Raw genomic sequence first — 72,089 nt, forward strand, 5'->3', positions numbered from 1 at the left:
TTATATGAAAATAATTATTGATGGAATGGTAAGACCTTTATTGATTTGATAACAGTCGTGCAAGCTAGCCAAACCCTTTCTTCCTTGGTTCCCACTCCTTACATCATAGGTTGAGACACATTATTAATAAATTGACAAGTACTTCAAATTCTTAAAAAAAATATATTAGGGTAAAGTATACAAATGGTCCCCCGATTATAGGTATTATTTTATTAAGTTCTTCAATTATTAAAAGTTAGAAAATGATCATCCGACTATAAAGTGTTGCTTTGTTGAGTCCCCTAACTATTAAAAGTTAAAAAAAAAAAAACGGTCACATGACTATTCATATGTTCAAAACTCGTTAGTTTTCGTTTAAAAATGGATGATATTTTGAGCTAAACGTTAAACTATTGATTGTGATATGAGAATATCTAATCCTATAATATCAAATGACTATTATATCTTAGTCATCATGTTGATGCCTAGCTTAAACAACCGTCGATTTTTTAATGAAAAATGACGAGTTTAGAACATAATAAATACTTGAGTGGTCATTTGATAACTTTTAATAGTCAAGAGACTTAACAAGCAACATTCTATAGTCAAATGACTATTTGTAACTTTTAAATAGTCAAATGACTTGATAAAGTAACATCCTATAGTTAGGGGACCATTTGTGTACTTTACCCATATAATTATCACACTTTTATATAAATTTACATTTCTACTTTTTACATTATGAGTTTTATGATTCAAATCTTTAACTTAAAAAAATTCATCATTAAATTAAACAATAAATTTCATTAATACATATAAAATTATACATTATTAATATAGATATAGATCTTATTATTTCCATGTTTTAAATTCAAGAAATATAAATAAGATAGATGCACAATTTTATGTTAAGAGATCAATTTATAAAATTTTTAAATGAAAAATAAATTAACAACAAAAATATAATAAAATTTTGGAATTTTTCAAAAAGATTATTTCATCCATATTTTCTTGGATTCATTGTTGTATATGGGATATACCTGGTTTGGCGATTCTAAATGCTTTGAAGCATCTCCTTGCTCAAAGGGTAACACTCTAAATATTGGGTTTTATTATTATAAATATATGCATGGACCATGCTTACCAACGCTATACAATAAATGATGCGTGAAAGGGGAATATATATATATATATATCGTGTATGCACCAATTATGATCGTGACATGCACTATTGTAATTTGTCGATTTTAGAAATAAAAGATGAAGATAAAATTGATATAAATAATTATAATAGGTAAATTATTTATTTAAAATAAAAGAGATATAAATGGAAGCGTGTTGGGTTGGAGCCTTTGGATTTTTTTTTCCTCACATGGGCGATACACTTAAAAATTATAATATAGAAATAGTAGAAATAAACATGATTAATATAATATACATGTTGTTTTTAAAGATTTTTACACAAAAATTTATAGAGTAAAATACATTATTAATAACCACCTATTTTTTTTTATCATTATAATTATTAATATTATAACTTATTTTAATTACCTACATTACAACCGAAGAGATTCCTAAACATGCATGGCAACCATCCAAACCATTACCAATCTTGTGACTCAATCTTCTAACCATTTTTCGACATCTAAAATAGGTATCGAGTTATCCCCATTTTACTTGAGCCAACAAATGAGTTTGTACAATTTCTTTCTCTAAAAAGTAAAATATGATATTATCTTTTAATTGTATCATAATATTAAAAAGACTTGATATAAAGTTGTCTAAATTATACATCTCTTTTTATTTGATGCCTAAATTTTTTTTAGTTCAATTTAGATGTCTAACATTACCAACTTTAGGTACCTCGTCGCTCACCGTCGTTAGAAAAAACCTATTAGTTACATGCGTTACGTTTATAAAATTTTAAAATTTTTATTTGAAATAAAATACTTTTAAATCTTATTTTTTTAAAGCTTAAAACCCTAAGACTTGAAAACATTAATTTCAAACTCCTTTATTCGGGTCGGATGTCGGCCACCGCCCTTTCCCATTGATGTCATCGCGAAGTCACCGACCGAACCTCCAATGTTGTTGTCACCAACTTTTATCGTCGCCTCAATCCCTTAAACCCTTAAAACCCTAACCCTTAGACCACCCTGATCATTGCTGCTTGATTGTAACCATCAAAGTTCACGTTGCATCTGCCATTTTGCTGTGGAATATGTTGCACTCTATGGATATTAAAAGGATTTTCGCAGGGTTCAGGGGATTGATATTTTTTATTGATTCCTTTTTAAAATTTTTAAAATTTTTTATTAAGTCACAGAATTTTTGAAAATTTTAATTTAGACTTATATATATTTTTTAAAAAAATTAGGTTCCTTCAAAATATTTTGCAATATCTACAATTGGTTTTAAGTATCAAGATTGAAAAAATGTACAATTTGGGGAGCCGATTTATCATTTAGATTAGAGAAAATAACCTCAGTGACCAAAAATGCCTTATAATATACGATTTTAACCAACTTTTTTTGGATTTGCCAAAATGACCAACTAAATCGCAATGCGATCGATAATTCGCAACGCGATCTCCGGTATCGCAAATCAGATTCCAGATTCGCAACGTGATTCTGACTATCGCATTGCGATTTCCCAAATTCGCGTTGCGATTTTCCTAAATCGCAACGCGATTACGTAAATCGCAACGAGATTCTGACTATCGCAATACTGAATTTCAAATTCGCAACTCGATTTCTGAATTCGCAACAGGTTTTAATTTCGCAACACAAATGTTTTGGGTATATAACTACGCAGCAGCAACAACTCATAACCTAAATCCCTAAATCACAACTCATTCCATCCATCTATCACTCTCTCCGACGACATCCGTTCCTATATCCAACGTCATCCTTCCCCATTCGGCAACAGGTTTTAGTTTCGCAGCTCGTTTGTTTAGTAAATTAATTTACAATAATGAAATCATCTAATGTTGATCATGTTTGGATAGATTTGTGTTTTGGAGGGTCATGAGAGAATGTTCATGGTGTTTTACAATATATGCCTTTACCCATGAATCTTCAACTAAAACTGTCATTAAAAAAGTTAACTTATGAAACTCTAATGTTACGTGTTGCAAATAAATTGAATTTAGAGCCCCTAAGTGGATTTAGGCTATCTTATCAGAGAAATGGTAAAGTTTATTTGTTAACCGACAATGAAGATGTTGAACGATTCATTGCTTACATTAGTGTTTCAAGTGATGATGTTACATTGTATGTTGTTAAACCTAGAAGTAGTGAAGTTGGGTCAGTAGCGGGTAGTAATCAACTAAGTTTTTCAACCCCAGTTTATGGTGCTCAAAATTTAATGGTTCCACCACAATTTCATCACCAAGCAAATATTGTTTCACCACATTTCCAATACCAAACACAATCTCAAAACCCACAACCTTTCCCTAATCCAAATCCCAATCAACTTTCAGCACCAAATTCCGGTTTTCGTGTTGACCAGTTAGACGATGATGAGCCAACAGAAAAAATTGTGAGTACTAGTCAGTATTCAAAATTTGATCTTGGTCAATACCCGGACTTTGATTTTGGTCAATACTCGGATTTTGATGATTTTTCAGAAGAAGAAACAGACCCTGCGTGTAATGATTTTGATATTGGTCAATACCCGAATTTTGATGATGAAACAGCCGTTGCCGAGGAATATGTTGTTGATGATAATGAGGAGGAAGTTATGACTGTAAATGAACATGTTGAACATCCATTCTGTAATTCATATAACACTGAAAAAGAAGAATAAGAAATCCCCAAAGAAAAGTCCCCGAAGAAAATGCCACGGGAGTATAACTGGAATATGCCAAAGAAGAGTTGGTAAAGATAGCAGTTGATTGTTATACAAAAATTATTCGTATCAAGAAAGATGATTGTTTTGATACAAAGGAAGACTTGAAGATAGCTTTGTATACGAAATGTGTGGAAGATGGCTATCAACTAAAAGGTAACAAATCAAGCAAAGATCGTTTCGAAACAAGATGTATGATTGACAAAAACTGTATGTGGCGTATGATTGCAAAGAGGATAAAAGATTGCAAAATATTTCAAGTTAGGACTTTTATTGATAAATATACATGTTCAAGAACCCAAGTTTTTCCTCACCATAGACAGGCAAACAAAAAGGTGTTGGGTGGTTTTCTGGCTGAGTTAATGTTTTTGAATGGTAGGGTATATCGGGGACATGAAATTATGACTGACATGAATGCTCGGTTCAAGATTAGTATCTCGTATTCTCAAGCTTGGAGAGCCAAATGTTATGCCTTGGAATTGTTGAGGGGGTCGCCAGAAGCATCGTTTGCCCAACTGCCGGCTTATTGTCACAATTTAAAGCTGAAAAATCCTGGGTCGGTAACTCATATCAAAACAGATAGAGATGGACGCTTTGAGTTGATGTTTATCGCCATTGGTGTTGCGGTTAGTAAATCAATATAATTTTGTTGACTCATTTTTGTTAGTTACATGCATTTCACATTTAAATGATTATATTTCTTGTGTATATGATTTTGTAGATTCGTTCGTTTATTAATTGCATGCGCCCAGTTATTATAGTTGACGGAACACATTTAAAAGGTCGATACCTTGGAGTAAACTTATTAGCAGTAGCCATGGATGCTAACAATGGGATACTGCCAATAGCTTACGGGGTTGGCAAATCTGAAACCTTTGATTCATAGACATGGTTTATGAGGCATCTTAGGGATTGCATAGGTCCTATTAGCAATCTGACAATCATATCTGATAGGGCAAACTCAATTGACAACGCTGTTAGAAGGTGTTTCCCAGATGTTTTTCATGGACTTTGTGGTGTTCATTTGTATAGAAATCTAAAATCATGGTCTGCTGGTATAAAAAAACACAAATGAACATATTGGAAGGCTGTAAAAGCTTATCGGGAAGTGGATTTTAATAAGCATATAAACTGTTTAAGACGTGTTTTGCCTCAGTGTGCTCAAACACTAGAAGATGTCGGGTTTGAAAGATGGTCAAGAGTACATCAACTTGGAGCAAGATATGATTTCATGACGTCTAATAGTGCAGAATCAATCAACGCTCTAAGTCGTCATTCCCGGAAATTACCCATTACTATGTTAATGGAGTTTTTTCGAGCCTCTATTCAATAGTGGTACTACAAGAAAAGAAACCATGCAGGTATTATTTCTTTAAATTCGTAACTTATCATATATTTTACCAAGTATTATTTATTTAAATTTACAGGAACATTGGAACATCGTGTTACACCATGGACAGAAAAAAAGATAACGAAACGTGTTGTGAAGTCAACGTCATGGAGAGTTGAACCATGTTCAAACACTTTGTTTGAAGTACTGGATAATAACTTAAATGTGCTTGTCGATCTAAATGCAAAGACGTGTAGTTGTATGAAATGGAAAACATCTGGTTATCCGTGTGGCCATGTTATAAAAGTTTCTCTTCATCTAAACCAAGATGATTCAAGCGCATACGCTATAGATTGCTACACTACAGAAGTATATCGAAAGACTTATGGCGAGATTGTCTACCCTATTCCACATCTTTCTGAGTGGGACATACCAGATGACTTACAAACAGTTTTGCCACCAGCCATGGACAGAAGGCTACCTGGCCGACCAAAAAGTCACGATCGTATACCGTCTAAGGGTGAAGAGAAGAAGAGATCGACATGTAGTCGGTGCAAGGAAAGTGGTCATACAAGGTTGACATGTGGATCACCAGTGCCATCACAATCATCTTTTCCTCTACCAAAATATGGATCCTCATCAAAATCCAAAGCTCATATGGTGTCAAGCAAAAGGCAATCAAAATCGCAATCATCTTTAAAATCCCAATCACAACCGGCTTCACCTTTTGGGGCTGTTAACTTAGGTGATTTTTAAATGCAAACGTTGTATTATGTGGATTTTATGTGTGAACTTTTAACATTTTCAGTTAGGCATGTATTAGTAACTTTAGTTTGAAAATTGCTATGATCTGTTCAGTTGTTATCACTTATTAGGCATTCATTTGACTATCGCAACACGGAAATGACGTTTGCAATCATCTTAATGTCTATCGCAACGCGGAAATTACTATCGCAACGAGAGAATCGCAGTGCGAAATGAAAATCGCAACGTGAAAATCGCAACGCGAATATGAAAATCGCAACAAGAGAATCGCAAAGCGAAATGAAAATCGCAACGCGAATTTAGTTTCGCATTGCGATTTTGTCGTTGCGATTTTCATTTCGTATTGCGATTCTCTCATTGCGATTTTCATTTCGTATTGCGATAGTCATTTTTGCCTTCAACATAATGCAGATTGAAATCAACAAAATCAACCATTACATTTCAATCAATTAAACAAGCACAAATAAGAATTATGTTCACATCAATTAAACAAATCAACTTTTACAAATCATCTTTTACAAATCAATTAAACAATAAAAAAATAAGCAATAATTCTTATTTCCTCATCTACTATGAATCAACTTTTACAGCCATACATCATTTTCACGCAGTTCACTTCTGAGATTAACCTGCAGAAACCAAACATTTGCTCAAACAACACTTTCTACACATCTAAAACCTACAAACAGCAAATTATTGAATTCTAAGTACTTAACCAAACATTTTCAAACCAAAAGCCTATAAACTTACCAATTGTTTATGGACATTTTTATAATGCAGATGCAGGTAGGCAGCGTCTCGTATATCGCCTACTGCAGCTCTATCTCTATCGGTGGGAGGTAGATACTTTATACTTCCTGTGATCAAACGCTCCAACGCCAAGCATACGAGAGGACACAATCCCTCTGGCTCCTTTCGTTGTTGTGGTGCGGTCTCATCTATGCTAACTGTAATATTGAGCTTCTTCTTGTTTCCAGAACAAGTCCAATAATTTATCGCATCCAAGAATTTAGGCAAATGAGAGCTCCATCCCTTAATAATATCTTTAAATCAGCCAATGATATGTAATTTATCATGCTGTCATATACTATTGCCTTAAGGGATGGGAGCTGAAGCTCGACGAGAAGCCAATGTTTACGTTCCAAAACAGGGAAACACCTACAATCATAAGTAATAATTCATTCATTTGCGCACTTATTTATGAATACATTTAAACTCAATCTAAAAGAAATACTAACCTATCAACCTCCCACCATGCAGGATAAAGTTTAGTTGTCCATTGCGCAAATGATTCATCTCGTTGATTCTTCAGTGAACGGCGTTAAAAGACGTCGGCATAATTGTATATCGTGTATTTTTTTATTTTTCTTAAGTTTCCTAATTATTAGAAGACGTGACACCACGCATCGATATGCTGTTTTATAAAAAAGAATATATTAGCGACTTACATAAATTTAAAAAAAAATAATCAAATTGAAATATAAGAAAAATATAAGACTTACCCCTCCATCGAAATAGCCATTATCTTCGACCCCTAATAATACGCCCCACCAAGACCGATCAAGAAACAAATAGATATCATCATTGAGCTTGTATATATCAGTGAAACACCCTGGCTCCGCTCATGTAGATAAAATCAACTGCGTCTTAGCCCAAAGGGTGTTATCCAGAATTGTGTCCGGTAGTGTCTCTCTCCACTTCAGATACCGGAATGGTACTGGCTGGTATCTCATACGAGAGCCAACTCTCATCCATGTCCGGCACGTCAGAGGGTTTCTCAAGATCTTACATATGACCCCATGTGAATCGAGCTCTTGAATGGTGGAGGGACCTATTCAACGATGACAGTGGCCTCTTGAACGGTGGGAGGGGACTCTCGAGGAATGATAGGGGTCTCTTCAACGATAGGAGTGGACTCTTGAGTGATGACAGGCGAGTCGGGCTTCTTCTTGTGGTGTCTTCGCACTATTGGGTGTACGGAAACTAATGCACGCCGTCTGATGCGTGAACTCCGTCGTGCAAAAAAACCCGACGTAAGCATCCACCTTATCGGCCGCTAATAATTAAATACAAAAATCAGTAAAAACAAACATGATATTTAAACAGTGAAAACAAAGACAAATATGTTTCAAACTTGCATTGTATTCACCCAAGTCATTATCTATCATAGTTCACAAAATGCATCAGATAACAAAGACAAATATTTCAAACTTGCAACACTGTCAAGTTAGTATTTGTCTTTGTCTATTGGTTGAAGTAATGTAATTCATTCAAGTTTCAATTTACAGAAGAAGAATAGTTTCTGGAACTTAAAATCGCAACATGAATACACAGTTTAGCAGAATTGGTAGCAACCGAACAAATTTACTTTCAACCAAAAGACAAAACAAAGACAAATACTAACTTCACAGTGTTAAAGATACACAGTTTAGCAGAATTGGCAGCAACCAAACAAATTTACTTTCAACCAAAAGACAAAACAAAAGACAAATACTAACTTCACAGTGTTAAAGAATAAACAGTTTAGCAGTATTGGCAGCAACCGAATAAATTTACTAAGCAATCTAAGTGAAATGATTAATCTAAGTGAAATTACGAGTAAATTTATCATCAAGTTAAATATGGAAAATCTTAAACTTACCTTGTTGCGTAGAGTATGAACCTCATTCTGCAACGATACTACCATCTCACATAGAGCGACAACCTCACCACGTAAAGTAGACACCTCCACACGCCATGCACCATCGTTATCTCGTAGAGTACCGATCTCCTCACGCAAGGCATTGACCTCATCACGTAACTCCCTTGACTCATCCCGTGGAGGTGGAGGTGGAGGTGGAGAACAGGGAGATAGAAGTCGTGGCATCTTTGTCGGTCGCCTATCATGAGGTGATGGTGGAGAAGAGGCTCGATGATGTGACGGGATAGGTGATGGCTCTCGTTGTAGAGGTGTATAGTCAAGTCGATCAGGTGATGGCTCTCGAAGTGGAGGAAGTGGAGGCTGCTCATCATTCGTGCCATCAAAAAAATGCTGACTAGCTTGCCACCAATCAGTGGCAAGCTCAGCCTCCGTGGGTGTCGGTCTCTGTAATAGAGTGTTGGCCTCCTAAAAATATAAAAACTCAAACAAAGTTAAACGTCTACTATTAATAACTTGTTTATATGATAGTATTTGTCTAACTTACATTATTTATTGTCGCATATGGTATTAAGTCTTCCCAATCCAACATATGTTTTCTCTTCCAGGAAATAGCCCTAGGAATATCATTTGAAGTTTTTAATGCATATGTCCGCATGCTGGGGAAAGCCTCGAATATACAAATCTACAAACATATAATAACAAACATAGTAATTGTTAAATAATTATTACTTTTGAAAACATTATATAGAAATTCTTACCTTAAAGGCCAAACAAAGCCTGACAAAGTATATTTCGACCCATCGCCACGCAAACTTTTGCGGTCATCAAAGGAAGACGACAACTTAGTCCAGGTAGCTTTCCATATATGAACCCCACGGAAACAGATTCCATGCATTTAGGTCCTCTACCAATAATATTAGCTCATGAGGAATAGGTGTCTGGCCTCTCTGCCTAAAAGCCGGCATACAAAAGTACTAGAAGGCATACTCAGACAACATCGACGTCATTCATCCGAGTAAAACCATCTGATTAAACAATTTTTCAGGTCGTCGACGTGTAACTTCGGCTTCTCTATTGACTCATCAGGAAAACCCGGGATAACCATGATGGGCGGGTGATATGATGAGTGTACCGGCCTACATCATCGTGTCCGAATCATAGACCAGTGATTAAGCAGAACTCCTTCCGCCCAAAACAAGTATAGCCGGTGGAAAATGAAACCATATCTCTTCCCCACGTTGTTACTGTCGGGTAGATCGCTAGTCATGGTCTGAAGCCACAAATGGGTCAAATTAGCATCTCCACCCAGATGTTGTACTCTCAGCCATGACCCGAAGCAGTTTCCTCAAACAATTTGTGCAGGTGAAAGCTTCGAAGCAATTGTAGTGGCTAGGCTAACTTTATTCCTAATGTCAATGAAGCGAAAAAAATTTCTACAAAAACAATAAACAAGTTAGATATACAAAAACTACACTGTGAAGATATACCAAAAACAATAAACATAAGAGTAGTAGTTTATTCTTGAAACTAAATTTGCAAACTGTTTTATCTTTTGGTTGAAATGAAAATCGCAATGAGAGAATGACTATCGCAACGCGGAAATGACTATCGCAACGAGAGAATCGCAACGCGAAATGAAAATCGCAATGCGATTTTGGTTTCGCGTTGCGATTCTCTCGTTGCGATAGTCATTTCGTGTTGCGATAGTCATTTTCGTGTTGCGATTTCATTTCATGTTGCGATTTTAAGTTTAGAAACTATTCTTCTTCTGCAAATTGAAACTTTAATGGATGTATTACTTCAACCAAAAGACAAACACAGACAAATACTAACTTCACAGGGTTAAAGACTAAACAATTTAGCAGTATTGGCAGCAATCGAATGAATTTAATAAGAAATCTAAGTGAATTGGTTAATCTATTTGAAATTACCAGTAACTTATCATCATTTCAATATGAAAAACCTAAAATAATGCAAAATTTCAAAAAAAAAAATTAAAAAATAACCCTCGGAGGTTGATTTTCCATTTCTGAATGATTGTGAGGGATTTCTGACCGTGAATGGTTGTGAGGGATTTCGCCGGAGATGGGGACGGATTTCGCCGTAGAGAGTGAGAGATGGAGTTGGGACTGAGTTGTGATTTTTTTTAGGTTTTAGGTTATGAGTTGCGATTACGGGATATACTGTGGACGGTTCAGTGTTCCGATAATTAATATTCGTGTTTGGAATTTGAAAATAAAATACGCGTAGCGATTATAATGGCGCTTTAAAAATCGCGTTGCGATTTACGGATACGCGTTGCGATTTTACGTATTGTCGTTGCGATTTACGGATACGCATTGCGATTTATGTATTCTCGTTGCGATTTACGTATTCTCATTGCGATTTACAGATACGCGTTGCGATTTTACGTATTATCGTTGCGATTTACGGATACGCGTTGCGATTTTACGGATACTCGTTGCGATAGTCAGAATCGCGTTGCGATTTATATGTTCGCGTTCCGATTTTCATATTTGCGTTGCGATTCTGGGAACTGATTTGCGATTCTGGAGATCGCGTTGCAATTTTTATTTCGCATTGCAATTTTGTTAGTCATTTTGGCAAATCCAAAAAACGTTGGTTAAAATCGTATATTATAAGGCATTTTTGGTCACTGAAGCGATTTTCTCTTTAGATTAACCTATAAGATTAGTCACGAATATACGTTGATACAATTTTTATATTAAAAATATTTAATGAGAACTAGCCTATTTGACCTAAATTTATTAATAATAGATGTTCAATGACATAATCTGATGAAATTAAAGATTTTTAACTTATACAAATTATTTTTAAGTTCAAGACTTAGAATTTAAATTAGCCATTAGTAAATTTTGTTTAAGTCTAACTTTTTGTCATTATTTGCGCTCCTAGTATGTTATGTTTAATCCTTATTTTTTTATTGATGATTTCAAGAGTATTTATATTTATATTACTTAATAGTATTCATTCTACATATACCATATTAAAATGATCTAAAATATCTTAAAATTATATATAATTTTGATTTATGTATAAATGATGTATAAACATTGATTTACTATAACTGTTTATTTGAAATTTAATTTTCATTCACTTTACAAATATCTTCATAGAACATTTTGTAATTATTGCATACAATAATATATTTAAACTATATAAAAATTGTAACACCCCAACCCGTACCCAACCCGGATACGAGTCCGAGGTGTCACATTGACTTTTCAAACTTTGACTCATGACAAAACTCGAGAAAATTTAAAATTAAAGTCACACGGTTTTTAACTCAATCAATTAGTACATGCCAACTATATTCAATATACAGAATACATCTATTCAAAACATCATTTCTGATCTGATCTTCGGTAAGAAGTAACAGACCGGTCTTGTCCTCTTCACTTTCTTCTAGCTTTCGGAACCTACGTGTGAAACACTCACATGCTAAGCGATGACTTAGTGAGGCATAAAATATATGACCACTACTAATGAATTCATAATCTATACTTATTATATCATACAAAATCATACATTCGTCATACAACCACTATCCACTTGTACACACATCATTCATATTTTATAACAGGTTTCATAGCACAAAACATGTAAATATATGTAAGGTATTTATTATTATCTCTTATTAGTCTTATTTTCGTTCTTTATCTTTTTTTCATATGTCTTGCTCAAGTCCTCTTAACCAGCTATATACACTCATCATATCACATATATCACTTCACACCATAAAAACAAACCAATCACATATCATGCAAGGTTCTTTTATATTATTTCTTATTAGCCCATGTACACATGTGAGAACCATAGAATGTGAGTCTATAGAGGTTGTGCACTAATGTTGTCACCACAGCTCGTATAATTGCACCGAAGTGCACGTATAATTGCACCAGAGTGCCACGTAGAATTGCACAGGAGTGCCCTAGAATTGCACCGTATTGCCATATAATGTCCATAAAGACACTATCATTCCTTAAGAATCAATATATACTAGGATCAAGTATGTGTCTCACAAGACTTCACACAGTTCCAAGAATATATATATCCCGAAGGCCGCGTAGACCTCGCCTCTTGGCATCCACTATACCCCAAAGCTCTCAGACACATAACATGGGCATAATATTTATGTTAAATACATTCACATACATAGTCATAGTTCTTTCACATAGCATTGTCATATAATCACATATCACATATACATATAGACACATGATTCCTTACGCGTAGAACATTTTCATATGATTACATATCACAAAGCTTATCACTACAATTGTATTCTTCCATATAATCACATATCATATAATATTTCATATGACATATACTTTCTCTTCATATCTCATGTCAAGTATCATATCTTGTAATCAGTAATCTTGTTACTATCACATAACTTCTACTCATACGGTTCAACATCATTAACTTAGTTCACTTTTTCATATTATCATACATTTATATAACCTATAGTCCTATCAATAACCTATAAACTTACTCATATACTCATATATATTTTGCATAGCAATGCTCTATAATTGTATCATATAATGAGTTTACCTAAGTCTTCCTTTATAAAGTTTATACTACAAGTTCAAATAGTCTCATTCTATCCTATACATAGTTTCTACTACATCTCACTTCCCCTTTCACTCACATAAATCATCTATACTAGTTTTATCTATTTATTTAATTCAATTTCCCATGACTTCTATAATACTCTTTCATAAAGTTTTGTAATTCTTCACTTTTAATTCATAAACTGTAGTTTCCTTTAAGTATATAAATCTCCCTATAAAACTTATGTATCATTACTTATGTTTATGCCTCAAATTTATACTATCCTCATAGAGTCTCTAACCTTTCTCATGTAATCACTTATACCATAATATGACTTATACTTGGTTATCTTATATTCATATATATATATATATATATATATATATATATATCAAGATTTAACTTGTAGTTTTTCACATATTCATTTCAGTCCTTATGTCTTTATCATACAACTTATTTCTTGTTATTCTATATTATAATAGCGTTTTACACAAATCATATAATATATATAAAGCATATCAATATCTTTAGTCATGCATACATACAATTAATGTAATCCATAATAACAAAACATAATCATGTTCATGACTTCATGCATATTACTCTAGGAAATGGATCATCGCAAGTCTATTTCCATAAACTACATGTTACTAGTATGCACTCACCTGGCTCACTAGTCAATACAAATCTCTTATCTTTCCCTTTTATCGATCTTACTGATGATTCCGGAACTCGTTCAGGCTCTGAATCTACATAATTATACATTTCCAAGACAATTATTATACCTACATCTTGTAATTCGATACAAACAACTTAAACGAACTTAATAAACCAATATTCTTTTCTTCATTTAAGGGGAATCGTTCCCTCCTGTGGGGGTATCGGTTCCCCCATGCATTCTGTAAATTCTGGTTCGTTTGAGGGGGTATCGGTTCCCTTGAATGGGTACCGATTCCTCTAGCCCAGAAATCACATGTTGAGCTTGAAAATCACTTCATTTTCAGCTCAACACTTCATATTTCACTACCTTTAATATTCCTAACTTTCATATACATACTTAAACTAATTAATTTTCATTCAATACCTCTTTAACTTAAAAATTCACTCCTCCACATAGCATTCAAGAATCATACCAAATTTTCTATATATTCTAAATCCAATTCTATCACTCCAAATCTCTTAATTTAACCATTGACAAGTCAAATTCAACTTCACAATAATAACCCTCTATTTCAAAATTCACTTAAAAACTCTTCACATTTATCCTTCATAACTATTCATTTTGGAGATTCAATGCTTTAATCTCTAAATAATCTTTCTTATCACCCCAAGAATCAAAATTAAGTTTAAAACTCAAGAATTAACCAGTTGAAATTAAACTTACCTTTGCCATGGAGCTTATGGGAAGAGAAGAAGAAGAAGGTAGAACCCAAGTCTCCAGTCTTTTCCATTTTTCATCCCTTTCCACGTGCCATCTCCTATATAAAGGAGAAATAAAAATCTTTCTTATGAAATTACCATTATACCCTTTAAACTTTCCAAAAATTACCATTTAATCTAACATTTAAATTTTTCTATTTAAATCCTTGAACTTTTAACTTGTTTCGAAACCGAGCATATAGTTTTCAAAATTTGCAATTTAGTCACTGGCCCTGATTTGGGATGTTACAAATCTCCCCTCCTTTTAAGAAAATTCGTCCTCGAATTTTCTTAAACGAATTTTCACTGCATACCTTATAATATCATGCCTTCTAATATTCATGTTTCTTCCCTTCTTAATCTTCTGTTACCGCTAGCAAACTTACCAATTTCCCCAAACTCAAATCTCATATACATCCACATTTTATAAGTCCAATAATATTATTCATTATATAGACATCAACCCCAAATCCTTAATCCTCACTATTATAGATCAATTGATCTTTTCCATCATTCTCTATGTGCTTTGCACATAAATCAAGCTTTTACTTATTTCTTAATCCTTGTATGTATTACTATACATACAATCTTTTCATATAACCCTTATGTATTTGTTCAAAGAATAATCACCCATTCTCGTTCTTTTAATAATTGAAAATTGTATCATTTCAATATCAAACTTATAACTTATATCTCAAAATACCTCTTGTCATACGGATCTTTTAAACTCCATCTTTGTCTTTCCTAGCCCCTTTATTCTTTCATTCCATCAAATCAAAATCTCCTTATAACATAGATCACATCTTTTCTTCAGGCTCTCATACTCTTTTCATATCGTTTATACTTATCTCTGATTACTGATCTTCATCGCATCTTCATAACTTTGATAATCGACTTTACTTATACAGAACCTCATTCTTACCATCTCTTGTACTTGTATTTCTTCCTCAAAGCTCATTTTAAACATACAAATACTTTTCCTTGCCTACATCATCTATATGATCAAAACCATATCCAATCCACATCATACATGATTAACTTAACTTTATCCTTTCTTCAATCTTATAACTCTTTATCCATACTATTACAATTAATCAATAACAATGCTTCAATTTAGGGCATAAGCCCTAATCAAACTACTCATATTCATCTTCTCAGTTGAAATCCAACCAGTGCAATTTACTTACTTATCAAATCCATATTATTCATACACCATACAATTTATGTTGTTCCAACACAACCTTCTAATTCCTTTATCTTATAAACTGATCACTGATGACACATTCTTAAACTCTTCTTATCAATCCTTATCTTTACTCAAACATATGAATCCTCACTTCTTCACTATCACATATTATGATCAAAATACAACTGTATCCAGATCCACTTTATATTTGGTTATCTTATCCTGACAATATCTCAAAATATTATAATTACAATATATTTTCCATCACTTCATCTAGTTAGCCAATGCTAACCCTTTCCATCTAGAATACAAGCCCTTATAATAGCCACACTCTTATACACGGTACTATCTTGTTTCAACCTCATAAGCTCTGACTCTATATGTCTTATACGCTTGTCACTGATGCACTTATTCTTGAATTCTCTAACTAATAACCACATCCATGAATCTTTATCATTCTTATGTTAACATCTGTTCACTATACTTCAACTTCTCCACATAGTAACTAAACTACTTCTTCTAACTTCTTCACTTCAAAACAGTGGAAACTCTTTAGCGTTCTTATGGTGACACTTGTTCACCATATTCTATCTTATCCACGAAATAACAAAACTACTTCATATCGTGTTTTTGATTCAAAACAATGAAAACTTTCTATCATTATTCAGATATGATTTCAGCTTTCTGAAATCAACTTTTGATCTTACTAGGCAATTTCTGAGGTGTCCGTTCTTCATCCTGTCTGGCCAGGGCAGATAAATAGCTATAACAATCAGGAATATCACCTTCCCTTTATTTCAGAATTATCACGATCAGATTTATACTATATTAAATTAATCTTATTCTATTAGTAAGACAACACACTCCTTACACTATCAGATCAGAAATTTTCACTCTATGTTGGCATGTACACATCTTTAAAACTCCTTTGACTTCGGTTTAAGCCTAGAATCGGCTAAACCTTAGCTCTGATACCAAATGTAACCCCAACCGTACCCGACCCAGATACGAGTCCGAGGTGTCACATTGACTTTTCAAACTTTGACTCTTGACAAAACTCGAGAAAATTTAAAACTTTCATAAAGTCACAGCGGTTTGTTAACTCAATCAATTAGTACATGCCAATATTCAATATACAGAATACTCTAATTCAAAGCATCTTTTCTGATCTGATCTTCGGTAAGAAGTAACTGACCGGTCTTGCTCCTCTTCACTTTTCTTCTAGCTTTCCGGAACCTACGTGTGAAACTCACACGCTAAATCGATGACTTAGTGAGGCATAAAAAATATGACCACACTAATGCATTCATAATTTATACTTATTATATCATACAAAATCATACATTCTGTCATACAACCACTATCCACTTGTACACACATTCACATCTTATAACAGGTTTCATAGCACAAACATGTAAATCATATGTAGTATTTATTTTTATCTCTTTATTAGTCTTATTTTCGTTCTTTATCTTTTTTTCATATGTTCTTGCACAATTCCTCTTAACCAAGCTATATACATCATCATACAATATACTCACACCATAAAAATTACAAATCACACATATCATGCAAGGTTTTTATATATTTCCTTTATTATCCATGTACACATTTGAGAACCATAGATATGTGAGTCTATAGAGGGTGCACTAATGTTGTCACCACAGCTCGTATAATTGCACCGAAGTGCCACGTAGAATGCACCAGAGTGCCGCGTAGAATGCACCGTAGTGCCATATAATAATGTCCATAAGGACCATATCATTCCTTAATCATATACATATACTAGGGATCAAGTATGTGTCTCACAAGACTTCACATGTTCCAAAGAATATTATATATCCCGAAGGAGCGCGTAGACCCTCGACTCTTGGCATGCCAATATACCCCAAAGCTCTCAAGACACATAACATGGGCATTAATATTTATGTTAACATACATTCAATACACATAGTCTCATAGTTCTTTCACATACTCATTGTCATATAATCACATATCACATATACATATAGACACATGATTCACTTACGCGTAGAACATTTCATGATTTACATATCACAAAGCTTATCACATACAATTGTATTCTTTTCCATATAATCACATAATCATATATATTTCATATGACATATACTTTTCTTCATATATCTCATGTCAAGTATCATATCTTGTAATCATGTAATTGTTACTTATCATCACATAACTTCTACTCATACGGTTCAACATCATTAAACTTAGTTCACTTTTTCATATTATCATACATTATATAACCTTATATGTCCTATCAATAACCTATAAACTTACTCATATACTCATATTATTTAATATAATTTGCATAGCAATGCTCTATAATTGTATATAATGATTTACCTAAGTTCCTTTATAAAGTTATACTACAAGTTCAAATAGTCTCATTCTATCCTATACATAGTTCTACTTACATCTCACTTCCCCTTTCACTCACATAAATCATATATCTAGTTATCTATTTATTTAATTCAATTTCCCATGACTTCTATAATACTCTTTCATAAAGTTTTGTAATTCTTCACTTTATAATTCATAAACTGTAGTTTCCTTTAAGTATATAAATCTTCCCTATAAACTTATGTATCATTACTTATGTTTATGCCCTCAAATTTACTATCCTCGTAGAGTCTCTTAACATTTCTCATGTATCACTTATACCATATAATATGACTTATACTTGGTTATCTTATATTCATATATATATCAATGATTCTTAACTTGTAGATTATTTCACATATTCATTTCAGTCTTATGTCTTTATCATACAACTTATTTCATGTTATTCTATTATTACATAATAGCGTTTTACACAAATCATATAATATATATAAAGCATATCAATATCTTTAGTCATGCATACATACAATTAATGTAATACATATAATCAACAAACACATAATCATGTTCATGACTTCATGCTATTACTCTAGGAAATGACTCATCGCAAGTCTTATTTCCATTAAACACTACATGTTACTAGTATGCACTCACCTGGCCTCATAGTCAATACAATCTCTATCTTTCCCTTTTATCGATCTTACTTGATAATGATTTCGGAACTCGTTCAGGCTCTGAATCTAATAATTATATTTCCAAGACATTATTAGATACATCTTGTAATTCGATACTAACAACTTAAACGAACTTAATAACAATATTCTTTTCTTCCTTTAGGGTGGAATCGGTTCCCTCCTGTGGGGGTATCGGTTCCCCATGACATTCTGTAAATTCTGGTTTTGAGGGGTATCGATTCCCTTGAATGGGTACCGATTCCCCTAGCCCAGAAATCACTGTTGAGCTTGAAATCACTTCATTTTCAGCTCAACACTTCATATTTCACTACCTTAATATTCCTAACTTTCATATACATACTAAACTAATTAATTTCATTCAATACCTCTTAACTTAAAAATTCACTCCTCCACATAGCATTCAAGAATCACCAAATTTTCTATATGTTCTAAATCAATTCTATCACTCCAAATCTCTTAATTTAACCATTGACAAGTCAAATTCAACTTCACAAATAATAACTCCCTCTATTTCAAAAATTCACTTAAAACTCTTCACATTTAATCCTTCATAACTCATTCATTTGGAGTTTCAACTGCTTAATCTCTAAATAATCTTTCTTATCACCCCAAGAATCAAATTAAGTTTAAAACTCAAGAATTAACCAGTTGAAATTAAACTTACCTTGCCATAGAGCTTAGGAAGAGAAGAAGAAGGTTGAACCCAAGTCTCCAGACTTTTCTATTTTTCATCCCTTTCCACGTGACATCTCCTATATAAAGGAGAAATAAAAATCTTCTTATGGAATTACCATTATACCCTTCAAACTTTCCAAAATACCATTTAATCTAACACTAAAATTTTCTATTAATCCTTGAACTTTTAACTTGTTTTGAAACCGAGCATATAGTTTTCAAAATTTACAATTTAGTCACTGACCCTGATTTGGGATGTTACAAATACATGAACTATATTTTTTATAACTAGTTTTTTTAAAAAAAAGTTTTGGTTCTTATTCCCAATGAAGTTATCTAGGTGTTTTAAAGAGTTTGAAAACTCCTTACACAAAATCAATCTATGGATGAATGACTTACTCCCCATCTAGAGGTATTACTATGAAACGAGAACCTATGAAATCAACACAGCATCTTTGATAAGTTAACTTCTATCACAGGTGTCAAGTAACAAATAAGATAATTTGAAAAAATAGTCATTTTATTGAACAGCTAAATCAACATGGGATTGGCATTGGAGTTCAGCCAGTTTGTATAGTTTCTAATTCCTAACAATAATAACTTAAACAAATTATACAAGAGAAATAGATCATTTAAACCACACTCAAACCCTCTTCATATCCATATGCATGGGCTTTGTTTGACAAACATTGTCCTTCTCCACTACAAGCATTGTATTATTTTAAGTAATCTTCAATTACTTTAATGGCTTCTAGAGGTGCAACATGCATATCCCCCAACACATGATGAATAGAAGTCATACATGTACGGTTCACAACATTTTTTATTTATCATGCTAGATGTCGTCGTTTAAACCTTTTTCAGGGGGGAAATATCTTGGCAAAACCTCCGTTGTGTCACTCCCTCAACCGTTTGATTATTCATGGAGATTTGAGACATGCTTTTACTAGAAATCATTGTCTTGAAATCTGCACTTTGGGGATCTAATGGACTATTTGGGATCCATGAAACTGAATGTTCCAGAAACCATTACCATGGTACATACATACATACATGCATGCATGCGTGCATGCATACATACATAACAAGGTATATATATTAAGTGAAGAGATGGTATTTAAGTTGGGGGGGAATGTGATAGCACCAGGCCGCTGTACTAGGAACTTGAACCAATGAAAATGATCATGAAATTCATCAAAGTTTAATCCCTTTTTGATACTACAAGCTCGTTTCTTATTGGCTTTTAGATCTGTTTCTTGTTCAAATTCATAAAAGCTCCCTATAAGCTGTTTTGCTTATCTTGATCTGCATCTCTAACAATGAAGGTAAGTCCTTTACTCTTTTCTTTTTGCTGTTAATGGAGATTTTTCAATTTGGATATGAAGTATATGTGGTGATGAGATCAAATTTGCATAATGATGACATTGTTGATTGCAGTTCTTTGGTTGGATGCAAATTAAGCTCAATGGGAAACCTGGGAGCTCTAAATCAAATGCAGTTTCTTCAACTTGTAAGCATTTCTGTCTTTTCTTTATCTGGTTTTAAGAGTGTTGATGAGCCTCGAGTCCGCCGAGAGCCCTACGGGTTTATGTATCAAGGGGCACATTACAAAAGTTCGGTAATGTGTTCTGTTTTTGTGTTTCCCTTGTAGATCATATGAAGCAAGAGCCTAGAGAGGAGTTCAGTGATTGGCCTAACGGATTGTTAGCAATAGGAACATTTGGTAACAATGACTTTAAAGAAAATCATCAATCCCAAACAATCATTCAACAAGAACCTTCCGATATTCGAGATCAGGAACCGTCTTCGTCCGATGATTTACAAGAGTTTAAGATCGAGGAAGTCAGGCAATTACAAAAGGAACTAACCAAACTCTTGTCCCGAAAACCAAACTTCGATTCGAAAAAGGAAGTGGCGAGTTTACCTTTGGATAGGTTCCTTAATTGTCCATCAAGCTTGGAAGTTGACAGAGGTTTAGTAATGCGGTTTGCAGCGATTCGGGGATCGATTTGAGGAAGACATCAATCAACCATCATGTTATCCTCGGCAGATGCAAAGACATATGCGGTGAAGATAACAAGAAAAGCCATTGGTAAGAAACGATTTCTTACTTCTGAAGAAGATGTTTGTTTGTTCAAGTGGATTTTCACCTGCACCTAGCTTGAGAGATACACTGCAAGAATCAAGAATGGAGAAGGTACAAATAATTAGGATCAAACATTGTTTTTGTATTTAAAACTTCATTTACTTTTGAATAATGATTGAGATGATTGATTTATGATATAGCTTTTGGGGTAATGCTTCACAAGAAGATTTACAATCAAAACCAGAATCGAGCACGTCCACAAGAAATACTTGGAGGACAAGCAATCACCCAAAAAGCAAAAGAATCCAGATGATACAGGAGAGAAAGAGTAAGATGGAGGTAAATGGGTGAAGACAGATTCTGAATGTAAGTTCCTATTGGGATTTTCATGATATAGCTAATATTATCCAAAACACGCAACATACATATATTAATCACTTGGTTTTTGATATTGCAGATATGTTCTAGAGATATAAACGGACTTTTGGAGGAAGGGATAAAATCTATGTGGTGGATCAAACTTATTACAGGACAAAGAAGAAAAGGGTGTATGATTTCAGACAAGAATCTCTGTTTGCATTAGTGCTGTGCTTCACTTTTTGACATGATTTTTTGTGGAGGCAGTGCAAGCCATGTTTTCTGAGATATCTGCAATGGAGGATATCTATATTAGCACTGGCACAGCTAGAATTCAATTTTTCTTCTTTAAGTTCACCTTGTGTAAGATGAATTAAGTGAACAATTGATAAGAGATTATTGAGACTTGGTCCTGTGGATTACTTTGATTGTACAAATAATGCTGCTTTGAGTTCCAATGAATTGATCAAAAGGTTTCATGTGAAGAACTTTTCCAAGTTAATAAACCAAATTAATTCACTAATTCATAATGATTAATAAAAAATGATCTTGAATTAAATCCAGAGAGTCAAACATCTAAAGGTCAGGATTGAATCCTCTTCATCTTTGCCAGCTTCCGTTCCATCGCACCTGATAAAAAAGTATATTTTACAACAGTTTACTTGCTCCTTTAGAACAAAAAATTACCTTACCTTTGCAAATCAGCAGATCCAACCAAAGTTTCCATCTTTTCTCAATTTTTTCTTATCAAAGTTACAGGTTTTCGTTTACTGGCAATGTTGAAGCTTCTAAATTCATTTTCTTTCTACCCTTTGTGCTTCTGCTTGTTTCCATCGGTGAAGCTTTGGTCCATGAATACAATGGTGTGAAATTCGTCAGTAAAGCAATGCATTCGTCGTCCATGGCGGCAGCGAAGGCATTTACTCTTCTTTGTCTAACCCCCAAATGTAACTTCCACTATCGGTGACTCTATCGGTAAGTTCTTCATTCTCCCCCCCCCCTTTGTATGCAATTTTAGCTTTTAGATCTCTTGATTCTGTTGATAGTTTAGTGGTGCTTTGGCTGAATTGTGTGGGATTTGAGAACTTTTAGGACTAAGGATCTGAAATTAGTATTGTTGAAGTTCTGTTCTTGAATTGAAACAAAATAAAAAGATTGAATCTTTTAGTACCCAGAAACAAAAGGTCAAATTTCTTTCAAAGCTAGGATTCTGCTGAATTTGAACTTCGTTGATCTAAAAAAAGAGGGTTATGTCGTTCACTCCTAGTTTGGGCGGATGCCGCAGTCGACCTTCGAGGAAGTTATGAGGGAAGTCTTTTGTTCTCGGGAGAACCTTCCCAAATCAGAAGGGTAACCCTCTTGTTCCATCAACAAACTTGTTAAGTGTCAATTGATTGTATTTAGGTGTCTGAAGACTGTTAAACATTGAAGATGTTCCTCATTTGTTTTCTTCTTCTGAATGCCTTAAACGTGTAATATTGAACCAGTTTCGAGAAGGTACATTCTGTAGACCGAAAGAATCGGCTAACTTTAGCACGAAGCCGATACAAGCAGTTCTTTTCGAGGTGGAAGATAGGGGACGATTGGGGGTTCAGCTTATGGGGGTCAAGAGCTGTTTGTTGCACGATCTTGCGAAACTCGGTTTTTGTTTGGAAGGTGAAGTTATTTATCGCCCTTCCACCGCGACTCCGAACTGGCCCAAAGTGTTCGGTGTTGCTTTAAGGAAGATGATGAGGTTGCAAAATTGAGATATAGGTCTATAAAGGTTACTAAAACCGGGATGTATAACTTGTACTAAATTCACTGTGATGCAAACCTGAAAGTTTGACTGTGGAGGGGAAGACTGTATGGAAAAATCCTACCGGCTATCTACCCGGCCGAATGGTGCCGCGATGAACTTCTACATGTTCATGTCGCTTGCTTTCGTGATCCTTGGAATCTTTTGGTTCTCGCAATATGCAAGATTTTGGAGAGATGTACTTCCTTTGCAGAACTGTATAACATTAGTGATAACGCTGGCATGCTTGAGATGGCTTTGGTATTTCGATTATGCCGAGTTCAGTGAGAATGGTATCAGGCCTGTCGGCATCACCGTGTGGGCTGTTACCTTCGGTACTATCAAACGTACAGTTCACGGATTATTATTTTGATGGTTTCCATGGGTTACGGTGTCGTGAGGCCGACCCTCGGCGGGCTTACCTCAAAGGTAATCATGCTTGGATAACCTTCTTTCCGGCATCCGAAGTTCTTGAACTGGTGGAAAATGCCGGTGCAGTGAGTGATCTTTCGGGAAAGGAGAGACTTTTGGTTCTTCCCGTCGCAATCTTAGATGCCTTCTTCATTCTTTGAATATTTACTTCTCTCTCTGCACTTTAAATAAACTTCAGGTATTTTTTCTTCAACTTTTTCAAATAATTGCAGTATTCATACATGCATTCGATTATTGAGTTTATCTCATCTTTTGAAATTCTAGATGAAAGTTTAACAATGGTATATTGGTGCAACAGGCTAGAAGGATGATGGTAAACTGGATATATACAGGAAGTTCATGCACTGGTAGTAGCCATTATCGTATCAGTGGGTTGGACGTGTTACGAGGTAGTCGAATCCATTATTTTCGATGCTATCTTTCAGCTTTCGAATAAGCATTATGCAATCTTGCATCTTTAGAATAGGAAGTATGAGACGTGTAACATCCCCAAAGCCGGATCAGTGACTAAATGTAAATTTTGGAAACTGTGTGCTCAATTTTGAATAAGTTAAAAGTGTTGGGATTTAAGTAAAGAATTTTGATGATGGATTGAATAGCATAGATGGATAATTAAAGGGGTAATTTAGTTTTCAGATTAAAGGATATTTGTATTTCCTTTAAATACAGGTGATATACGTGGGTTTTGGGAGAGTTCTGGAAGCCTTTTCTTGCTCTTCTTCTTCTTCTCGTAGCTCCAGCTTAAGGTAAGTTTGATTTTTTTAACTGTTAATTTCTGGAATTTATAAGTTGGTTTTGAATCTTTGGGGGTTATATAAGCTTAAGGAAGCTTGTATAACTTAAAACATCAAGGGAGAATTAGAAAGGAATTTCTATTAAAAGATTAGAAATGAAGTTTTGATATAGAAAGGTTTTGAAATTCTAAGGATGATTTGAGTTCATCAATCTAATTAGAGTATAAGTGTTAGAATTGGAATAGAACACATTGAAAATTTGGTATTTTTGAATCTCGTATGGAATATAGGATTTTGAGGTTTAAGATGAAAAAATGAATATAGATTGGTTTAAGTATGTGTACTAGAGTTAAGAATGAAAAGGAGATATATGAAGTGTTTGAGAGGAATGAAGTAATTTTCGGGTTGAAAATATGATTTCTGGGCAAGGGGAATCGATACCCATTCAAGGGGAACGATACCCCTTCAAACGAACAAGAATTTCCGTATGTCATGGGGGAACCGATACCCCCATAGGGGGGAACCGATTCCCCCTAAAGGAAAATTGGGAATATGGGTTTATAAGTTCGTTTAAGTTGCTAGTATCCAATTACAAGGTGTAGGTATCTAATGATGTCTCGAAATGTACATTTATGTAGATTCTACGCATAAAGCAATTCCGGAACGTTTGGCAAGTAAGATCGATCAAGGGAAGATAAGAGATTGGAATTGACTAGTAAGATCTATTTCCAAAGTGTTACATGAATTCATGATTAAAGGCATGAGTGGAATATGCATGTATGTATGCTTGATGATATGGATGATCTGTTCTTTTATTGGATGATAAAGTATAAGTAATTCCATAAGAAAGGTTATGAATTATATGAGATATAAACTATGTGATCATAGTAAAATATTATTATTATATGATAAGTGAAATAAGCTGGGTAATTGATCTATAGGATGAAGTGAGAATAGTACACTAACTAGGAGATTTGAACATAAATGATAAGAACATAAGATAAGCTAGATGGGAAGATTATGTTTAATAAAAATATAACACATGGGTATGATAGAAAATTATGAAGTTATATGAGAAGATTATAGGAGTTATATGAAATTGAATTAAGTAAACATATTAGATTATATAGAGAAATAATAGAAGTGAGATATGTTTATAAGTCTGCCCTAGATGAATATGAATACGAAATAAGAGTGTTATATGATTTATATTAGGATAATCTTGAGGATATATATATAGATAGATATGAAATGAAATGATGAGTTATAGAATACACAATTATGTGATGAAATGGTGGATTACCTGAACATGTGAATATATATATATATATCTAAAGGCATAAGATAAGATATAGCATGTGACTATAAGTATTGTGCTCTAAGTGATATGACTTATAAGTATTATTATAATGTTACATGATATGTTATGTATGTTAAAGGAATTATGTGATGGTATAAGAATTGATATGAAATATATGTGAAAACAAGTATATGTTATGAGACAAAACCTATGATTATAAGCTACGTGAAAGTGTTCATATCTGTTATGAAGTATATGATCATATGTGAACAAGATATGATGAGTGTGTACATGAATAAAGGTGATTGGGTGAGAAATGAAATTATATGAAAACATGACATATGTGACATGTGAATTATATGGAAATGATCGTGTAAGTGACTACGTGACTATGTGATCATATGAAAGAAGCTATGTGATAAGTGATATGTGAAGTGAATTACAAGTTTATGAATATTTGAAATGAATAAATGATAACGCCCATGTTATGTGTCATGAGAGCTAGGGGTATAGTTGGCATGCCAAGAGTCGAGGGTCTACGCGTTCTCGGGACATATGTATATTCTTTGGAACATGTGTGAAGTCTGGAAAGACACATACTTGATCCCTAGCATATGTATATGATTCTTAAAGAATTCTATGTGGTCCTTATGGACATTATTATATGGCACTACGGTGCAATTCTACGCTTCTTGGGACATATGTATATTCTTTGGAACATGTGTGAAGTCTGGAAAGACACATACTTGATCCCTAGCATATGTATATGATTCTTAAAGAATTCTATGTGGTCCTTATGGACATCATTATGGCACTACGGGCAATTCTACGGGGCACTTCGGTGCATTTATATGAGCTGTGGTGACAGCATAGTGCACAACCTCTATAGACTCACATATCGATAGTTCTCACATATGTACATGGGTTAATCCAGAGATATGAACAAATATAAGTTAGTGGTATGATAAATGCTATAGAAATGATATTATGTTGTGTGTGATAGTGTTTGATTGAAAGTATGTGATTATATAAACTGTTAATGATGAATTATGGTATGTATGTATTTACTGCAATTAATCTGATATGATTTTATACGATATGAAAAATGCATGGATTGCTATAACATGATAGAACAGAACATGCATGTATCAAATATGTTTTAAAGTGCATTTAAGTTGTTATGCCTCACTAAGTCTTCGACTTAGCGTGTGATTGTTTCACACGTAGGTTTCGAGAAGTAAGGAGTGATGCGGAGCAAGACAGGTCAGTTTCCTTACCAAAGATCAGATCAGAAATATTTGACAAAGTATGTATTTGGTTATGTATAAAGTGTTGGCATGTAATAAGTCATTAAGTACGAGCACTCTGATAAAGTCTTTATTTTGATTTAAATAAGTTTTAAATTTCCCGGATTTTTCTTAAGAGTCAAGGTTTGAAAAGTCAATGTGACACTTCGGACTCGTATCCGGGTCGGATACGGGTTGGGGGTGTTACAGACAGAGTAATGTGAAATGCCATTGTTGTCAAACCACCGGTATCTTACAACTTTCGTAACTGTATTTTCAGCTTATTTCAAGTCTAACGATGTTTACAATGAGCAGTGGCAGAATGCTGGATCATCCCGGCCTTTTGGCATCTCTTATCGTTTTCTATGCTATGCATCATCTGTGATCTTTGGACGCCCTCTCGAAATTCGACTCGGTAAGATCTATATTGTCGAGGTCTAAGCCTTGGGCTGTGTTTTCAGTTCCGATTTGGAACTGGGAGAACTCTTTTTTCGTGTCCATCCAACTTACACATTGGTGGTCGGTTGTTGATCTTTAACAGGTACGCTTACTCCAATGACGGTAATGAAGATTTTGACAAAGACGAAACTAATCTGACTCATAAAACCATCGCCAACGCCTACGAAAGATTTAGAAGCACGACAGAGGCCAGACCATTGCAGGGCAGTAATGGCATCAAATGGATTTAGAAGAGAAACAGAGTGACAAGAAATTTTCTTTGAAACTACAATGGTATCAACCTGGATATGGCAAGCCAATCATTACAACAAAAGAGTCAGCTGTTCAGATTGTTTATTTGTATTTTTGTTCATCAGTTATTTAATTTAGTTGAGTTTTTTATCTGTTATAGGTGACAAATGGAAAAGACAACATATGGCATGCTTTTTATATTAATACCCATGGCCGGCTATTTTGGGATGGTTCATGTTACTCGGACTTTCATTTTTCATCAAGTACCCGTGTCTAACGAGGATATGACCTCTAAAGATCTTCCAAGAGTAACAAACCTTGCAGGTTCTAACATCACATTTCAATTTGAGGAAAATATGTTGAATTTAACTTTGGGGAACAGTCAAGGATGCCTAAAAAAATGCTTTCATATCATATTAATAATGGTAAAAGCAAACGCATACAAAATTCTAAATTACAAATACAACAATAAGCCATATGAACAAATGGAGCAAATCTAGAACGTGGTAACAAACCAACATAATGCTTACAGTGCAGAAAGCATTCAGGCACCATTTCCACAGGATGAGGAAGCAACAAGATCAGTGTCGTTTAATCGAATTGGAGAGCTCGGGGCAGCCCAGGTCCAGCATGCACCATTTTTTGCCCAAATACCCTGCAAAAATTGAAAGAATGTTCTCCTAGTTTCTACCATGGCAAAACTCGTCTCATCTTACCTCAGATCCCAACTTCACTGAGATCTCCTCCTCAAGTGCTGGTGAGATGGTGGGTATCCCTCGAAGAAATCCAACACAGCAGTTTCCAAGTCTTCGACTGAATACTGATGTAATTCTCCGGGTGCTTTCCACTCTCTATATGGCTCCTGAAACGCCCGAGAAATGACCTATAAGCCGGGATCAACTTCTCGGATATAGAAATCCTTAGTTCCTCCTCAGTGAGTATCGGGTATCAACCATGTCGCTTGAGTCCTATGAACCTCCTCAAGCATGGCATTGAAAGTCTTAAACCTTTCTCTCAATGCACTCTTCGACACACCAGAAGAGAAACTCCCCTTCACATGCAACCCTTCATCTCTCAAACAATATAAAACACTCACCCAAGTAGCTCTCTGATAACTCGTTGCCGCCTGCCTAAACTTCCCGGTCAACTTCCTCAAATATCATCCCCGATCATTTCCCGCAACTCAGGTGACCCTTTAACCTTTTGAACAATATAATGACATTATTCATGATAACAAATGTGCCAAAGAAGCATCTCTATAATGCTTGGACTTCCCCTCTAAATTGAATTGCAGAACGACTATAATCCAAATCAAATGCAAAGCTAAAGGAGTTTTCCCTTCCAACTCAGCAAACTCCATATCCGGGGGGCGATTGATCACCGGAATACCTCGAACCCGTTGATGGTTTCGACATTATGAGCTCAATTAAAGTCTGTTTATAATCAGATATCAAACTGATATAATTCATCACATACCTAGTCAAAGGATGGATGGTTCCACCAGGGACAGGCACCCTAGAGGGCTCTCTTAAAATCGCACTTTCGAATTCGGAGAGAATCCCTCGAGCAGCCTCGGCTAACCTGGATAAAATCTCGGCAGCCTGAACTCGAATGGAATCCGATGATTTTGAATCGAAAACCGCCTCGATATCAGGCAACAAATCCATCAAAGCATCATGTAAATCGAGTATCTTGAAAAGCTTCTCAGGGGACCTCCTACTTATACTTATGGCTTCAGCGAAGTTAAACAACTGAATTGCTGGCCCTTTAACTGTTTCCATGAAACAAGCGTCATCAATATCCGTACCAACACACTCGAATATTTGCTCACAAAGTTCTTCTCACTGGCAAACAAAATCCGAACGCAAACTTTGGCAGCTCGAATCCACCGCCGGATTTTACTCTCCAAAGCTTCCCATTCAAGCCTTTGGATGTCTCCTATACTGAGTTTCGATTCCAAGTTCCGAAAACTCGAATCGATGGCCGATTTCCTGATGCTTCCGTACACTTGAATGCACTCCGTAAGTACCCAGACGAGATCATCCTCGTCGCAATCGCTTGCAAATCGCAAACCGCTTCGACCGGCATCAGATCCACTTCTCGGATACTGCTCGTAGATCGGTAAGTGGAGCTATCCGATGATTCACAGTGCTTAAGCTGAAGGAGATCGTTGTGACTGCTATCTTCGTTGCTTACGCTATCGTCTTCTTCGAGCTCGTGGTGAGAAGGCGCTGAAAATGAAGACGAAGAGGGATCGAAAAGGGAATCAGTTTCCAAAGCGGCGGAGTGAGTCATGAGGATGTTGCGGAACTCGTCCTCAAGACGAGCCATGGCGATTTGGATCGTGGAGTTGACTTTTGACTGGTCATCGACGTCGGCGGCGTTGGTGTTGTTCGAGATTGAGGCGTTGGATAGAACCGTTGGATTTCATCGACAGCTTGTAGGTAAGATCGGCTTCGTAACGATCCGTTTCGAATATCATTTTCTCTCTTGCTTCCTCCGATACAGTCGAATCCAACGTATGATTATTTTCTCCGCCGATTCGTAGCCGTTAATATCCTTATTAGGATTCTCCGGCAACTCCATTATCAACTTCCACTAATTAAAACCCCAACAAAAACAGCAGAATTCACACACAAAATATGAAGGGAAAAAAATCCTTTTTTGAAATCCGGGAAAAGTTTAGCTAAAGCAATAACAAAACTTGGTACTTTTTTTTTGTTCAGTAAAAATAAAGAAAGGTTAGTGTTTGGCGTTGGCGGTGGCGTAGACGGCGGATATGGGGAGGAGGGTTTCTATTATTGGCGGATAGAAAGGGAAAGGGGGAGGTTCAATAATTAGATGCAAAGTGGGGTGGTGGTCTTGTAAGGCAGCTGATGAGAATTTTGTCTGAACCTGGAATTTTGAAAGAGAGAAGGTGTGGGTCTATTTTGTGGAATTTACTTTTTCATGGATTTATTATCTTATTGGACTCTCAATTTTGATTATTTTCTTTTTGGGTAAAATTATGGTTTTGGTATTTTAAATTCTATCTTGATAATTTTATTATTTAGTTTAATTAATTAACTAACTGTTTTTATTAAAATATTAATTTTATCAATTTAATTTTAGTTTTGTTATAGTGTTATTCTTTAGTAACATAAAAACTATAACTTTTTATTAATATGTGGTAAGTATATGATAGTATTTGTTTAAAATAATTCTCAATCATTTAACATAGAACGTTCATACCCTTGACATTTATGAATCATGATGCTTGAACCTGAGACCTCAAATAATACCAACAATTCTTTTAAATTGAAATCGTTTGGTTTGCGTAAAAAATTAATAATTAACTAATGAATGTTTGGGTATATGCATCAATATCTTTTAATTTAATTAATTAATAATTACACAAACTAAGCAACATCGATGGTAAATGAATTGTTATTATTCTTTAATGTTCCAGGTTCGAGCACAAAAAATTTCAGAGATATGAGCATTCAATCAAGTGGTTGATAATTATTTGATATATATTACATTGTACCATATTAATAAAAAATAACTAATAATTTAAGTGTGATTATATAATTTAAAATAATTTATTTGTGTTTTTTCTTAAAAATACTTTAAAATGTAATTTTTTTCTTAAACTACCCATCTGAACTTGTCATATTAATTAAAATGTTTAACATACAAAAATAAATATTTAAACTATATCTAAATTTAACTTTAAGTTTTTAAAGAATTTTTTATTGAAATTAAATGTCTAATATTTTTTCTATTAAATAAATTTTTAAAAAAAATCCATGTTATTCTTAAATTCAAGTCATCCAACTCTTTTGTCAATCGTTGTCATTGTCCCTAATCATATACCTATCGGTTGTCGAACTCCACTGCTGGTCAATCCCCTGTTGTCACTCAAAATTAGTTGTCGGTCGAAAATCACCATAAATTATCGTAAATCGATCACGAAATTTGGGTTAAGAATGGTTGGTAGTGGGTTTCATCGTTGGTGGGATGGGTTTATTGGACTTCAGTAGGGAGGGATTTGAGGTATTTGGAGTTTTATGATTTTAGGGTGTTTTGTGAAAGATAGAAAAAGATAGATATTTATTCAGAATAATAATTTTTTTAAAATAATGAATTTTTTTAAAAAATATAAGGATGACACATGTCAGTTGACAATAGAATTTAATAACCATTACGACATAGATATCTAAAAGTGTAACGGAAAAACGATAGACACCTATTTTGAGCAAAAATTTATTTAGACACCTATTGTTAACAAAGGGTATACTTCAAGCACTTATTTATTCATTAATCCTAATTAAAATAGTTAATTAGTCACCAACAATCAGTTGGTCTAGTGGGATGAGTTATTAGATTCTTTAAGCAACGTTAAGGGTTCAAATTATGGTGTTTGCGAATGCAGCAAACTGGGTTGGGAATGTCCTCTTGCCTCTGTAATACCTGATATAAATTAGTCGGTCTATAGATCGGATATCAATGATTAATTCAAAAAATATTTAATTAGTCAGACCAATCAATGACATTGAATAAATAAATTGTAGGACCTAAATCTCTAATTTGATCATAGTAAAAGGATCAAGGCTATAATTTAACCTTATTTCTCATCTATGTAAATTTTCCGTGCAATTTTGGTCGCCTGTTGGATTATTCCCAGCCAATACCGGTGAACTTCCCACATTTGTTTGGTATAAAAATTAAGGATGTATTTTAAATCTTAATTTAGAAAAAAAAAACTGAAAATATATTTAAAGAGAACGAACCAAAAGAAAATAAATGTTGTAATTTTATGGGACAAATAATTGGAAAAAAAAGGCATTTTTAAATTTTGGGTGGGTCGCTTTCCCATTTTAATGAACCCAATAAATACGGCTTTACGGAGCCTTCTTTGTAAGATTTTAAGGGCCAAGGCCCATCTAAGAATCCCTAGACTAGGTTTCCCTAAACTAAATCGATTTCTAAACTCTAAAATATTTAATGATTATCAAATTTTAAAAATCGTCTGAAAAATGGCATTGATCATTTATATTTAATACTTAAATAAATAAAATTTTATTAAAATTTAAAAAAAAAACGTCATATTCAAGTTATCCGTACAATAGGTGTACAAAGTTTAGAATATCAACGTGTTTCAAAATATGATAGCATCATATCTAAGTTGAAATTTAATGCTCAAGATTCTGACTAAATCGACGGTAGGACCTGATTAAAATCGTATTGGTAGAATGAGGACTCAATTAGAATGTTTTGAAGCTGATGGACTAATTTAAAATCCGAACCATGGTTTGGGGACATTTGGTAGAGTTAATTCATTTTAAAAAATTGCTTGAAAAAATACATATTTCACAAATATTATTAGATTGCTTGAATTTGGCAGATGCAGGCTTAGTGCTTCAAATAGAATAACTATGACATCTGTAAATTTTTTTCCTGGTTTTAACTGATAATAATTAACATGCATTGGAACATAAATTAATCCATGAAGTCAACTAACGGAGTGCCAAAATGAGGCCGACATCCACGTGCAAAACGTACAATCTTCGATTTATGAATCTCTGATCAGATATAATTAATTACTACGGAAACAGACGAATGGGTTTTTTTTATCTCTTTAAATTATGGGTTGCACGAGTGGCTAACCCTAATGGTAATGATCTTCTGCTGCTTCAAAAACATTAAACAAAACTTAGGGTTGCATTATTAGGGTGAGATTTTCGATGTTCGATAATTATATAGATATTTTATGTTTGAAAATGAACTCTTTCGTAATTATCATTATTTGTTTGTTTATAAAATTGAACGTATCGAATTCGTTATCGTTCGATCGATTATGGTGATACTATTTCACGGGGTTGTACTATCTGCAACATGTTGGAATATTAAACGTGGATTGTAATGCAGAGTTTAGGGTTTATTGTTGTATGCCAGATAGGGTGAGTTTAAATTATTAAAATCTTGTAATGAAAATGTACAGCTGTATTGAGGTATACTCGAGGTAGAATAGAGAGATGAGTTTTGAATAATATAATGTCTTCTAATCTGTCAATGAGTTGGAAATCTTCACAAGGGTGTTCTAAAATTTTCTGTCGCAAGATTGAGTGTGTTTTTAGGGCAAAACAGTTAGGGTTTGCTTTTGATAATATACAGTGTAGAAGGTAAAACTGTCCAAATGGTGTTTGCAAAAAATATTTTCTGTTAAAAAAATTATCTTTTTATTCGTTATAGTCTAATGGAAATGCCTGAATTGTTGGGCGACTTTTAAAAACGTCTAGACTATTTAACAACTTTTGAAAGACGTCTAGATTATCTAACGACTTCTCTAAACACCACACATACACATCTTCTCAAAGGATATCTTTTATGAATTTCTTAAAAGTATTCAAGTGATTTGAATGTCTTCCGGAATCATCAGATAGTTTAGACATGTTTTCTCGAATACCATAACATTTACGCTATACAAAAGAAACAATGTTTACACCGCTTTAGATAAGAAACCCCCCCCCAAAAAAAAAAAGTTATCTCAACAATTTTGGTCGGTGCAAAAATTCTCAGAAAAGAATTATGTGGTTTGAGGATTAGAGGAGAGATATTCTAACACTAAAAGACAGGGTTTAGTGACGCAAAGCCGTTTTTGGACCCCCAAATTGTCCTAAATGAAAATAAAGATTCGTGGACAAAATTAGTGACACGTTGGAGAGAAAAAAAGAAAATCTATGTATTAAATTAAATGAATCGGGTCCATGGAAGAACACAATGATGTGGAATTTGTTATGTAATGTCCATGCCAAAAGGAAAAGGCCAAGGCCCATTATCAAATGCCTCACTATCCTAGAGTGGGCTTAGCTTTAACAACTTAAACGACTTTATATACAATCACATATTCATGTTTGCCAATTGCCCAGGACTCAAAAGGCACTAAAATTCCGTACAAACAAGCCGAGCATCAAACGAAAACACCGCAAATATGAGATTGTTAACTCGCAACATGTTATCATCCAACATCAAAGGTGTAGCCAACGGTTTCCCCCTGAAGATCCAAGTGGAGAAAGTGGTGGAGAATCACGTCGAAATCAATCACGATTTACTCAGGAACATTTTCCCCTAGATCGACTGGAAAGCCTTCTCCGATGCTTCCAGAATCTTGGGCTACCACGACCTCCCGGAGCCTTCGTTTTTGGAGACGGACGTTGAGTTTTTGAGGAGGCTTCATCATGCCCTCTTGGAGCTTCATCTCGAGGAAGGAGCGCTTCTTTGCCCCGAGACCGGCCGGCAGTTTCCCGTTAATAAGGGCATTCCGAATATGCTTTTACTTGAGGATGAGGTTTGAGATACTGCTGTGATTTGGGCATTGTGGGTTTTGGTTAGGGTTTTAATTCGCTCTTTTTGATTCGACTTTTGAGATTAAATTCACATATGAGTTGACATAAATATATATAACATCTTTAAAATTTGATTCAATGGGGGATGTCTCAGGAAAGGCGGGTTAATATACGGTTAATATACAGCATTATCGGATACATTAAAATGTATTTAATAAATTCGGTTTAGCGGTACCTATTATGTGGACAACTAATAATGTTTTAGGTAGAAAATATGAAAAACTATTAAAAAATTTGGTAACCGGTAAACTTTAGTTATCGGTAAGTATCTATCCTTTTTATAAAAGTGTCCATACGTTTAACATATCAAGTAAATTTTACCGGTTTTGTCATAATGAATCTGGTTTTGTCATATTTTTACCTGTTATATTGTAAATTATCTATCCTTTTTATAAAAGTGTTCATACTTATTTCACACTGTGAAAATATATTTTATTATCTTTAGTTAATATTGTTAAATTTAAAATCTAAATAATTTTATAAAATATCAAAACAATCAAATAATTTTTTGTGTAAATGAAATTATTAAATTAATATTGTAGGTGGAAACATGAAACACTATTAAAAAAATTGAAACATAAATTACATAACTTTCAAAAAAGTATATATCATTTTTATAAAAGTCCATACTTATTTCACTGTTGAAAATATTTATTATTATATTTGGTTAATATTGTTAAATTTAAATTCTAAATAATATTTTATAAAATATCAACAATCAAATAAAATTTTGTAAATTAAATTATTAAATTAATATTGTAGGTGGAAAACATGAAACACTATTAAATAAATTGAAACATAAATTACATAACTTTTAAAGCAGTTTTAAATCCTAAAAAGTGTCGATACTTTAAAAAAATATCGATCCAAAACGATATACCAGGTAAAAATATGATAAAACCGGTAACAAAATGATAAAACCGGTAAATTTAAAAGTGTCGATACGTTATATAAGGATCGACACTTTGTGAATTTAAAGAGAAGAGTTATAGCGCCTATAATGTGTCGATACTTTAAAAAATATATCGATCCACAACGATATAACAGGTAAAAATATGATAAAACCGGTAACAAAATGATAAAACCGGTAAAATGATACCGGATATATTGAAAGTGTCGATACTTTCGTAAGTACGTGTAATAAATTATCGACACTTTCAAAGAAATAGGTAATTTATCCTTTCGAAAGTATCGACACCTGACTAAAAGTATCGACACTTTTGTATTTGTATCGATTAAATATAAATAACATATCCGATGAAAATATAAAGGCCATAGCTAAATATCCTCTGAAAAAAGATAGAACGAACGAGTTTTTGAAATCGAAGAGTAATTGTTGCTGCATTTCAGAAGGCGTTCTAAAGCGAAGTTTGTTTGTTTGTTGCTGCAGTCGAATCGAAAAGTATGTTGTCGAAACCCTAATTTTTTATTATTACAGTAATCGCGATAGGGTTTTTATGTGTTGTTTGGGGTTTTGGAGTAAGGAAGCATTTGGGACCGATTGCAGGTAGAAATAGATATTCAAAAAATAAATGTCGATACTTTTATTAATATTATAGGTAGAAAATGATATTATAGGTTGTATAAATGTGCCGACACATTTTGGTGTGGCCATTCAAATTCTTTTGAAGAAAACCGTTTTACCACAAGAGTATTATCTATATTTTATATTGAAAAGTGTATGTAACAAAATAATTTGATTTGCGTAAACTGATATATGAAGGAAAAATGGAGTCAATGGGTTGGAAAATTGTTGGCGGAGCAGATGACTTTGAAATTGAGGCCGAGACTCGAAAGCAACCAAAGGGTGGATATATGTACTTCTAGTAAGTATCAATGTCTTTGTTATTATTGTTGAAATGGTAATTGGATTAAAGTATCGATAAACTTTAAATTGATTACAAATTTTTAAATGTTAACAGTATGGCCGAATGCAAAAGGATGAAGGGAGATGGCACACAGAGCGGTTCGGTATGTAAAATGAAATTGACATTGAGTAGTATTAGTATTTAGTGTTAATGTATGATTAAGAACGTTTATGTTTAATATTAGGTGAAAAAAGATGAGAGGTCCAAAGGAATTCAATGAGTGATGTTGAAAAGGACCTTACATCACACAGTCAAGGAATGATAGTAAGAATACAAGAACGGAGGAAAGCACATGAAAATAAGGTATTCATTAAACTTGTAAATACGTTGATACAAAATATAAGAACTATAACATTATATGTTAAAAATGTAGGAAGTGTCGACAAGATGCAGCATTAAAAGGGTGAATTTATTAATTAAACACCTTAAGGAGAAGGGTCAGTTGAATGTGCTGGGAGAAATAGGTTTTGGATCGTTGATCGGAGTAAGGGATCGACCTATTCGGAGGGAATTGTGTCGATCCTTGATGGCACAATTTGACGTCAGTCAATGTATGGCTAAGTATGGTGATTATTCATTCCCTCTGGGGGGGTATCGACTGCTGCAGCCGTATTGGGGGTACAAAACAAAGGCAAAAGTGTTATAGAAGTCTGTAGGAGTAAGAACTGGAAAGCACTTGCCTCCAAATATGGTTTGAATCATAAGGTGACATATACTGAAGTTGAAGAGGATATCAAAAGTGGATCTTACTGGGGGGATGAGCTGAAGGCCCGAGTTCTATTGTACCTTGTCGGGATATTTCTTTGTCCAACGGGTGATACGTCAACGAACAAGGAATATATGAAGCTCATTTGCGATGAAGGCTTGAAGGGTGAATTCAATTGGGCTGAATATATCCATTCGAGATTGATTTAATCAATAATCACCTTTAAAAAGGGCAGCCAGAGATACCTCAAAGGGTGCATACCTCAAAGGAATAAATGCAGGTTGCACTGTTCGATTTTTGGTCGGGCTGTGAGGCAGTGCCGGCTTATGAAAGAACCGGAGTGGCACGCATCCGTGCATGGGGGAAGGAAGAGGTGGTTAGAGTGATGGTGAAGTTGAAGTTGGATAGGAAGAAGAAGCAAGAAATGGTAATAAATGTAATTAAATAATATTAAGAATATAATCAATGTCTTAATATTGTAATTTAATTTTGAAGGTTATTGGTAAGGATGTAGAGGAGGCAGTGGAGGCAGAGGAGAAGAAAGGAGGGATGGTTGTATTGGGGGATGACGGTGAGTGGGACGACGGTGAAGCAAAACAGAGTAACTTCGACATTTTGATGTCTGAATTGGCTGATATCAAAAAAATCCAATTTGAAATCATGCAAAGACAATCAAGAGTCGAAGAGAAACTTGATCAAGTCGTAGATAAACTCGAGAGAGTCGAAGATACACTCGAGAGGCATAAGGGGGTAGTGGAAGGAAAAATAGATGGAGTGGTGAAAGAAGTAGAGGTGTTGAGGGGTGAAGTGGTGAAAGAAGTTGGGTGTTAAGGGGTGATATTAAGATGGTGACGGGAGAAAAATTTGAGGGAGTGTGAAGGAGGTTGTTGATTTGAGGAGTGAACTTACGGGGGTGAAGGGAGTGGTTGATAAATACTCGGATGAAGGAGCTCAATTGAAGGGTGAAATAAAGAGATGAAGAGCTATGTAGAAAAAGTACGATGAACTGAAAAATATGAAGAAGAAAAGAGGGAGGAGGAAGAAGAAGAGATGGAAGAAATGAGGAGGAAGGAAGTCGATGTCATTTATACACCGAGAGTGTTATAGCAGCAGTTTTGGATTCGGAATGTCCTGCACCCCAGAAGAAGAAGCAGAAGGTAAGTTTAATAAAAGAATACTTAATTTGATTTTTATTATGTTGTTGTGACAAAAATTTGTATGCAAAATTGTAGTTGAAAAAGCGGATATTCCAAGCGGAATTGATGACATCGAAGCTGCAATTTGTGATTATTTATGGAATAACGAGTTAGAATCGGGGTAAGTGAATATATTGTTTTGTGAGTGATATTTAAATATTTCATGACAACATATTAATCCTAATGATTCATACAGATATTCTGTAATCTCAATGGGAAATCAATTCGCTACTGTATACGACGTTGCAACGTTGAAGCCTACGGAATGGGTTGGCGTGTGGTAAGTAGAAAGTAGAAAATGTTAAAACTTATTGAATATGTTCTGATTGTGTAATTAATTTTGTTAGGTTATCGATTTGCTCGCCTGGACCATATGCTACGATTCTCAAAAGTCACTCCGGAGGATTGGCTACCTTCCATACCTCTTAGTGGTGAGTTAAATTAATAAATATTGAAAAGTAGTGTTATAGACGGTAATTAATAATGTTTGTTGCGTAATTACAGCAACAGGCGTTGGAAGCCAACAACAAAGAAAGTGTTGAGAGTATTTCTACCTTCTGGGGTGTCATATTGGATAACTATGTGAAATTCACCGACTGTGAGAAGGTAAGACACCATACCAATTGCAAATGATGTTTTCGGATATAGAATGTTGAATTTTGTCAAATTGGGTGTGAAATTTGTTGCAGATCATGATCACAATAAACTACCATAATTCACATTGGTATCTGTTGGTGTTGGATATGGTAGATCATGTTGTAACAATATATAGTATGTTTACAACTGAAGCAGCTAAACAGAGAGTGAAGGATGCTAAGAGATTGGTATGTATGTATGTATGTATGTATGTATGAAAGGACATTATGTAAATTATAATGCATAATTTTTTTGGTGCATAACTTCTTCTATTTAATGCAGATTAAAATATTAGATTCTTATAATAAGAAACGCATTTGGGTTGAGTCATGTGGATCCTAGGAAGTATCCCTTGAAAATTTCAAATTTGTGGAGCATAAGAAGAATAAGCAATTGAATGGGTATGAGATGTTATCACAAATAGAAAGCTTAATTTATGCAGTATTCATCATAATTGACATGTGTGGTTTTCAAATTTTGTAACAGATATGATTGCGGCATGTATGTGATGATGTGGATGGAATCGATCGGTTCTACAGGGGCAACTGGTGATTTTGTAAGATAGAAAAAATCGTTTGTGGTAAAATTGTTAAAAGTCGTAGATGAATGCTGTAGTTGACAATACTTAACGTTCTGACAATTTGAATATAGGTTGTTGGAGACTGGGATCGATCGCGAGTATTAAACGATCTCGTAAGACACAATCAAAATGAACGAAGACAGGAGATAACAAAAGCTGCAATATTACATAAGAATAACAAAAGGATGCAATGATGTAAATGTAGGGTTAATTTTGTATAAGATTTATAATTTTGTATACGATTTATATTTTTGTATGTGAATATAATTATGAATGAGATGAGAAAAGTTAGCAGTATGTTGTTGTACATGTTTCTTATACACATTAAGGGTCATGTTGATACTTGGAAGTAAAAGGCAAATTTACAATATGGCCAACAGGGTGCACCCATAAAGTGTCGATCCATATATAAAAAAGTGTCAATCCCAAAAACATCGAAAACCAAAAGTATAATGTAATATGTAATTTTTCAATCTAACCGGTACAATTATACGGTTTTATGAGAGAATATGTCTAATAATGTCGACACTAATATAGTTTGTGTCGATATTTTTTTTCCAGAATGAATGGAAAACAGGGTGCACCCATAAAGTGTCGATCCATATATAAAAAGTGTCGATCCCAAAATCATCGAACCCAAAAGTATAATGTAATAGGTAATTTTTAAATCTAACCGGTACAATTATACCGGTTTTATGAGAGAATATGTATAAATAATGTGTCGACACTAATATAGTTTGTGTCGATATTTTTTTCCAGAATGAATGGAAAACAGGGTGCACCCACAAAGTGTCGATCCATATATAAAAAGTGTCGATCCCAAAATCATCGAACCCAAAAGTATAATGTAATAGGTAATTTTTCAATCTAACCGGTACAATTATACCGGTTTATGAGAGAATATGTCTAAATAATGTGTCGACACTAATATAGTTTGTGTCGATATTTTTTTCCAGAATGAATGGAAAACAGGGTGCACCCATAAAGTGTCGATCCATATATAAAAAGTGTCGATCCCAAAATCATCGAACCCAAAAGTATAATGTATATGTAATTTTTCAATCTAACCGGTACAATTATACCGGTTTTATGAGAGAATATGTCTAAATAATGTGTCGACACTAATATAGTTTGTGTCGATATTTTTTTTCCAGACTGAATGGAAAACAGGGTGCACCCATAAAGTGTCGATCCATATATAAAAAAGTGTCGATCCCAAAAACATCGAACCCAAAAGTATAATGTAATATGTAATTTTTCAATCTAACCGGTACAATTATACCGGTTTTATGAGAGAATATGTCTAAATAATGTGTCGACACTAATATAGTTTGTGTCGATATTTTTTTTCCAGAATGAATGGAAAACAGGGTGCACCCATAAAGTGTCGATCCATATATAAAAAGTGTCGATCCCAAAATCATCGAACCCAAAAGTATAATGTAATATGTAATTTTTCAATCTAACCGGTACAATTATACCGGTTTTATGAGAGAATGTGTCTAAATAATGTGTCGACACTAATATAGTTTGTGTCGATACTAATTTAAATATCAAGTGTTTTCCACCGTTTACGATATATAGTACTCTTAATCGAGAAACCCTAAACATAAATGCAAGCAGGCAGATCTTCCTCTTTCTTCTACCGTTATCATAAGTGACGATCAGATATTCAGGTAAATTTATCGATATTTTATGGGTTTGATTGATTTCTATATTGGAGTTTTTATCCTGAATGTGTTTGTGTTCCATTGTAATAGGGGTAGCATCCAACCAAAATGGCTCCAAAACGTCAGCGTCAGAAGCGAGGTATTTCTCAAAGCTCTTCTCAACCCAGTTCTTCTCAACCACCTCCTTCTGTAACAAACGATTCTTTTGAGGAAATCATGTCCTTCGAAACTCTGAACTTTAGATCCGACATGGAGAAACAAAGATGGCAGACGAGTTTTAAAGTAAGGAAGATTCGTCCCGAACGTGTCATTGACCTGGGTTTCTTGTTTGATGATAAATATGCATTTAGTTTAAAATCCACATTTACATCTTGGGGTTGGCTTGAATTCCTTGGTGTAGAACCAAGATATTATCCCAACCTAGTTAGAGTCTTCTACAACAATGCTTCCTTACAGCACGAGCCTAATAAGACTAATATAATAGGAATTAATACACATGTCATGGGGAATGATATATATATATCTCCAGAAACTATTGCGGAGGGTTTAGGTGTAGCGAATACAGGGGATTCAGATGAAAATGGTGTAGATTGGTCTACAATTAAACGGGTTACTAGAAATAGCCCAATTCACCTCGATGTAGAGTCGAGAGTGTTTCACAAAATGCTCACATGGTATATCCGGCCTAGTGGGGGAAAACATTCAACGCTTCGAGACAGCGATTATTGGTGGATAGCAAAGTATAAATCCAAAACGGCTCCAAACATTGCAAAACTCATATTTAATACAATTGTATATATGGTCACAAAGGGAGCAACAATTTCAACTACACTACCATATGGATGTGTCATCACCCATCTGTTGAAGAAGAAGGAAGTTGATTTTTCGCATGACGCCCCTGTTCGATTAACCCGCAAGATTGACATGGTATTTATTAAAAAGCGGGATATGATTTTGTTGAAAAACTCGGTTGGAAGCGTGTCAAGGAGGACGGATTAGATCAAGAGAGGGAGGAAATGGACCCCGTTGGCCATGAAGAAGAGCAACCAAGTGGAGACGCAATGATGGAAGAAGCTCCAGTTGCAGAGGATGTCACAATTAAGACCGTGATGGAATACATGGTCAATTTTCGGGAGCATATTGATTCCCTTGTGAGTGGAATGTGATCCGATATTTCATCATTGCAACGTGAAGTCTCCATGTTGCGTAACGAATTACGTCAACGACATCAAACGAGTTAGGTAATTCATTATCTATGTTTCTTAACATTTACACGTTCTGAACTTTATTTTATTTTCTTTTAACAGATGTGGACAACCAAGCGGTCGCAGAAGATGAAGCTGACGATGAAGATGACGATGATGATGACGATGAAGCTGGCGATGAAGATGATGACGATGATGATGATGATGATGAAGATGATGATCCAAACAAGTATATCGTGTCTGCAACGCCGCCTTCAAGAAAACTTTTAATTTTTGATCTCAATGGTCTCCTTGCCTACATCCCAAGACTGCCGGCAGGTTTTAATTATATTCTTTTGTATCCATTATTTTAACATATAAGCGTAGAACTTTAATCTCATTTTCTTCATGTTGTAGATGTTGTCCTCAGAAGAGGATTATTTGAATTTATGCAATTTTGTGTCGACAATTTTGTTGTTGCCCTTTGGTCTTCAAAGATGAGGTTAGAACATGTTTGAGGCAATTGAATTACTGTAGTCAAAATCGTTATATACATTTGAATGTTAACATTCAAACTTGATTACAATCTCAGGCATAACGTCGACCGTGTACTTGAGAAACTACATGTATTTTCCGAGCATTTTCTATTCGTGTGGGTAAGATGAATGTCATTACAGTTTGCTGACTTTTCGTTGTCTATGATTCCTACATATTTATGTTCGACTGTTTGTGAACAGGATCAAAAAAATGCAAAACATACGATTCTGTTACCTACTGTAAAGATCTCAATGATGTTTGGAACGCGTGTCCAGATTTTAACGAGCTAAATACACTTTTGGTCGATGATTCAGCGGAAAAAATGATTTATAATCCGTAAGTTGCATTTATGCAATATGTTTTTCCAGTTGAACAGGTGTTCAGACATTGATTATTTTAACAACTTATGTGTTTATATAGAAATACAATTACATATGTCCACATACCTTTGACGCTGCTTCCCATTCGAACGACAAAGCTCTAGGTATGACACAAATTTATTCATGCTTATGCGAATTTAATTTATTGTTAGTAAAATTGCACCTCATTAGTTTGATAATTGAAATTATTTATGTATGTCCTCAGAAAAAGGCGGAAACATACGAGAGTATTTGGAAAATTTGTTGAAGGCCTCTAATGTTCCGGACTTCGTTAGAAACAACCCTTTTTCATCGGATTAATTTTGTTTGTCGGTACATTATTTGAACATTCTTGTGTATTTATATTTTGGTGTGATTATATTGTGTATATTTTCATTAATTATTCCATATTTGCTTCTATGTGTACATATACATTTGAGTGTCTATACTTTTTTAATATATTGTAAAGTATCTATCCTTTTTATAAAAGTGTCTATACTTTTTCACTGTGGAAAACATTAATTTAAGGTTATCTTTTGAGTGAGTTTTAAGATATTAATTTAGTAATTATATGCGTCTAATGATTTTTTTTACGTTACGGTATATATTATTAAATTAAAAATTCTTAATATTATTTTATAAAATATCAAAACAATCAACTAATTTTTTTTGCAAATGAAATTATTAAATTAATATTGTAGGTGGAAAACATGAAACATACTTAAAAAATATTGAAACATAAATTACATATCTTTAAAAAAAGTATCGATCCTTTTTATAAAAAGTATTGACACTTTCAACATATTATAATAAAATAGGTAAATTTGCAATATAACCGGTATAAATATACCGGTTTTATGCGCGAATAGGTCTACAACCTATATCGACACTTTTAATATTGTGTCGGTACTTTATGTCCATATTGGAAGAAAAATGTGTCGATACGATTTAAAAAAGTGTCGACATTTACACATCGGAACCCATAATTATATGTAATAGATAATTTTGTAATATAACCGGTATAAATATACCGGTTTTATGCGCGAATAGGTCTACAACCTATATCGACACTTTTTAATATTGTGTCGGTACTTTATGTCCATATTAGAAGAAAAATGTGTCGATACGATTTAAAAAAGTATCGACATTTACACATCGGAACCCAGATTTATAATGTAATAGATAATTTTGTAATATAACCGGTATAAATATACCGGTTTTATGAGCGAATAGGTCTACAACCTATATCGACACTTTATAATATTGTGTCGGTACTTTATGTCCAGATTGGAAGAAAAATGTGTCGATACCATTTAAAAAAGTGTCGGTAATTTGAAGTAACGCGGTTTTTCTTCCTTCATTCAAAATATTTATATGTACATACAATAGGAATGTTGATACTTACGATATATTATATGGAGATCGTTGTCATTCCATTCCGTCTTCGAAAAAATCAGTTGATGTAGGCTGTGTGCTTGTACTCAAACTAAGCTTGACTTGAGGACATGTTAGTTTGTTATGCCCCTCACCGTTGCAGTACCCACATCGCCTAATTTTCTTCTCGACCTTGTTCTTCGGCACTTCTTTTCGCTTGCGTTGTTTTCGTTGAGGGTCACGAACATTGTTTACTACAATGCTCTGGTTGACTGAATAAACCAAACGAGTTTTCTAATTCTTCTATTAGTTTTTTCATCTCATCTCTTGCGGTTTTGAAAGACTCGTCTGTCTTTGATGCAATGTAGCATAACCTACTTGACGTTGAACGTAGAGCAGCGAACCTTGCCATTTGCATCACTTCTGGAGACACATTCAAATCAACATAGCTGGGTGCAGAAGCCTTCGCATCATTAGTCCACCTACTTTGAATCAAAGTCCCGGGCAAATATGTGTAGTCCAATTGCTTCAAAATGTGAAGTTGATGGCGACACGGAAGTCCAACGGTCTCGAATTTTTTGCAGGAGCAAATTAGAGTTTTCGTACGAGAATCAAAACTAATTTCAAATTTCCTATTTTTTTCTGCGTACTTTGACAAAATATAATGTTGACATTCATCTGATAAGGACTTAATCTCTGCCTCAATCCGGTACAATGTCTCCCGTATAAGTTCATCTTGGAACACACGAAAAGATTCGCGGTAAAAATCGCAGCGGCATGGCTTTCAAGGTCGACCAGTTTTGTGATCTGGAAGGGCTTCGTATGGGAACTTAAGTAATCCGCTTTCAACTCGTTCATACGCATTCTACTAATTCCATCTTCAATTGCACGAACAACATCTAAATATGTCTTCTTGTGTTTCAGTGCAATAGCTAGTGAAGCATTCATAGACTCGCACCTTTGTGTTGAGCGAATATTGGCAAAGAAATGACCGGTTAGATATGCTTGTGCCCATAAGTGTCGTGTATTTCCCTTCTCAATCACCCATGGATGCTTTTGGACGTTGAATTCTGAAACAATCGAACGCCATTGAATATCAAATTCCTTGGTTGTCCACCAGGAAGCCATGCATTTTGAGAATGCTGCTGTAAACTTTGGGTCACCAATGTTAGCTTGTGCATTGCGAGAAAGATGCCAAGAACATAATCTGTGCTTAGCATAAGGGATAACAGATTTGATAGCCCTCTGCATTGCCCTATCCCCATCGGTTACAACAGAAATAGGTGATTTATTCATCATGGCTTCTAAAAATTCTGTAGCACCCACTCGAAAGATTGAGACGTTTCGTCAGCGATTATGGCAGTGGCAAACACAATTGTGTTATGGTGATGATTGACACCAATAATAGGCATAATTGGTCGACCATACAAATTATCTTTGTACGTTGTGTCGAACGCAATTACATCACCGAAGCATGTGTAATCCGATCTCGATGTAGAATCCGACCAAATAAGATTATACAATGCCCCCGATTCGTCTGCCGAGTATGTCATAAAAAACCCGGGATCATCATGTTTCTTATAATCAAAGTAGGCAATAAGCGCATTCACATCCACATCGACGATTTCCTTTGCTTTACCTCTTTGAAGTGCATTGTAGAGGTCTTTATGTGTAAATCCAACATTATGATAGCCCCCTGCCTGCTGCGTTAAATAGTTCATTACTTGTGACGTGCCAACACCGACCTCTTTCAATGTTGTTGCCTCATCGATATCAGCCTTACTTACAGCTCTATTAGAACGCATAAATGGTGTCATAGCAGATGTGCACAATGCATGATTATGTTTCTGATCAGACTTACTTATAACCCACTGATCGTTTGTATTTATTGCTGTAACTACGACTCTAGCCTTACATCCTGTTCTTGTGACTGGCGTATGAGCACGTTGACGATCAACAGTATTGACTTTTGATACTCGAAACCCTTCTTTGGAACAACAAAATTCTTGTGTCTTCACATTCCCTTCCACGTCAAGCCGTGTTGTTCCCTTACGTTCACTAAACCCATGTTCCCGTGCGAATCCCTTGTAAAAGTGCCAAGCTTGATCACGTGAACAGAAGAGCTGACCAACCAATCTGTCAGATTCATCAACATTATGTACTTCATGGCATTCCTCGGTTGGCTTAACATTGTCTACATCAGTATTATCCATGGCAAAAATTTTGTTGTGCAAGTTCAGTGCTCCAAGAGTTGATGGATATGTAAACAAAGGTTCATTTTGAACATGTTTCTGTCGTGCTGCTTTCAATAGGATGTGACATTGGTAGTGGTAGTTAAAGGGTGGGTACAACATTAAATTCGCAGTACATATTTAGGTATGTACATAACTACAAGTATATTATCATTAAATTTAGGTATGTACAATAACTACATATTTAGGTATGTTTGTTAACTATATATTAGGTATATACATCTTTTGAGTGAGTTTTAAGATATTAATTTAGTAATTATAGGCGTCTAATGATTATTTTTTACGTTACGGTATATATTATTAATTAAAAACAATAAACATATATTACATATTTATTATTATCTTTGGTTAATGTTGTTAAATTTAAATTCTAAATAATATTTATAAAATATCAAAACAATCAAATAATTTTTTGTGTAAATGAAATTATTAAATTAATATTGTAGGTGGAAAACATGAAACACTGTTAAAAAAATTGAAACATAAATTACATAACTTTTAAAAAAAGTATCGATCCTTTTTATAAAAAGTATGGACACTTTCAATATAATAGGTAAACATATGATGTAATAGGTAGCCCTTATATAATGTAATAGGTATCGTTTATATATGTAATAGGTAGTGGTTATATTGTAAAGTGTCTATCCTTTTTATAAAAGTGTCCATACTTTTTTCACTGTGGAAAATATTAATTTAAGGTTATGTTTTGAGTGAGTTTTAAGATATTAATTTAGTAATTATAGGCGTCTAATGATTTATTTTTTACGTTACGATATATATTATTATTAAATTAAAAATTCTAAATATTATTTTATAAAATATCAAAACAATCAAATAATTTTTGTGCAAATGAAATTATTAAATTAATATTGTAGGTGGAAAACATGAAACACTGTTAAAAAAATTGAAACATAAATTACATAACTTTTAAAAAAAGTATCGATCCTTTTTATAAAAAGTATGGACACTTTCAATATATAGGTAAACATATGATGTAATAGGTAGCCCTTATATAATGTAATAGGTATCGTTTATATAATGTAATAGGTAGTGGTTATATTGTAAAGTGTCTATCCTTTTTATAAAAGTGTCCATACTTTTTTCACTGTGGAAAACATTAATTTAATGTTATGTTTTGAGTGAGTTTTAAGATATTAATTTAGTAATTATAGGCGTCTAATGATTTATTTTTTACGTTACGATATATATATTAAATTAAAAATTCTAAATATTATTTTATAAAATATCAAAACAATCAAATAATTTTTGTGCAAATGAAATTATTAAATCAAATAATTCAAATTGAAAATTAAACAACAAATCAATTAAACATTGTTGTGGGTACATTAATTGAACATTGTTATGGGTACATTATTTGGAAAAATAATGTTCCGGACTTTGTTAGAAATAACTCTTTTTCATTGGATTAATTTCGTTTTTGTGGGTACATTATTTGAACATTGTTATATATAAATTTGTTGTGTAAGTATGTTTTGGTTTGATTATATTGTATGTATATTTTCATTCAGTTGAAATGGGTTATGTATAACAAAACAATCTATCTCGCATGTGAGTACTTTATTCCAACCATGTGACAAGTGTGACAACTCCATCAACTCACAACTCAGCTTTGAACTCAATCAATATTGTCTTTTAGCTTGATGGTTCATAAAGCATGTTACTTGAACAGTATGAATTAATTATGCATTTTCATGTTCAATTTAACACTGCATTTCAAATTCATTTCATATGTAATTGGAGTTTGAATTTAAATTTCAATTTGAGTTTGAATTTCAATATATATTTCGGCTCCACTATAAATATTAGCCCAAGCCAATATGCATGTTATCATTGATTATTCCTAATTTCCATTGTTTTTTTTCCAACGTATAAACGCGAGGGAAATCCCGACCATTTTATTTTTGGTCAACTTTAAAGCGTCAGAAACGTTTCGGGCGTATGATCTGGGTGGTATACAAGAAATGTAACAAATAGCAACTAAAATCATAAGTTGAGTACCACCCAAATCATAAGTCTGAAATACTTCCGATGCTCATCAAAATCCAAAGCTCATATGGTGCCAAGCAAAAGGAAATCAAAATCCAAATCTCATATGATGCCAAGCAAAAGGAAATCAAAATCTACAACTTGAGTTTGAACATTGATATGATATGTTCAGTTGTTATCATGTTGGGATTTTCTCGTTTTTGATTGCTTGGATAGTTGTTCTCTTGCTTCTTCAAGTGTTCTTAAGGTTATCCTTTGAGTGAGTTTTAAGATATTAATTTAGTAATTATAGGCGTCTAATGATTTATTTTTACGTTACGATATATATATTATTAAATTAAAAATTCTAAATAATATTTTATAAAATATCAAAACAATCAAATAATTTTTTGTGTAAATGAAATTATTAAATTAATATTGTAGGTGGAAAACATGAAACACTGTTAAAAAAATTGAAACATAAATTACATAACTTTTTAAAAAAAGTATCGATCATTTTTATAAAAAGTATGGACACAATATAATAGGTAAACATATGATGTAATAGGTAGCGCTTATATAATGTAATAGGTATCGTTTATATAATGTAATAGGTAGTGGTTATATTGTAAAGTGTCTATCCTTTTTATAAAAGTGTCCATACTTTTTTCACTGTGGAAAACATTAATTTAAGGTTATCTTTTGAGTGAGTTTTAAGATATTAATTTAGTAATTATAGGCGTCTAATGATTTATTTTTTACGTTACGATATCTATTATTATTAAATTAAAAATTCTAAATATTATTTTATAAAATATCAAAACAATTTAATAATTTTTTGTGCAAATGAAATTATTAAATTAATATTGTAGGTGGAAAACATGAAACACTATTAAAAAAATTGAAACATAAATTACATAACTTTAAAAGAAGTATCGATCTTTTTTATAAAAAGTATGGACACTTTCAATATAATATAATGTAATAGGTAAATTTGCAATGCTATCGGTATAAATATACCGGTTTACTTATAAAATAGGTAAATATAAGCACTACCTATTACATTATATAAGCGCTACCTAGTATGTTATTGTACTTTATAATATTTCCGGTTAAATAATATAACATAACCGGTCTAAATTTTAACCGGTCACTTGTTTAACCGGTCACGCCGTATATTAGCCGTTTTTTAGGCGCCGCACCGCAGAACTACCGGATTCAATGAAATAAGGATTTATCTGAAAAATATATGAAAAGAATGATATTTTTTTAATTATTTTTAAATAGATAAGGTATAATTATATTATTTTTCGGATTAATTTATTCTAAACTTAAATTCAATCTAACAAAGAACTTATCCAATTAAAACCTGCCTGATTCAACTCAAATCTGATTTTTGCAGATCGATTCAGAACTTGGTATAGTGCACATCCATAATTAGCACCTACAGAAGAAGACAAAAAAAAAAGTGAGATTAAGGAATAACATGAAGAAGACATGGAAACTCCCATGTTATAGTTCTAGGTTGAAAATGTCCTTTCCAAAAGTTTAGTTTTGGTCCCTTAGCAGTTTTCCACACCAGGGGATCTTAATTATCCATCATTCACAGTAGTTTTCCATCCTGATGATGACTTTGTTAAGTACAAGATGAGGGTAAAGAATGTTGGGATTTCTGCTGATGCAGTTTATGTAGCTAAAGTGAATGCTCCACCTGGTCATTGTTTCGCCGAGTAAGCTCGAATTAATGGTTGCGAACCAGATGCTGAGCTATGAGATTACTTTTTCAAGTGAGGGTATGGCCTGGTCTGGTATTGCTTCGCAAGGATTGACGGAGATTATCTTGTGAGTCCCATTGCTGTTAGGTGACTTCAGGGACTGCAAGATAGCATTTGGTTTGCAGATTCTAGTGGTGTTAATAAATTTGGGGAGGGACCTTGGCTTTCAAATGACTATGCATTCTTATGAATCTGCAGTTTCTATGATCTGATGGAACAAATCGTGGCATAGCCATAACATTTTCATTGTATTCAGGAATTGTAGTATGTCATTGCTTCAACAATTTGTTTGACCGCAAATTCTTAAATTAGATACGTATCTGTTTTATATTATCAATAACGATGCTTTGGACGAGTGGATAGGGCGTGTGCCTGCCAAGTATATGGGGTTACCCCGCGAGAGTTATAGTCTCTCTGGCGTCGGAATTTTTCATTTTTTTACATTAAAATACTTTGAAAAAAGTATGGTGGTTTAGGGATGATACTGGCAAACACGGCCGAGAGCGGTGGGTGAAGCTGCTGTCAATAAGATCCTGGAATACATTAAAACAAGTTGGTCTCCGACAGCTACGATTTCATTCCGTGGAACCGTGATTGGCCCTTCCCCTTCACAACCATCTCCAAAGGTTGCCGCGGTCCTCACCATTTGAAACAGGAAGTTCACAAACCGGATGTTGTCGCCCCCGGTGTTAACATTTTAGCAGGTTGGACCCACTGCGTCAACCGATTTGGATATCGATCCGAGAAGAGTTGATTGCAACATTAATTCAGGCACTTCAATGGCTTGCCTTCATATTAGTGGATTGGCTGCTCTGCTTAAGAAAGCATACCCCAATCGGTCACCTGCTGCCATAAAATCTGCCCTGATGACCACATCTTACACTTTAGATAACTCGGGAAACACCATTAACGATCTTGCTACAGGGGAAGAAGCATCACCCTTTGTTTATGGAGCCGGTCATGTGGATCCCAATAGAGCTCTTAATCCAGGATTGGTGTACGATATTGAGAACAGCGACTACATTTCGTTCCTTTGCTCGATCGGGTATGATTCGAGTAGTATTGCAGTTTTTCTAAGGGAGCCTACTAGTTCAGATGTATGTGAGAGCAAATTTGGTACACCAGGGGATCTTAATTATCCATCATTCTCGGTGGTTTTCCATTCTAGTGATCATGTTGTCAAGTACCAGAGGAGGGTAAAGAATGTTGGGACCTCACCTGATGCAGTTTATGTAGCTAGAGTGAATGCTCCACCCGGTGTCGAAATCAGTGTTTCGCCAAGTAAGCTCGAATTCAGTGCTGTAAACCAGACGCTGAGCTACGAGATTTGTGTTTGCAAGTAACGGTTTGTACTTGTCTGGCATTGCATCACAAGCATTCGGATCGATAGAGTGGAGCAACGAAGTTCATCTGGTGAGGAGCCCCATTGCTGTTAGGTGGCTTAAGGGACTGCAAGCTAGCATTTGATTTCCAGATTAAATTTGGGAAGGATCCTTTGCTTGCAAATGCTTTTTTTATGAATCTGATGAACAAATTGGAGCATATTATCATTGTACTTGATTCTCCTTTAGCATCAATGAAGAATAATAGACTGTATTAAGGAATGGTAATAGAAATGGTGGTGTTCAACAACAGTGAATCTAATGGAGTCGACTATGCTGCAAAATGTTGTTTCTTTGTTCAATAATGTCATTTCTTAAACAATTCGTTTGACCCCAAATTCATAAAAATAATACTTATATTTTGTATTCCAGTTCCTCTCAATAACGACGCTTTGGCCGAGTGGTTAAGGCGTGTGCCTGCTAAGTACATGGGGTTTCCCCGCGAGAGTTCGAATCTCTCAGGCGTCGTAAAATAAATTTTACAATAAAATTGAAAAATGGTATAAAAATAGGAATAATAATCTTTTTTATATACTCTGATCAGCTTAAGCGTCATGCATGACGTAGCGTATGGTGAAACTCTTATGCTTACAGATCTGGTCAATGGTTTCACATATAAAGGGACAAAAACGAGATCAAAGAATTTCTTTTATTAAATTAAGAGTGATTACAAAATAATCTATATTTTAAATACTTTTAATTATTCGGTAATAAAATATTTAATTATTTTTGTCATAGTTGATGTTCGAACATGAAATCTCTAAGAATAAGGATGGAGATTTAAGGTATTAATTTTAGAGAAATTTTATTTTAGAGTGTCAAATTTATAATTTTTATGAAAAAACTCCTTTTTAAATAGATACTAGGTGTCAATTTATGTTTAAGGTGTCAATATTCTTTAAAAAAAAATAATAATATTGGCCTCATATACCCTATCAATTTATTATTTTTACCTAAAAATCGATTTATAAATTATTAAATTAATAAAATTCAGACGTTATCATAACTATAAAGAACCAATAACCCACTTCATGAACTAAAAAATTCATGTGAGAAACACGTTGACAAACTTAAAATATTCATATCATTATCACATTCATAACGTGGTAAACAAAAATATTATATTTAAATATATATAAATAGTTTAACAGATGATTCTAATCTCAAACAATAATTTTAGGATAAAAAGATCTTTCAAGTTCATTAAAAATAAATTAATTTAATTTCTACTAGTTTTAAAAAATGATTAATCATAGCTTTAAACTTTTATGTTAAATTTATATCATTTTGATCTATATAATAACAAATACAACCCTCAATGTTTACATGCTTTGTCATTTTGATTATGATTGTAACAAATTTGACACATAATTTCCACATCTATAAATGATAAGAACTAAATTTGTTGAATTTTTAAAATTTAAAACCATTTTATATATAATGTACATATGTTGAAGGCTAATTTATTATTATATCAATAAAAATATATATATAATTGATTGAAACGTTAACACTTTGATTAATTGTTCATAATTACTCATTTTCGAGATTGATAAGGACTAATGTACGTTTCTTGGGAAACCAATTTATTTAATTTTAAAATTATATAAATCTAGAGGTATTTTAATCTTGTTTATAGTTAAAATAATATAAATTTTCAAAAAAATATTTTAATAACATTTTTATTATTTGATACATATATTGTGTAAACTTTTTTTTTGGATAAACCATAATTTTATTACCCAAAATAGCAAAGTTATGCTACAACCAAAACCAATCAGCAGACTAGACAAAATGAACAAGATACAAAAAAAAACCAGTGATTGGTTATACAATTCCCCAAGCATTACAAAGGGAAAAATTAGTGCAATTTAGTCTATTAATAGGTTTCCCCCTAAGACGTATACTAACAACTTCGATAATTTCCTTAAGCAAATTGTTGGCAGTACGCGATCGGCCTTGGTACATTCTACGATTTCGCTCTTGCCACAGGAAGTAAATAAAAGCATTCCAAGAAATTTTCAAGATTGTGGTAGTAAAGGATTTCCCTTTCCGCGTTAAGCACGCCCGAGAGACCATTGCTTCCCAAGTCAGAGCTGTGAAGGTCATTCCATTCAGTAGAAGAATAGATTTCCAGAGATCGACAACCATGGGACAAATGGAAAACAGGTGATCCCTTGTTTCATTACAGTTTCTGCAATTTACACAAATAACAGCAGTATTTATTCCCATTTTTTGTAGCTGATCACTGGTAGGTAACCTGTTCAAAATGGTCATCCAAACGATCAGGCTATGCTTTGGTATATGCATAGGATACCAAATGAGCCTGTGCCATTCAACTTTCGGCCGCTGCATCTGAATCTTGTCCCAAATATCATTGGTGTGCAGTATGCCTGAAGTAATCAGAGGAAAAGCGATGGTCCTCATTTTGAGAATTCGGTTAATACACCAGCTGTTATTTCTCCCAGCTTTAAACTGCCAAAAGTTTTGGTGCTTAAAAACGTAATTATGGAGCCATGCCACCCAAAGAGAACCTTCGCCTGCAAAGATCTTCTTAATGAGACTAATAATGCAAGCCTTGTTCCAAATGGAAGTGTTTTTCAGCCCTAAACCTCCTTCAGCCTTTGTAGAACAAATCTGATCCTAGCTTACTCTAACTCCTTTTGTCGATTTGTCTGCTCCTTTCCAAAAGAATCTAGATCATAGTTGATCCACATATTTTAGGATAAAAGTTGAGATGGGTATATGGGTTAAGACCCGCGGGCTACCCGTTTAACCCGCGACCCGTGCGGGCTTCGGGCCTCAAAAATTGAAGATCGTTTAAATTGCAGACTTTTTAGCCCGAACCGTTAAACCCGCGGGTTTAATGGGTATAACCGCGGGCTACCCGTTAAACCCGCTAAAGCCAACTTAATTTAAAATTTATAAAATTTTAGAGAAAATAAACTTAAAGAATTTTATAGAAAAAGAAAATAAATTACCTATAAATATGATGTTACTTATAACTATTGTAGTTCTTAAATTTATTAGGGCGTTTGTCATAATTTTACCGTTGCTTGATATTTTTTTCATTTAAATATACATCATTATCATTTTGGTATTTAAAGATTTTTTTATTTAATTTTGAACTTTATTTTTTTCGTGAAGTATGTTATCCATTTTGTTCTTTAATTATAAAAAGTCACGTGATATTCTAATAATATATATCACATGACACGCAATATTTGGATTAAAAATAAGAAAGAAAAGTAAAAGAAAAAATTGAAAACATACTTTTTCAACTTTTAAAGACTTTTACAAAATAAATATATTTTAACAAATTAATTACTTATATTTTTATCAATTTTAGTATAATTGTATCTTTCAAATTTACTCTTGTACTATAAGTATTTTATTTTATATTTTCATATTATGTTTTAGTATTTCTCTAAAATATCCATAAAATACAATTATTAGGAACACTTGACAACTTTCTTGTTAGATTTGTATAATGTTTGACTTTGTTGAATTTTTATGTTTGAATTTATGCTTTCAGACACTTCTGTGTCTTCATATTGTAGCCTTGAATAATCGTGTTTTATAAAAGTATAATGTGGTTATTGTTTTATTTGTTTTTCAATTTGGTGATATAAGTGAGTATTATTTTTTTAATTTAAGTTTAAGTAATTATATCATTATATATATATATATATATATATATATATATATTAATGATTAAAATATTAAAAAAAATATTATTTTTAATCATTTCCGGCTATTTAAAATAAAATTTAAATATTATTTATTATTTTGACGGTGTTACCTTCATTTTCAAGTTGCTCGATCATTTTTAAAGGTGTAGTAAGTTAAAACATTATTTTTTATTGCATTTAAAGCATTTAAAATTATTTTTATTAAACGGGCCGCGGGTTAGATGGACGGGCCGCGGGCCTTAAAATTCAAAATCGTTTATGAATGCGGGCTTTTTAGCCCGTTCCGTTTAAACCCGCACCGTCATAACCCGCGGGCTAAACGGGCAGGTAGCCCGTATACCCACCTCTAGATAGAAGCAGGGAGGATTAGTTGTCGACACCAGAAGTTACTGACACTAAATAAAACTGATCTGATAAGTTCGAGTCTGCCAGCATAACTAAGACTCCTAGCAGACCAGTGATGCAACCTTTGCCTAATTCTGTCAAGCAGTGGTTTGCAGTCCTTCAAGGAGAGTTTACGAGTAACTAAGGGAATCCCAAGGTACCTAACATGCAGACATCCCAATTTAAATCAAGAAATATATTTCAACTCCTCTAAAACTTCAGTTTATACAAGTTTATTTATTTTAAGATTTATGGGTTCTATTTAGATTTTAAAAATTTAGATTTAGATTTATACGAGTAGAGTTTTAATACTTATAATAAAAAATTATTCTCCTCATTTGTGTCGTGTCATTCATATTTCTCTTTTTATCTTTGTTGATCGGAGGCGGCACATCCTTTTATCTTTTATACATCTTATCTTTATTTTGTCTTGTTTTAATTTTCTATAAGTCTACCTTTATGACATATTTTTAATTGTTTTTATAACACATTTTTCTTTGTCTTTTGACTCGTTTTCGGTTGTTTGGTCGTTGTTTTTCATTTATCTTTTTAAGGGTTAATTTGGCATCGCCACGACTGATCAAAATGACACTTATCTGTTATCATGCAGATCTTCTCTACTTTGGACCATCAGATTAGATTTGGATATTTGATTTACGTTGGTGAATAGTTGTTTTCACGTCCCTCGACTTTGATTTGCGATTTTGTCAGTTGTCTTTCAATTATTTGATTCCCTTTTGCGGTTTATTTGTCTATGTGAATATGCGATCAGATATGTTGTATCTATCATTGTTCGAGTTTTGATTAAATTTTTTAATCTTTTCTTGTACGATCCTATATGATCTTAAGTTGTCATTTTTGTGTTAATGATTTTAGCAAAATGTACTAAATATGTACTTAATTTACGACTATTAATGTAAATTTCCATTATAATTTGAAATATTTCATTTTTATAATAAAATTAGTAGTTTCTATAAAAAAATATAATAAGATTAAAATAAACAAGCTTTATAAATAAATCTTAATAATATTAATTATCATTTTTATTTTTAAAAGATTTAATATTAATGATGAATGTCGCCTGTATCAAAACTATAAAGAATCAATGATCCACTTAATGAAGTAAAAGTTGAAGTGAGAAACCCATTGATCAACTTGAAATATTCATATCACGATTTCTTAATTGGCTGATACTTTGATGCCTCTCTTTTTGTTTTTTGTCTATAAATACAAAGGTTTACATCATCATCCAATAGCCATTACAAATGGGAACTCCATCTTGGGTTTCTTATTTTATAGCATGGCTTGCCACCCTAGCGCTCATCCTCCTCACCTTTCGTTTCCGCCATCGCCGGAAACTAAACTTTCCACCCGGTCCCAAACCCTGGCCTTTTCCACATTGTTTGTTTTTTTTTGGGTCATGTTTGGTGAAAAAAAAGTAGGCTTCTCGGTAAGGGAATGATTTCCCTAAACCGAGCTCTTATCATCCCGATTTTTTTGGGATTTTTCAAATTTTTAATATGATTTTGGTTAGATTTGATTTGGTTGCTTGATTTCTCTCATTTCTTTTACTGTTTTGACGAGATGGTGATGCTAAGGTAGTTGAATCAGTCGGTCATCAACAGTGGTGGCTTCAAAATTGACGATGACGGGAATGATTCCGATGACGACACAAGTGGCTAACCCTAAAATTAGGGTTAGTCAAAGTTTGTTTAATGTTGTGCCTAGGATTTATAATTGTGCCATTGGGTTATTTGGATTGTTGTTGTGTTGGGCTCTGTTGTGTTGGATTTGTAACCTGAAAAAGGAATAAAATAATTAATATAAATACTTATAATATTAATATATTTAATTAAAAAAATGAGTGTCAACACTCCTAATATAAATACCCTTAAATATCATAAACCGGATAATTCATTTAGTTTATAAATATAAATATATATCACAAGTACAAACAAAGCGACATAAATATAAACATGTATCATTATTACAAGTATTACTGATCATAATATCATTTAATCGTAAATTGATATCAAAGTATCATAACCTACACATTCAGTTTATAGTATCATTATTTATCTACATAATCATAACAACAATAATAAGATACCTGAAATTATTAGTACATAAGTATAATGAATAACAATAGTAACAAATTACCTAGAATCATCTATGCATAGTATAAAATAATTAATTATAATAAGTTTAAATAATTATAAGATAGAATTTATATATAATCTTATTTAACCATCAACAAACCATATATGTTACATTCTATAGACACATTCACTCCAACGTAAAATTTTTAAAAAAATATATATTTTTCTTGACTAAGATCTGAAATCTCTGTATGAATTCAATTAGTTGTGTACCGTACTTGATATTACCAAAGTATCGAAAAACATAAATAATAATAATAATAATATTTAGAATCACTAATGCATCATATACTACGTTCACACAGGATCCAGACCTTGGAAGGCAGGCACTATATTAGCGGAGTTGAGTCCACGCACGATACACCACGTGGCCACAGGAAGACAACCACGACGGTGACCGGTCCCCCGTCTGAAAGCCCATAAACCACCGAATCACCGTCTGCCCAATTAACACGTGGTCGCAACTTGCGTTGACAACTAGGCGGTGGCAGGTGAGGCGCCACGTGCCGCCAGCGAAGCGCCAAGAGCCTGTGTTTTGGGCAGAAGAAAACGGGAAGGGGAAAAGGAAATCGGGGAAGTTCAAGTCTTTATCGTGAACTTGAGTATTTTCTTGAGCTTCTCTGACGATCTAGAGAATTATCACGATTACTTTGCCTGGATTTCCCATTTTGCCCTTCTTTCCAATCTTGCCTATACTTCCCATAAAATGAGAACGATTGCACAATGATTTTTCACCAAGGAAAAAAAAGAAAATTTATAAATTTATAAATATAGGGCATGGTTAGAGCAATTTAGTAATTAGGCATAGTTCGAGCAACTTGATCAAGGTAACAAGGCATAGTTCAAGAAACTTGATAGCAGGATATTATTCGAACAATTTAATCGGGGTAACAGAAAAAATAACTTATAACATCATGGTAACGGGACATAGTTTGAGCAATTTGATTAAGGTAACATGACATGATTCGATTAACTTATAGTGTCCATAAAAGAAAATTTGGGAAACGCAACCAATCCTTAGACCACCATGTGTTTTTATATTCATATTGTAACATTTACCATATCTGAACAAATAATTTTTATTCAATCTTATTCCAGTTTTTTTTCTCAATGTACTATTAAAAAAAATTAGCCCCTTCAACTCTTTATAAGCACATAAATCGAGGAATATCTGAATCCATATATTTCGAGTTATTACAACAGAACCATTCTAATCAAATTATAATAAAATATTTAGAATTTAAACTTTAGTTTATGTTAACTTTCAATTTTATTAAAATGCAAATTAATTGTCGTAAATATTAATTAAAATAGAAAGTTAAAAACATTCATAAATCTAAAAATATAACGTCATAAATAGTTTATAAGAAGATAAATAAAATCGGGAATCTTCATCTTTTAATATGATTGATTCATGCACCACAAAAAACTCCCCTACATGTTTTAAAAAAGTAAACCACATTGGTAGTCACTGTATTTCTAGGATAATTTTATTTTATTCACTAAAATTTTAAAACCTATACTATGATCACTAAAGTTTTAATTATCTTTTATTATGGATATAGAGTTCTCTTTCCCCTAAAAACCTTAATTTTTTATTGATAATCCTTTTAAAAGTCGAGTTCCGATAAGCATATAGCAGTCGTAGTCAATCCCAATTGTGGTTTACAGAAAATTTAATTTGATCAAAGATTAAAATTCTTATACTTTAAGTTTATCTAATGATTAACAATAAGATATTAAAAAGTTTTAACTTTTAATTTCAAATGGATCATTGTCTATTATCTTCGTAGTTTGAGTGCTTCTCTAGTTGAAAAGATCATTGAATTATTTCTATTATTATTTTCTTTATTTCTTTTGGTTCAAACTCATAAAATCTAAAATAAAATTTCATTGAAACTAAACGTTTAAAGTTTTTAATCTATCATTGGAATTCATCGGTGGTCGCTTCATTCATAAAAAAAATTAATGTAACTCCCTCAGAACGATGCGGGTAATTCGATCTGAGGTGTCACATTAGGGCAACCGGAGCGACCTACTGTAAAAATCTCGAAAAATTTAAAACTTTTGTCAAAACATGTAACTCAAAAAATGATTTATCAGTGTGCAGAAATAAAAGATTTTCAGGCTCAAATATAAAACAAAATACAATTACATGCCCCCTAATCACATATACCATACTCTTCAAACAACGCCGGAAGAACTCCCTTACTGAAGTCGATAGCTGCATTGGTATAATTCTTTTAATCTGCAATGGTGAGTAATAGAGTGAGTTTCGGAAAGCTCAGTAATACATAACTACCAAATGATGCTGAACAATGTGCAGATACATATAAACATATATTTCCTTATTGGTTCAGATATCTATATTTTTAGACTAAGCTGAGGTTCCATTGATATCAGGTAGTAACATATAGTATTCAGTTCAGATGGAAATATTTTCGGATGTATAGGTTCAGGAGATCAGAATAGGTTATCTAGTGTGTTCCCGTAAAACCAGTAAAAAGATACAGATCTACATATATATATATATATATTTTTAAAACATGAACACTACCCCATCCTTTCACAATCTGTTTGTATAGGTTCCCCAAAACCATACACCCACACAACCAGTAAGACCCTGAGCACACAACCGAGAAGCCTGCAAATATACTTCCTCCAACAATAAACTCTCATATAAAACATTTCTTCGTCAGTAAACAGAGATATCAGAAATAAAAAGAATTCAGATCATATATCATAACAGAATCCAGATCAGAAATGAACAAAATTCAGGTCATGTATCAAAACTGAATTCAAGTCAGAAATCAGATGAAATTTTTATGTGATTAGGGAACACACTAGTGTTTACAGATATTATTCAGAGATATTGGATAATCTTATCGGGCGAAACACAAATCTTCAGTTTCAATAGAATGTCGGAAGTTATAATCACTATTGGAAGAGTTCATTAACTGACAGAATCTTCAGTTATTCAAAATATGATTTATCAGGATCATATCTTATTAAAACATTTTTCGAAAGCTTAACCTAATCATAAGGGTATTCAAAATCTTTTACATATGAGTTACTTGTGTTTTCAGATATGCCCAGAGTGGTTTGAGCTGATAAGGGAGAACGAAGATTCAGAACCTTTACAATCTATGTCGATTGATTGAATTATAGAACAACTCCAAATGAATAACTCCCAGAACTAATGCTTGTCGACTGGTCAATTCATTGTCCTTCCAGGGTATTTACTTTTTAATACAAAAAAATTCTTATCCATGGATCATCTTTGGAATCATCGCTGAATAGATCTTAAGGAAACTAACAGATATTCCAATGCTCTTTATTTCATTTCCACGCTTCCACGATATCATGAAATGCTGACGTGTGTGATTTGTAGTTCATGACCCATAAGAACATTACATCATGTATGTTCATTAACGTTTCCAGACTCATCCAAATCATTTATTTAATCCTCAGTCATTGAGGTTACTTATTTCATTTAACATTCAAGTTTATCTCGGTTACTTCAGAGTTTTCCATAGTAATTCGGACGTTTTCTGAATTTCAGATACATATTGTACTTTCGTTCAATTCAGTTCGGTATTCATGGTTGATTTGTCCAACAAATATAAAATTCTTAGTACTGAATGCGATCTAGAGTTGAGCTGAGCTGAATACTTCCAAAATTATCATCGATCCAAACTTGAGAAGAAAAACACATATTCAAGTAATATTTATGCCGTTCAAGTACTGACATATCATTAAGGTTGATCGGCTCACTTAAGTTGTGTTCCATAACTTTTAAGGGTAGTACAACACCCATATTTACTTGGATTCCTTAATTAATCCAAAACATCTAATTAGTTTAGGCCATATGGGTGTTTTGGTCATTCTGGTGCTCAGTTTTATTCTATTAATTTCAGAGCTCGAGGAATCATTCCTGAGTTTGGTGATATTCTTGGTCATTTCCATTCTAGGGGTATTTTGGTCATTTTACAGATCAAGTATATTACAATCATTTCCTCCGTCCGATCTTATTATCAAATTTAAACTTATCATTTATTTCAGTCCTTTCGAACAATTATGTCAAAAGAGCATCATCAATAAATTATTCTTTAGGTATTTACTCATAACTCGGAGATTTACGGATTATCAAGAATTTTTTGTATAAACGTGTAACTTAACGATGAAACTAGTAATTCATCGATTTAGGCATGACTTATTGAGTACTTTTCCATTAAGGGTTAATTCGGGCTACTTTTCCATCTCAAGGGTAATTTTGTAATTTCTTAATCATATAATTTTGGTATTAAAACTCTTAACAAAGATAATTATAATTCAGAGATTCTAGGGTTTATCTCTTTTCCGGATAATCTTTAAACTCTAAATTATTTCTTAACAAAACTTCTAGTATCTTGTACAAGCCATCTTGGATTTAGGAATCGGTTATCCAGATTTCCAAAGCAAAACCAGTATTTACTGCACACATCAATAGTTTCATCATATCAACATGTCTTTAAAAATTCTTATCCAACTTCTGGAGTCAATTTTTGTCCTTATTACAACATAAGGGTATTTCATAATTTTACCTAATCGAAGTATTCTCATAATTTATCATCCAAGTACCTTTAATGAGATAAATTATAATTTATATATTCAGGACTGATTTCTTTATCACTTAATCACAGGACTTGTAATTCAATAGAATCTTAACTAATTTATCACTTAAACCGTATTTGGTTCGAATCCATCCATAATCAAACAGACATAATAGACCAATCATATACATTCATGCATTTATCCATTATCAACATGTTCTATAAAACATAAAGAGGTAGTAATGTATTATCTCGATTTTCATGTCATACTGATCGACCATTTAAACTTTATTCGAACGCCCTCGATCTTAAAATCAACTTCCAATAATTCTTTCGATACATATCAACATAAATTTCATTAAAAACGGAGCTTAATTACGAAAAACAGATCGAATCAGGTGATTAATCAGTCAAAAAACAACTTACCGGGTTCGAATTTGATGAAACAGACTTCGAATTCGGATTAAGGACGTCGAAAAAACATAAAATAACTTTTCAAAAAATGACTTTTTGGTAAAAGTCAACAGGTTGACTAACAATTTCGAGGCTTTCGGGTTCGAAATTGGAAAAACGGACTTCGAAATTGGACTCAGGACATCGAAAAACATAAAATATGACTTTTTGAAAAAAAATTGACTTTTTGGTCAGAGTCAACGGTCGGTCAACGGGTCGGGTCGGGTCAAACCGGGTCAACAGTGCTACGGTGTCTGAAAAATTCCCGAAAATTTTCTAAAAAATATTTTATGGCATTTTGAGACACTTATCAAGCTCGATTCACAATTTTGAACGGTGGAGAGCTCGATTCCGAAACGTCGGAAACTTTAACTTCCTCACCCCTCCACGCGCCGACGACTACGGAGACAGAAGGACACCGGTGGACTCGAAACGATGCAAGGAACACGATGGTGCGGGAGGTGTCGAAAACGGGTGGCCGGATCGACCTGAATCGACAAAAAACCAACGAAAATTGAGTTAAAACCGACGACACTTTCTATTAAGATTTACGAGAAACGTCGCCGATTCACGATGAGAGGTTTGAGGGGTTTGTTCATCGGTCGATAACGAACACGATGGTGGTTTCAGATCGTCGACGGTTGTAACACCCCAAACCGATGCGGTTAGCCCGATCCGATTCGGGAAGTCACATTAGGGTCACCGGAGCGACCCACCGTAAAAATAGCGGAAATTTTAAAACTTTTTATCAGAACATGTAAACTTATAAAATCATTTATCACTATTTAAAAATAAAACAGATTTCCAAACTCGTATATAAATCAAAATACAATTACATGCCCCCTAATCACAAGTACCATACTCTGCAACCACGCCGGAAGAACTCCCTTACTGAAGTCGATAGATGCACTGGTATAATTGTTTTAACCTGAAAATGTGAGTAATAGAGTGAGCTTTGGAAAGCTCAGTAATACAGAACTACCAGATGATGCTACATGACATGTAGATAAATGGAAAGCCATATAATTTCCTTATTGAATCATATGTATACCAGCTTGCAGAATAATTTGGGGTTCCCTTAGAAGTTCATAGAGTAGAAGCCATGAATCTCAGTTCATAAGAAACCTTTCAAAGTATGATATTTTCAGGAGATCGAATAGGATGTCTAGTGTGTTCCAACAGTATAATAAAATCATAATAGGTACAAATCTTAGTCCAGTAAATCTCACAATTTTGTAAAAGAGTTTAACTTTTGAAAATCATAGTTTAAACCCTTTTCTGGTACACCATCAGTAGTTCCCAAAATTATTTCCATATAGCTTACTTTATGCACATAGCAAAAAGAAAGCCGACTTAAGGATAGGCTCTGAAGCTTGTATCCTTAAGCCCAAGTCAATAAGTCCATATAGCTTACCCTAAGCACACAGCAAAGGAAAGCCGACCTAATGAAACATCTTGGGGCCCTCAAGAGTCACATTAGGCCCAGTTAGCTTGATCAGAGCTATTCCATCGTAATTCAATTCCAAATTCAATTGCACCGTGACACAAATTCCATAAATCCAAAAACATGGTAATCATATACCAGTTCAAAACAAAAATTAGATAGCAGCCATATTCCATAAATTGTCACATTAAATTGGTGCATCAATAAACAATAACCAATGAATTCGGTGTACCACATATTAAAACCAATAAAACAGTTCAGTAATAAGTAGGGAACACACTAGAGAATCCCAGTATTTCCAGTAGTTATCATTTTGGATAACATGAAACTTATGAAATTTGATCGAATTCCTGGAACAAGGTTCTATTGAGGAGAATCGATTACTAACCGATCTAGCCAGACATTTAATGTTGATACATTAGAATCCCACTATATTTTCGTGTGCTTTAGGAAAACGTTCAGGAACCTTTATACATAATAATTCTAAATTCAGATTTACTGCGAGTGATTCCATTACCCAAACAATCAGGGGTATTCATGAATATACTTTAAATTCATAGGATTTCAGCCCAATTGAACCAAATGGGATATTCAGAATCTTTTCCATCTGCGTTACTTGTTTTTTTTTTCAAACATGACCGAAGTGATTTTAGATGAAATATAGAATCGAAGATTCAAGTCATTTACAATCTACGACTATCGATCATATTATCAAACAACTCGAGTTACACAACTCTCAAACTGATGCATGTCAACAAGTCAATTCATTATCCTTCCAGTGTATTCACTCTTTAATACCATAGTGCAGATCCATAGATCATCCCCATAATCATCACTGAATAAATCTTCCAACGGTCTTTATTTCATTTCCACGTTTCAACAATATCAGGAAATACTGACGTACTTGATCCATGGCTCATAACCCATAATGACAATTCATCATGTAAGTTCAACAGTGTTTCTAAACTCATCAAATCACCTATTTAATCCTTAGTCACTGATGTTACTTAGTTCGTTTGGTAAGCAAGTCTATCCCGATTACTTTAAAGTTTTCCAGAATAATTCAGACGTTTCTGAATTTCAAATACACGTTGTACTTCATTTCATTTCAACTTATTAATATAATAAAGTCATTCTGGTATTCGTGGTTGATTTGACTAACGACTACCCACTTATTAGTACTGTATGCGCTCTAGAGTTGAGCTGCGCCAAGTACTTCCAGAATTATCATCGATCCAAATTTGAGAAGATGAACAAACATTCAAGTGATACTTATATCATTCAGGTAATGATATAGTACTAACGTTGGTTAATCACTTAAGTTGCGTTCCACAACTTTTACTGGTAGCACAACATCCATGTTTATTTGGATTTCTTAATTAATCCAAGACATTTACTTATTCTAGGTCATAAGGGCATTTTGGTCATTTTGGTGCTTAACATTTTCTTCTATTCATTTCACAGCTTGAGTATATCCATTCATTCCTGAGCTTGGTGACATTCTTGAGTCATTTCCATTCCAGGGGTAATTTGGTCATTTTATAATTCTAGAATATTTCAATCATTTCCTTCCATCCGGTCTTATTATTTAATTCAATCTTATCATTTACTTCAGTCCTTTCGAACAATTCTGTCAGCAGAATACCTCCGATAAATTACTCTTCAAGTATTTACTCCTTATTCGAATATTTTCGAGTCAAGTGTCTTCTCAGATTTTACAAACGGAATATTATAAATTTTCTGTACAAAGACAGGATCTTAACAATTAAATTCGTACTTAATCGAGTTAAGTACAAATCCTCAAAGTACTTTCTCATTCAGGGTCAAATCAGACTATTTTATCTCTCAAGGGCATTTTCGTAATTTCTTAACCGGATAATTTCAATATGTCTTTTCAGAGTTATTAACCAACTTCCAGGGCAATTCTTATCATTTTCCAACATAAGGGTAATTTCGTAATTTTACCATATCGGAGTATTCTCATAATTTTTCATCCAAGTATCTTTAACATTTAACCCTTGATGATATAAAATATAAGTTACAAATCCAGAGCTGATTTCTTTATCACCCATCACAAACTTGTAATTTAATTCTAACAATTATCAATCTCTTATCTTAGTCATTCGATCCGTATTCCGTTACAGAATTTCTACCACATTCATATCGAGTGAATAAATTATTCAACTCCACAAAAGTGACCAACATTATCTTATTCATGCATTTACCAATATCAACATGTTCCATAAAGCATAAAGAGGTAGTAAAGTATTACCTCGATTTCCGTGCAATACTGATCGACCATAAAAATTCCATTCGAACGCCTTTGATCTTCAATTCAACTTCCAATAATTCCTCAGATACATATCAACATAAATTATATCAGAAACGGAGCTTAATTGCGATAAACGGATCGAATCGGGTGATAAATTAGTCAAAAATAGCTTACCGGGTTCGAATTTGGCAAAACCGACTTCGGATTCGGATTCAAGACGTCGAAAGCATAAAGTATGACTTTTCGAAAATTTGGAATTTTCGGTCAAAATCAAAGTCAACGGGTTTGACCGGCAATATCGAGGCCTTCGGGTCCGAATTTTGGAAAACGGATTACGAAATCGGATTTGGAACGTCGAAAACTATCAAGATAGGTATACTCGGTCGAAGTCAAAGGTCGTTTAATGCCCGGTCAAAGCTGGTCAACGTTTTGGTTAACTGTAGTCAACGTCAGTCAACGGTGGTCAACAGTAAACGGCTCGATCTAGGCGGCTCGGCTTGGCTCAGCTCAAACGGCTCGGCTCAGCTCAAACGGCTCGGCTTAAACGGCTCGGCTCAGCTCAAGCGGCTCGGCTCAAACGGCTCCTCAGGCTTCCAGACGAAGCCCATTCTCAGGTGGTGGCGCGTGCGGCGCGTGAACAGTAACCCCGTGTCGGAAAATTCCCGAAAAAATTCCTAAAAATTATTTTAAGCGATTTTGAGGCACTTACAAAGATCGGTTCACAATTTTGAACGGCGGAGAGCTCGATTCCAAAACGTCGGAAACTTTGATCGCTTCACCTCCTCACGCGCCGCCGTCGACGGAGACCAAGGATGACACCGACAGACTCGGAACGATGTAAGGAACGCGATGGTGCGGGAGGTGTCGTAAACGGATTACCCGATCATCGTGAATCGATGAAAAACCAACTAAAATCGAGTTATTACCGACGATACTTTCGACTGAAATTAATGACGAACGACAATGATTCACGACGAAAGGTTTGAGGGGTTTTGTTCCTCGGTTGACAACGAACACGATGGTGGTTTCGGTTCGTCGATCGGAGGTCGGACGGCGAGTAGATCGGAGTTGAAAAAGAGGTTGAGGGGAAGAGGAAAACTGGAATTTTCCAGAAAAATATGCGTCTGATGGGGGTTTATAATATCTCAAAAAGAAAAATGGGTAAACCATAAGTTTAGCCACTGAATTTTCTGCCCTTTATAACATGGTCTTCCAACTTTGAAATTTTGCAATTTAATCCTCATTTTCTTCCAAAATACCAATTAAATTTACCATATTATAATTTCTTAAAATTTAGCCCCTAAATTGGGGTGTTACAATTCTCCCCTCCTTAAAAGAATTTCGCCCTCGAAATTCATTAATGTCACATAATTGTAGAAATGAAACTTTTATCAACTCTTTCATATCTTCGAGTAGCTTTTTATAGAAATACGGATTCTCACTAATCCTTAACCAGTTGAGTATACATTCTTATCAGAAATCTTCCTCATTTCAATAAAAGAATCTGAACGAAAATTTTCTCGAGTAATCAATCTCTTCAGAATTCTCCCTCAGTCCAAGTAAGTAATCAAAACAACTTTATCCTTGTGAAATCAATTCAGCCTTGGTTACGTGAATAGGCTCATAGAGCAGCAACATATCTCAATTTTATTTCTGGAGTCGAGTCAGAATTTCTCAGATGAATAACTCTCACATGGCTAAGGTACTTTACTGCGTTAAGACAGATGTTACTGGTATTCCTTTTTGTACAAGTATAGCCTTAACGGATAGAAACTTCGGTTTATTCGTTACAGATAAGGACTCAGCCCTGGAGTTCCGGCTCAGAGAGGTATGATTGCAGTCTAGGGGCATGTACTGATCAGACATATTTTGACATTCGACCGGCCGATCTAACTTGAAAATTTTAACTCAAACCATAGCTCTGATACCACATAATGTAACACCCCAAACCGATGCGGTTAGCCCGATCCGATTCGGGAAGTCACATTAGGGTCACCGGAGCGACCCACCGTAAAAATAGCGGAAATTTTAAAACTTTTTATCAGAACATGTAAACTTATAAAATCATTTATCACTATTTAAAAATAAAACAGATTTCCAAACTCGTATATAAATCAAAATACAATTACATGCCCCCTAATCACAAGTACCATACTCTGCAACCACGCCGGAAGAACTCCCTTACTGAAGTCGATAGATGCACTGGTATAATTGTTTTAACCTGAAAATGTGAGTAATAGAGTGAGCTTTGGAAAGCTCAGTAATACAGAACTACCAGATGATGCTACATGACATGTAGATAAATGGAAAGCCATATAATTTCCTTATTGAATCATATGTATACCAGCTTGCAGAATAATTTGGGGTTCCCTTAGAAGTTCATAGAGTAGAAGCCATGAATCTCAGTTCATAAGAAACCTTTCAAAGTATGATATTTTCAGGAGATCGAATAGGATGTCTAGTGTGTTCCAACAGTATAATAAAATAATAGGTACAAATCTTAGTCCAGTAAATCTCACAATTTTGTAAAAGAGTTTAACTTTTGAAAATCATAGTTTAAACCCTTTTCTGGTACACCATCAGTAGTTCCCAAAATTATTTTCCATATAGCTTACTTTATGCACATAGCAAAAAGAAAGCCGACTTAAGGATAGGCTCTGAAGCTTGTATCCTTAAGCCCAAGTCAATAAGTCCATATAGCTTACCCTAAGCACACAGCAAAGGAAAGCCGACCTAATGAAACATCTTGGGGCCCTCAAGAGTCACATTAGGCCCAGTTAGCTTGATCAGAGCTATTCCATCGTAATTCAATTCCAAAATTCAATTGCACCGTGACACAAATTCCATAAATCCAAAAACATGGTAATCATATACCAGTTCAAAACAAAAATTAGATAGCAGCCATATTCCATAAATTGTCACATTAAATTGGTGCATCAATAAAACAATAACCAATGAATTCGGTGTACCACATATTAAAACCAATAAAACAGTTCAGTAATAAGTAGGGAACACACTAGAGAATCCCAGTATTTCCAGTAGTTATCATTTTGGATAACATGAAACTTATGAAATTTGATCGAATTCCTGGAACAAGGTTCTATTGAGGAGAATCGATTACTAACCGATCTAGCCAGACATTTAATGTTGATACATTAGAATCCCACTATATTTTCGTGTGCTTTAGGAAAACGTTCAGGAACCTTTATACATAATAATTCTAAATTCAGATTTACTGCGAGTGATTCCATTACCCAAACAATCAGGGGTATTCATGAATATACTTTAAATTCATAGGATTTCAGCCCAATTGAACCAAATGGGATATTCAGAATCTTTTCCATCTGCGTTACTTGTTTTTTTTTTCAAACATGACCGAAGTGATTTTAGATGAAATATAGAATCGAAGATTCAAGTCATTTACAATCTACGACTATCGATCATATTATCAAACAACTCGAGTTACACAACTCTCAAACTGATGCATGTCAACAAGTCAATTCATTATCCTTCCAGTGTATTCACTCTTTAATACCATAGTGCAGATCCATAGATCATCCCCATAATCATCACTGAATAAATCTTCCAACGGTCTTTATTTCATTTCCACGTTTCAACAATATCAGGAAATACTGACGTACTTGATCCATGGCTCATAACCCATAATGACAATTCATCATGTAAGTTCAACAGTGTTTCCAAACTCATCAAATCACCTATTTAATCCTTAGTCACTGATGTTACTTAGTTCGTTTGGTAAGCAAGTCTATCCCGATTACTTTAAAGTTTTCCAGAATAATTCAGACGTTTCTGAATTTCAAATACACGTTGTACTTCATTTCATTTCAACTTATTAATATAATAAAGTCATTCTGGTATTCGTGGTTGATTTGACTAACGACTACCCACTTATTAGTACTGTATGCGCTCTAGAGTTGAGCTGCGCCAAGTACTTCCAGAATTATCATCGATCCAAATTTGAGAAGATGAACAAACATTCAAGTGATACTTATATCATTCAGGTAATGATATAGTACTAACGTTGGTTAATCACTTA

General features: G+C 33.8%; 1 non-coding gene and 4 pseudogenes across 1 annotated transcript; 4 read left to right on the forward strand and 1 right to left on the reverse strand.

Moving 5' to 3' along the window:
- Positions 1-20,800: 20,800 nt before the first annotated feature.
- On the forward strand, positions 20,801-22,301 carry LOC120169894 (annotated as a pseudogene).
- Positions 22,302-23,200: 899 nt separating this feature from the next.
- Positions 23,201-24,273, forward strand: LOC120169895 (annotated as a pseudogene).
- Positions 24,274-28,564: 4,291 nt separating this feature from the next.
- Positions 28,565-31,064, reverse strand: LOC120169437 (annotated as a pseudogene).
- A 3,998-nt stretch (positions 31,065-35,062) lies between these two features.
- LOC120169493 lies at positions 35,063-35,556 on the forward strand (annotated as a pseudogene).
- Positions 35,557-53,422: 17,866 nt separating this feature from the next.
- Positions 53,423-53,504, forward strand: TRNAS-GCU. The gene has a single exon. It is a non-coding gene; the product is annotated as a tRNA-Ser (tRNA).
- Positions 53,505-72,089: the final 18,585 nt, after the last annotated feature.

This window comes from Hibiscus syriacus, unplaced genomic scaffold, assembly GCF_006381635.1.
Source record: "Hibiscus syriacus cultivar Baekdansim isolate YM2019G1 unplaced genomic scaffold, ASM638163v2 tig00111769_pilon, whole genome shotgun sequence".
NCBI classification, from domain to species: Eukaryota; Viridiplantae; Streptophyta; class Magnoliopsida; order Malvales; family Malvaceae; genus Hibiscus; species Hibiscus syriacus.